Source organism: Phoxinus phoxinus (genome assembly GCF_949152265.1).
Source record: "Phoxinus phoxinus genome assembly, chromosome: 21".
NCBI lineage: Eukaryota > Metazoa > Chordata > Actinopteri > Cypriniformes > Leuciscidae > Phoxinus > Phoxinus phoxinus.
This window is the reverse complement of record NC_136896.1, coordinates 6175506-6247594: the sequence shown is the minus strand read 5'-3', so window position 1 is coordinate 6247594 and position 72089 is coordinate 6175506. Positions and strand designations below refer to the sequence as shown.

At 37.2% G+C, this 72089-nt stretch overlaps 5 protein-coding genes and 2 long non-coding RNA genes across 12 annotated transcripts in view; all 7 read left to right on the top strand.

The window, feature by feature from the left end:
* Positions 1–2355, top strand: part of LOC306989057 (uncharacterized protein) — a gene marked incomplete at both ends in the record, with an annotated part of 19150 nt that extends 16795 nt beyond the window's left edge. Inside the window, 4 exons of the mRNA XM_079594376.1 lie at positions 1–292; positions 479–535; positions 1059–1436; positions 2243–2355. The exon at positions 1–292 is cut by the window's left edge and continues 89 nt beyond it. Coding sequence (XP_079450502.1) covers positions 1–292; positions 479–535; positions 1059–1436; positions 2243–2355 — 840 coding nt within the window. The remainder of the gene's footprint in view (positions 293–478; positions 536–1058; positions 1437–2242) is intronic.
* Positions 2356–2948: 593 nt separating this feature from the next.
* LOC306989056 (uncharacterized protein) lies at positions 2949–12534 on the top strand (the record flags this gene model as incomplete). Its single annotated transcript, XM_079594375.1, has 10 exons — positions 2949–2979; positions 3107–3154; positions 3681–4061; positions 4248–4304; positions 4805–5182; positions 9156–9536; positions 9723–9779; positions 10310–10687; positions 12400–12447; positions 12530–12534. 10 exons carry the CDS (start codon positions 2949–2951, stop codon positions 12532–12534), a joined length of 1764 nt encoding a protein of 587 aa, XP_079450501.1.
* A 17882-nt stretch (positions 12535–30416) lies between these two features.
* LOC306989470 lies at positions 30417–30819 on the top strand. The gene is made up of 3 exons (XR_013795643.1): positions 30417–30467; positions 30590–30637; positions 30772–30819. It is a non-coding gene; the product is annotated as an uncharacterized lncRNA (long non-coding RNA).
* A 640-nt stretch (positions 30820–31459) lies between these two features.
* Positions 31460–31856, top strand: LOC306989469. Its single transcript, XR_013795642.1, has 3 exons — positions 31460–31504; positions 31628–31675; positions 31809–31856. It is a non-coding gene; the product is annotated as an uncharacterized lncRNA (long non-coding RNA).
* A 170-nt stretch (positions 31857–32026) lies between these two features.
* LOC306989468 (uncharacterized protein) lies at positions 32027–34646 on the top strand. 3 transcript variants are annotated; one of them, XM_079595228.1, is made up of 6 exons: positions 32027–32071; positions 32164–32211; positions 32526–32573; positions 32765–32812; positions 33780–33827; positions 34011–34646. In XM_079595228.1, the coding sequence occupies exons 1-6, from the start codon at positions 32041–32043 to the stop codon at positions 34079–34081; spliced, it is 294 nt and encodes a 97-aa protein (XP_079451354.1). In that variant the 5' UTR covers positions 32027–32040; the 3' UTR covers positions 34082–34646. The 3 variants fall into 3 exon arrangements, 2 of the variants coding, with proteins under 2 accessions (XP_079451354.1, XP_079451355.1); XM_079595229.1 differs by lacking the exons at positions 32027–32071; positions 32164–32211 and adding an exon at positions 32332–32387; XR_013795641.1 differs by lacking the exons at positions 32027–32071; positions 32164–32211; positions 33780–33827; positions 34011–34646 and adding exons at positions 32326–32387; positions 33038–33753.
* Positions 34647–35270: 624 nt separating this feature from the next.
* LOC306989055 (pancreatic secretory granule membrane major glycoprotein GP2-like) lies at positions 35271–39030 on the top strand (the record flags this gene model as incomplete). Its single annotated transcript, XM_079594374.1, has 9 exons — positions 35271–35748; positions 35848–35895; positions 36693–36803; positions 36902–37086; positions 37203–37357; positions 37466–37690; positions 37922–38084; positions 38353–38455; positions 38668–39030. The coding sequence occupies 9 exons, from the start codon at positions 35271–35273 to the stop codon at positions 38766–38768; spliced, it is 1569 nt and encodes a 522-aa protein (XP_079450500.1). The 3' UTR covers positions 38769–39030.
* A 2336-nt stretch (positions 39031–41366) lies between these two features.
* Positions 41367–53273, top strand: LOC306989873 (pancreatic secretory granule membrane major glycoprotein GP2). Of its 4 annotated transcripts, none has more exons than XM_079595933.1 (15): positions 41367–41761; positions 41886–41912; positions 42347–42739; positions 44391–44774; positions 44865–44933; positions 45845–46255; positions 47695–48093; positions 48178–48240; positions 48527–48640; positions 49498–49682; positions 49807–49958; positions 50051–50296; positions 50622–50781; positions 52567–52669; positions 52785–53273. In XM_079595933.1, the coding sequence occupies exons 1-15, from the start codon at positions 41575–41577 to the stop codon at positions 52889–52891; spliced, it is 3000 nt and encodes a 999-aa protein (XP_079452059.1). In that variant the 5' UTR covers positions 41367–41574; the 3' UTR covers positions 52892–53273. The 4 variants fall into 4 exon arrangements, with proteins under 4 accessions (XP_079452059.1, XP_079452060.1, XP_079452058.1 ...); XM_079595934.1 differs by having other exon boundaries at positions 48521–48640; positions 50063–50296; XM_079595932.1 differs by having other exon boundaries at positions 48521–48640.
* The last annotated feature ends 18816 nt before the right edge of the window (positions 53274–72089 follow it).

Sequence of the window (72089 nt, the reverse complement as noted above, 5' to 3'; positions counted from 1 at the left end):
GACACTAATGTCAACTGGGTCGGCTGGTATCGTCTCTTCATTCAGGGCCAGAGTGTTCACATGCCAGACACATGTGTTGATCGGCTAAGCTGTGGCACTCATGCTCCACTGTGGATAAATGGTTCACATCCACGAGTCGAGGATGGAGTGGTCACTCTAGGTGTCTGCGGTCACTGGAGCAATGACTGCTGCTATTTCCAATCCGATCCTATTAATGTTAAAGCCTGCCCAGGAAATTACTACGTCTATGAGTTTGTTAGCCCAACTTTCTGCTATGGGGCCTACTGTGCAGGTAAGCATAATTTGCATTCACCAATGTATGTGTTTGTGTATTGTATTACATATGTGTTTTGTTAGACCATCTGTCTGTTTTTAGCATATTGTGGATGTACAGTAAATGCATTAACACGTGCCTTTTGTACATATGTAATTAATATTTGTATTGGTTTGTTAATTAATATTCATTAAATGTTTGCAGAAGTCAGGAACAATAGCATCAACATTCCTACTGTCACTCCAGAGACAACCTTGGCTGGTAATGTAGTATGATATGCCCTCTATGTGGAATACAAAGCTGCCAAAATAATAAATACATATTCAAAGAAATTTAAATAAAACTAAAATAAATAAATACATCCATAAAGATACAAAGGAATGTACATGAGAAATTAAAAGTATGAATGCAATTTTTTTTCTTTGTATATTTGTTTGTGTATTTATTTATTTATTATTTCGACAGCTTTGGCATTCTATACTCTACCTGACTGTTGCTGTTTTTGATGGGTTGTATCATGAAAATCTGTGTTGTTTAGTAGGGATGTGTTTTTTTTATTATTATCTACAGTCTAAAATGTACAGACACAGTGTTTTACCAGCAACTAGTGCCTTTTCAGACCTTCATGTAGAAGTTATTTACATTTTTTATTTTCATAATAATTTATCATTTTAACTTTCATTGTAACACTTTATGTTTGAATAAATTGTAAGAAATGTAGCTATACAAAATCTTTACACTTACAATTTATATATATATAATGTACTTCTTCTTTTTGTAACAGAGGCTGTCCACATTGATCCCTGCTACAACTACACAGCCCTAGATGAGCCTTGGAGAGCAACCAACAATAACTCTTTATACCATTGTGATGTTAATGTTAATTTTGTTGGCTGGTATCGTCTCTTCATTGAGGGTAAAAATGCTCAGATGCCAGAAACATGTGTTGATCAGTTGAGCTGTGGCACTGTTGCTCCACTGTGGCTTAATGGTCAACACCCAAGAGTCGAGGATGGGGTTGTCACCCGACATGTCTGCGGCCACTGGAACAATGACTGCTGCAATTATGAATTTAATTCAATGAAAGTGAAAGCCTGCCCTGGCAATTATTATGTATATGAGTTCATCAACCCGAGGTTCTGCTTTGTGGCATACTGCGCAGGTAAATATATTCTATTGAAATATATACATTGAAAAGGTGGACGATCATTGTTGCGCTCTGTAGGCATATCAGAGTTGGCAAGTCAAATTGCCAAACATTTTTTTTCCCTTTACAGAAGAGAGCACCATACACATGACCACCACCAGTTCAAGCGTTCTCTCAGGTATTTTTGAAACAATTTTTGGAGGGGGGAGAAAGGTGGACAATCACTGTTGCGCTCTGCATGTCAGAGTTGATATGTAAAATAGCAAAATACAATTTTTCCTCTTTTTTTTTTTATTTAAAGAAGAGAGCACCACACACATGACCACCACCAGTTCAAGTCTTCCCTCAGGTAATTTTTCAAATTTGGGCGGGAAAAAGGCCACTGATAAAGTAGACGATCACTATATGCATATATGAGTTGGCAGTTGAAATGAAAAAAATGAAAAAAACACAATATTTATTTTCCCTTTACAGAAGAGAGCACCACACACATGACCACCACCAGTTCAAGTCTTCCCTCAGGTATAGTTGAAAAACATTTGCGCGGGAAAAACCCACTGAAAAGGTTGACGATCACTGACACTCTGTAGGCATATCAGAGTTGGCAAGTAAAATGGCAAAACATTTTTTTTCTATTTACAGAAGAGAGCACCACACACATGACCACCACCAGTTCAAGTCTTCCCTCAGGTATTTTTTTTTTCAAATTTGAGCGGAAAAAAGGCCACTGAAAAGGTGGACTATCACTGTATGCATATATGAGTTGGCAGTTTAAATGAAAAAAAGAAAAGAAAAACACACTATTTATTTTCTCTTTTCAGAAGAGAGCACCACACAAATGACCAGCACTGGAAGCCTTCTCTCAGGTATTTTTTCAAATTTGGGCGGGAAAAAGGCCACTGAAAAGGTGGACGATCACTTTTGCGCACTGTAGTCATGTCAAATTTGACGTGAAATAATAAAAATTTAAAACTATATTTATTTTCCCTTTGTAGAAAAGAGCACCACACACATGACCAGCACTGAATCAAGCTTTCTCTCAGGTATTTTTGAAAAAAAAATTTGGGGAAAAGGGCCACTGAAATGTGGACACTCACAGTTTCGCTCTGTAGGCATATCAGACTTGACATGTAAAATAAATTAAAAAAATAATAATCTATTGATTTTCCCTTTACAGAAGTGAGCACCACACACATGACAAGCACTGGATCAAGTCTTCCCTCAGGTATTTTTGAAACAATTTTTTGAGGGGGAAAAGGTGGACAAATCACTGTTGCGCTCTGTAGGCATATCAGAGTTGGCATGAAAAATAGCTAAATATATTTTTACATTTTTTCCCCCTTTACAGAAGAGAGCACCACACACATGACCAGCACTGGATCAAGTCTTCACTCAGGTATATCTGAAAAATTTGGAGGGTGGAAAAGGCCACTGAAAAGGTGGACGATCACAGTTGCCATGTTTAAATAGCGAAAAACAACTTTTTTCCTATGTTTTCCCCACTTTACAGAAGAGAGCACCACACGGATGACCACCACCAGTCCAAGTCTTTCCTCAGGTATTTTTTAATTTTGGGTGGGGGGGCAAGGCTACTAATAAGGTGGGCGATCACTGTTGCGCTCTGTATATCAGAGTTGGCATGTAAAATAGCACAATATAATTTTTCCTTTTTTTTTTCTTTCCAGAAGAGAGCACCACACACATGACCACCACTGGATCAAGCCTTCTCTCAGGTACTTTTGAAACCATTTTTTTGGGAAAAAGGTGAAAAATACCTGTTGTGCTCTTTAGGCATGTAACCAAAAAAAATATTTTTTCTTTTCTAATTCTGTGGCGTATACATGCTTGCAACACTAGTTGAGAGAAACACTGCTATTTTAAGATATGTCAGTGCAAGATGCTTTCAGTTAAAACAGCTGAAACTTGCATTTTAGTCTGGGACTATCCTTAAGCCTTTTCTGTGAAACCGAGGGTAAGTGTTTTAAAAGGTTACTAAAATCATTAACATGTAGATGAAAACAAACAGAACATGTTTAAATGGATCTAAATCCTTTTTGTTTCTTGCCTAAAAATAAAAAAGAAATCGTGTTGATTACATTACGTAATCCCTAGACTGTGGTGAGGGCACTGATTTGGTGGAATAGGTTTATTTAGCCTACATGATATTACATACAGTACTGTGTATAAATCAAAACTCATGTGTATATATGAATAATAATTTATATTTTTTTTAACTGTTTTTTTTTCTTTTTCTCACAGCCCTCACCTTTGACCCCTGCAATAACTACACCATACTGGACAATCCTTGGAGAGCAACAGACAATCGATATACCTTTAATTTGATGTGTGACACTAATGTCAACTGGGTCGGCTGGTATCGTCTCTTCATTCAGGGCCAGAGTGTTCACATGCCAGACACATGTGTTGATCGGCTAAGCTGTGGCACTCATGCTCCACTGTGGATAAATGGTTCACATCCACGAGTCGAGGATGGAGTGGTCACTCTAGGTGTCTGCGGTCACTGGAGCAATGACTGCTGCTATTTCCAATCCGATCCTATTAATGTTAAAGCCTGCCCAGGAAATTACTACGTCTATGAGTTTGTTAGCCCAACTTTCTGCTATGGGGCCTACTGTGCAGGTAAGCATAATTTGCATTCACCAATGTATGTGTTTTTGTATTGTATTACATATGTGTTTTGTTAGACCATCTGTCTGTTTTTAGCATATTGTGGATGTACAGTAAATGCATTAACACGTGCCTTTTGTACATATGTAATTAATATTTGTATCGGTTTGTTAATTAATATTCATTAAATGTTTGCAGAAGTCAGGAACAATAGCATCAACATTCCTACTGTCACTCCAGAGACAACCTTGGCTGGTAATGTAGTATGATATGCCCTCTATGTGGAATACAAAGCTGCCAAAATAATAAATACATATTCAAAGAAATTTAAATAAAACTAAAATAAATAAATACATCCATAAAGATACAAAGGAATGTACATACGAAATTAAAAGTATGAATGCAATTTTTTTTAGTTTTTTTTGTTTGTTTGTGTATTTATTCATTTATTATTTCGACAGCTTTGGCATTCTATACTCTACCTGACTGTTGCTGTTTTTGATGGGTTGTATCTTGAAAATCTGTGTTGTTTAGTAGGGATGTGTTTGTTTTATCTACAGTCTAAAATGTACAGACACACTGTGCCTTTTCAGACCTTCATGTAGAAGTTATTTAAAAAAAAAATCATAATAATTTATCATTTTAACTTTCATTGTAACACTTAATGTTTGAATAAATTGTAAGAAATGTAGCTATACAAAATCTTTACACTTACAATTGATATATATATAATGTACTTCTTTTTTTTGTAACAGAGGCTGTCCACATTGATCCCTGCTACAACTACACAGCCCTAGATGAGCCTTGGAGAGCAACCAACAATAACTCTTTATACCATTGTGATGTTAATGTTAATTTTGTTGGCTGGTATCGTCTCTTCATTGAGGGTAAAAATGCTCAGATGCCAGAAACATGTGTTGATCAGTTGAGCTGTGGCACTGTTGCTCCACTGTGGCTTAATGGTCAACACCCAAGAGTCGAGGATGGGGTTGTCACCCGACATGTCTGCGGCCACTGGAACAATGACTGCTGCAATTATGAATTTAATTCAATGAAAGTGAAAGCCTGCCCTGGCAATTATTATGTATATGAGTTCATCAACCCGAGGTTCTGCTTTGTGGCATACTGCGCAGGTAAATATATTCTATTGAAATATATACATTGAAAAGGTGGACGATCATTGTTGCGCTCTGTAGGCATATCAGAGTTGGCAAGTCAAATTGCAAAACATTTTTTTTCCCTTTACAGAAGAGAGCACCACACACATGACCACCACCAGTTCAAGTCTTATCTCAGGTATATTTGAAACAATTTTTGGAGGGGGAAAAAGGTCATTGAAAATGTGTTTTTTTATTGAAATAGTGTAGTGTATTTATTTTAACCTATGGCCATGAAAAGAAATAGTATCATGTAAAAGGTGTGAAAAGCGAAACAATTAAATAAATAAATATTATTCTATTGTTGTGGGCCAAACGTTGAATGGAAAGGATGTATTACTCTATGTATTAAAGTACAATAACATAGTTGCAAGGTTGTAAATGCATTTTTCAAGTATTTTTTTATGCATTCACCCCTTAACCACACCTACCCAAACCACCCCACCATCCTCTTTTCTGAAAACTAAAATATGGTCACCCTACTTCAGGTATACTCAAGGGGGAGTCCACTGAAAAGGTGGACAATCACTGTTGCTCTCTGTAGGCATATCATAGTTGGCATGTAAAATAGCTAAATATATTTTTACATTTATTTTTCCCTTTACAGAAGAGAGCACCACACACATGACCACCACCAGTTCAAGCGTTCTCTCAGGTATTTTTGAAACAATTTTTGGAGGGGGGAGAAAGGTGGACAATCACTGTTAAGCTCTGCATGTCAGAGTTGACATGTAAAATAGCAAAATACAATTTTTCCTCTTTTTTTTTTCTTTACAGAAGAGAGCACCACACACATGACCAACACCAGTTCAAGTCTTCCCTCAGGTATTTTTTCAAATTTGGGTGGGAAAAAGGCCACTGAAAAGATGTATGATCACTGTATGCATATATAGTTGGCAGTTGAAATGAAAAAAATGAAAAAACCCACAATATTTATTTTCCCTTTACAGAAGACAGTACCACACAAATGACCAGCACTGGAAGCCTTCTCTCAGGTATTTTTGAAAAAACAAATTGGGGGAAAAAGGCCACTGAAAGGTGGACAGTCACAATTTCGCTCTATAGGCACATCAGAGTTGACGTAAAATAGCACAATATAATTGTTCCTTTTTTTTTTCTTTACAGAAGAGAGCACCACACACATGACCACCACCAGTTCAAGTCTTCCCTCGGGTATTTTTTTAAGCAATTTTGGGTGGGGTGGAAAGGCCACTGATAAGGAAGACAATTACTGTTGCGCTCTGCATGTCAGAGTTGGAATGTAAAATAGCAAAATACAATATTTCCTCTTTTTTTTCTTTACAGAAGAGAGCACCACACACATGACCAGCACCAGTTCAAGTCTTCCCTCAGGTATTTTTTCAATTTTGGGCGGGAAAAAGGCCACTGAAAAGATGTATGATCACTGTATGCATATATAGTTGGCAGTTGAAATGAAAAAAAAACCACAATATTTATTTTCCCTTTACAGAAGAGAGTACCACACAAATGACCAGCACTGGAAGCCTTCTCTCAGGTATTTTTGAAAAAACAAATTGGGGGAAAGGGCCACTGAAAGGTAGACAGTCACAGTTTCGCTCTCTAGGCATATCAGAGTTGACGTAAAATAGCACAATATATTTGTTCCTTTTTTTTTTTTATTACAGAAGAGAGCACCACACACATGACCACCACCAGTTCAAGTCTTCCCTCAGGTATTTTTGAAATAATTTTTGGAGGGGGAAAAGGTGGACAATCACTGTTGCGCTCTGTAGGCATATCAGAGTTTGCATGAAAAATAGCAAAATATAATTTTCCTTTTTTTTTTTTATAGAAGAGAGCACCACACACATGACCACCACCAGTTCAAATCTTCCCTCAGGTATTTTTTTTTCAAATTTGGGCTGGAAAAAGGCCACTGAAAAAAAGGTGGACGATCACTGTATGCATATATGAGTTGGCAGTTTAAATGAAAAAAAGAAAAGAAAAACACACTATTTATTTTCCCTTTACAGAAGAGAGTACCACACAAATGACCAGCACTGGAAGCCTTCTCTCAGGTATTTTTGGAAAAAAAATTGGGCAAAGGGGCCACTGAAAGGTGGACAGTCACAGTTTCGCTCTCTAGGTATATCAGAGTTGACGTAAAATAGCACAATATAATTGTTCCTTTTTTTTCTTTACAGAAGAGAGCACCACACACATTACCACCACCAGTTCCAGTCTTCACTCAGGTATATTTAAAACAATTTTTGTAGGGGGGAAATGGCCACTGAAAAGGTGGACAATCACTGTTGCGCTCTGTTGGCATTTCAGAATAGTCATGTGAAATGGAAAAAAAAGAATACATATATTTATTGTCCCTTTACAGAAGAGAGCACCACACACATGACCAACACTGTATCAAGCCTTCCCTCAGGTATTTTTGAAACCATTTTTTGGGGGGAAAGGCCACTGAAAAGTTGGACGATAGCTGTTGCTCTATGTACTGTAGGCATGTGAAATATAAATATTTTTTTCTTTCTTTCTTTTTTTTTCCTTTACAGAAAAGGGCACCACACATATGACCGGATCAAGCCACCTCTCAGGTACCAGTTCAAGTCTTCCCTCAGGTATTTTTTTTCTTCAAATTTGGGCGGGAAAAAGGCCACTGAAAAGGTGGACGATCACTGTATGCATATATGAGTTGGCAGTTTAAATGAATAAAAGAAAATAAAAACACACTATATATTTTCCCTTTACAGAAGAGAGCAGCACACACATGACCACCACCAGTTCAAGTCTTCCCTCAGGTATATTTGAAAAAATTTTGGGCGGGAAAAAACCCACTGAAAAGGTGGATGGTCACTGTTTAGCTCTGTAGGCATATCAGAGTTGGCAAGTAAAATGGCAAAACATTTTTTTTCTCTTTACAGAAGAGAGCACCACACACATGACCAGCACTGGATCAAGCTTTCTCTCAGGTATTTTTGAAACAATATTTGGAGGGGGGAAAAAGGTGGACAATCACTGTTGCACTCTGTAGGCATATCAGAGTTGGTATGAAAAATAGCTAAATATAATTGTCTTTTTTTTTTTACAGAAGAGAGCACCACACACATGACCACCACCAGTTCAAGTCTTCCCTCGGGTATTTTTTTAAGCAATTTTGGGTGGGGTGGAAAGGCCACTGATAAGGAAGACAATTACTCTTGCGCTCTGCATGTCAGAGTTGGAATGTAAAATAGCAAAATACAATTTTTCCTCTTTTTTTTCTTTACAGTAGAGAGCACCACACACATGACCAGCACCAGTTCAAGTCTTCCCTCAGGTATTTTTGAAACCATTTTTTTGGGAAAAAGGTGAACAATACCTGTTGCGTTCTTTAGGCATGTAACCAAAGAAATAGTCTGGGACTATCCTTAAGCCTTTTCTGTGAAACCGGGGGTAAGTGTTTTAAAAGTTATGAAAATCATTAACATGTAGATGAAATCAAACAGAACATGTTTAAATGGATCTAAATCCTTTTTGTTTCTTGCCTAAAAATAAATAAAAAATCGTGTTGATTACATTACGTAATCCCTAGACTGTGGTGAGGGCACTGATTTGGTGGAATAGGTTTATTTAGCCTACATGATATTACATGCAGTACTTACAGTATGGTGCTGAGGTACAGTAAACATTTCGGAAACATAAAGTTGGCTCTTTTAGATGATTAATTCAACACTGGATCAAAACATGACTTATTGATGTAATGTTGCTGAAGGGTTGGAGAGAAGTTTTTATTTCATTGTATTTAACTGTTAAAGAAACATCAGCTGAACATTGTTTTAACTATCATGCAAAACTTGTTGTTTGTTTTCTATTGTCTTTTCTAAATGAAATAATTATCTACAATTTTGATGTGTATAAATTAAAACTCATGTGTATATACTGTATGAATAATAATTTATATATTTTTTAACTGTTTTTTTGTTTTGTTTTTTCACAGCCCTCACCTTTGACCCCTGCAATAACTACACCATACTGGACAATCCTTGGAGAGCAACAGACAATCGATATACCTTTAATTTGATGTGTGACACTAATGTCAACTGGGTCGGCTGGTATCGTCTCTTCATTCAGGGCCAGAGTGTTCACATGCCAGACACATGTGTTGATCGGCTAAGCTGTGGCACTCATGCTCCACTGTGGATAAATGGTTCACATCCACGAGTCGAGGATGGAGTGGTCACTCTAGGTGTCTGCGGTCACTGGAGCAATGACTGCTGCTATTTCCAATCCGATCCTATTAATGTTAAAGCCTGCCCAGGAAATTACTACGTCTATGAGTTTGTTAGCCCAACTTTCTGCTATGGGGCCTACTGTGCAGGTAAGCATAATTTGCATTCACCAATGTATGTGTTTGTGTATTGTATTACATATGTGTTTTGTTAGACCATCTGTCTGTTTTTAGCATATTGTGGATGTACAGTAAATGCATTAACACGTGCCTTTTGTACATATGTAATTAATATTTGTATTGGTTTGTTAATTAATATTCATTAAATGTTTGCAGAAGTCAGGAACAATAGCATCAACATTCCTACTGTCACTCCAGAGACAACCTTGGCTGGTAATGTAGTATGATATGCCCTCTATGTGGAATACAAAGCTGCCAAAATAATAAATAAATATTCAAAGAAATTTAAATAAAACAAAAATAAATAAATACATCCATAAAGATACAAAGGAATATACATATACGAAATTAAAAGTATGAATGCAATTTTTTTGTTTTTTGTTTGTGTATTTATTTATTTATTATTTCGACATCTTTGGCATTCCATACTCTACCTGACTGTTGCTGTTTTTGATGGGTTGTATCTTGAAAATCTGTGTTGTTTAGTAGGGATGTGTTTGTTTAATCTACAGTCTAAAATGTACAGACACACTGTTTTACCAGCAAGTGCCTTTTCAGACCTTCATGTAGAAGTTATTTTTTTCATTTTTATTTATTCATTCATTTATTTTTATCATAATAATTTATAATTTTAACTTTCATTGTAACACTTTATGTTTGAATAAATTGTAAGAAATGTAGCTATACAAAATCTTTACACTTACAATTTATATATATATAATGTACTTTTTTTTTTGTAACAGAGGCTGTCCACATTGATCCCTGCTACAACTACACAGCCCTAGATGAGCCTTGGAGAGCAACCAACAATAACTCTTTATACCATTGTGATGTTAATGTTAATTTTGTTGGCTGGTATCGTCTCTTCATTGAGGGTAAAAATGCTCAGATGCCAGAAACATGTGTTGATCAGTTGAGCTGTGGCACTGTTGCTCCACTGTGGCTTAATGGTCAACACCCAAGAGTCGAGGATGGGGTTGTCACCCGACATGTCTGCGGCCACTGGAACAATGACTGCTGCAATTTTGAATTTAATCCAATGAAAGTGAAAGCCTGCCCTGGCAATTATTATGTATATGAGTTCATCAACCCGAGGTTCTGCTTTGTGGCATACTGCTCAGGTAAATATATTCTATTGAAATATATACATTGAAAAGGTGGACGATCACTGTTGCGCTCTGTAGGCATATCAGAGTTGGCAAGTAAAATGGCAAAACATTTTTTTTTCCCCTTTACAGAAGAGAGCACCACACACATGACCACCACCAGTTCAAGTCTTCCCTCAGGTATTTTTTTCAAATTTGGGCGGGAAAAAGGCCACTGAAAAGGTGGACCATCACTGTGTGCATATATGAGTTGGCAGTTTAAATGAAAAAATGAAAAGAAAAACACACTATTTATTTTCCCTTTTCAGAAGAGAGCACCACAGAAATGACCAGCACTGTAAGCCTTCACTCAGGTATTTTTTCAAATTTGGGCGGGAAAAAGGCCACTGAAAAGGTGGACGATCACTGTATGCATATATGAGTTGGCAGTTTAAATGAAAAAAAGAAAAGAATAACACACTATTTATTTTCCCTTTACAGAAGAGAGCACCACACAAATGACCAGCACTGGAAGCCTTCTCTCAGGTATTTTTGGAAAAAAAATTGGGCAAAGGGGCCACTGAAAGGTGGACAGTCACAGTTTCGCTCTCTAGGCATATCAGAGTTGACGTAAAATAGCACAATATAATTGTTCCTTTTTTTTTCTTTACAGAAGAGAGCACCACACACATTACCACCTCCAGTTCCAGTCTTCACTCAGGTATATTTAAAACAATTTTTGGAAGGGGGAAATGGCCACTGAAAAGGTGGACAATCACTGTTGCGCTCTGTTGGCATTTCAGAGTAGTCATGTGAAATGGAAAAAAAATACATATATTTATTGTCCCTTTACAGAAGAGAGCACCACACACATGACCAACACTGTATCAAGCCTTCCCTCAGGTATTTTTTAAACCATTTTTTGGGGGAAATGGCCACTGAAAAGGTGGACGATAGCTGTTGCTCTATGTACTGTAGGCATGTGAAAAATACATTCTTTTTTCTTTCTTTCTTTTTTTTTCCTTTACAGAAAAGGGCACCACACATATGACCGGATCAAGCCACCTCTCAGGTACCAGTTCAAGTCTTCCCTCAGGTATTTTTTTTTTTCTTCAAATTTTGGCGGGAAAAAAAGGCCACTGAAAAGGTGGACGATCACTGTATGCATATATGAGTTGGCAGTTTAAATGAATAAAATAAAAGAAAAACACACTATTTATTTTCCCTTTACAGAAGAGAGCACCACACACATGACCACCAGTTCAAGTCTTCCCTCAGGTATATTTGAAAAAATTTTGGGCGGGAAAAAAACAACTGAAAAGGTGGACGATCACTGTTGCCCTCTGTAGGCATATCAGTGTTGGCAAGTAAAATGGCAAAACATTTTTTTTCCCTTTACAGAAGAGAGCACCACACACATGACCACCACCAGTTCAAGTCTTCCCTCAGGTATTTTTTTCTAATTTGGGCGGGAAAAAGGCCACTGAAAAGGTGGACGATCACTCTATGCATATATGAGTTGGCAGTTTAAATGAAAAAAAGAAAAGAATAACACACTATTTATTTTCCCTTTACAGAAGAGAGCACCACACAAATGACCAGCACTGGAAGCCTTCTCTCAGGTATTTTTGGAAAAAAAATTGGGCAAAGGGGCCACTGAAAGGTGGACAGTCACAGTTTCGCTCTCTAGGCATATCAGAGTTGACGTAAAAATAGCACAATATAATTGTTCCTCTTTTTCTTTACAGAAGAGAGCACCACACATATTACCACCACCAGTTCCAGTCTTCACTCAGGTATATTTAAAACAATTTTTGTAGGGGGGAAATGGCCACTGAAAAGGTGGACAATCACTGTTGCGCTCTGTTGGCATTTCAGAGTAGTCATGTGAAATGGAAAAAAAAGAATACATATATTTATTGTCCCTTTACAGAAGAGAGCACCACACACATGACCAACACTGTATCAAGCCTTCCCTCAGGTATTTTTGAAACCATTTTTTGGGGGGAAAAGGCCACTGAAAAGTTGGACAATAGCCTTTGCTCTATGTACTGTAGGCATGTGAAATATATATATTTTTTTCTTTCTTTCTTTTTTTTTCCTTTACAGAAAAGGGCACCACACATATGACCGGATCAAGCCACCTCTCAGGTACCAGTTCAAGTCTTCCCTCAGGTATTTTTTTTTTCTTCAAATTTGGGCGGGAAAAAGGCCACTGAAAAGGTGGACGATCACTGTATGCATATATGAGTTGGCCGTTTAAATGAATAAAAGAAAATAAAAACACACTATTTATTTTCCCTTTACAGAAGAGAGCACCACACACATGACCACCACCAGTTCAAGTCTTCCCTCAGGTATAGTTGAAAAAATTTTGGGCGGGAAAAAACCCACTGAAAAGGTAGACGATCACTGTTGCGCTCTGTAGGCATATCAGAGTTGTCAAGTAAAATGGCAAAACATTTTTTTTCCCTTTACAGAAGAGAGCACCACACACATGACCACCACCAGTTCAAGTCTTCCCTCAGGTATTTTTTTTCAAATTTGGGCGGGAAAAAGGCCACTGAAAAGGTGGACCATCACTGTGTGCATATATGAGTTGGCAGTTTAAATGAAAAAAAGAAAAGAAAAACACACTATTTTTTTCCCTTTACAGAAGAGAGCACCACACACATGACCAGCACTGGAAGCCTTCACTCAGGTATTTTTTCAAATTTGGGCGGGAAAAGGCCACTGAAAAGGTGGACGATTACTTTTGCGCTCTGTAGGCATATCAAAGTTGACTTGAAATAATAAAAATAAAAAACTATTTTTATTTCCCCTTTGTAGAAAAGAGCACCACACACATGAACAGCTCTGAATCAAGCTTTCTCTCAGGTATTTTTGAAAAAAAAATTGAAGGGGGGAAAAAAGGTGGACAATCACTGTTGGCCTCTGTAGGCATATCAGAGTTGGTATGAAAAATAGCTACTGTAAATATAATTTGAATTTCCTTTCCTTTTTTTTTTTTTTTTTTTTTTTTTACAGAAGAGAGCACCACACACATGACCACCACCAGTTCAAGTCTTCCCTCAGGTATTTTTTCAAATTTGGGCGGGAAAAAGGCCACTGATAAGGTGGACGATCACTGTATGCATATATGAGTTGGCAGTTGAAATGAAAAAACCAAAAAAAAAACACAATATTTATTTTCCCTTTACAGAAGAGAGCACCACACAAATGACCAGCACTGGAAGCCTTCTCTCAGGTATTAAAAAAAAAATAAAAAATGGGGAAAAGGGCCACTGAAAGGTGGACAGTCACTGTTTCGTTCTGTAGGCATATCAGACTTGACATGTAAAATAGCACAATATAAGTTTTACTTTCTCTTTCTTTACAGAAGAGGGCACCACACACATGACCACCACCAGTTCAAGTCTTCATTCAGGTATTTTTGAAACAATTTTGGGTGGAGGTGAAAGGCCAGTGAAAAGGTGGACGATCACTTTTGCGCTCTGTAGGCATGTCAGAGATGGCCTGTAAAATGGCAAAAACAACTTTTTTCTTTTTTTCCCTTTAAAGAAGAAAGCACCACACACACGACCGCCAACAGTTTAAATCTTCCCTCAGGTATATTTGAAACAATTTTGGGCAAGAAAAAGGCCACTGAAAAAAAGGTGGACAATCACTGTTAAGCTCTGCATGACAGAGATGACATTTAAAATAGCAAAATAAAAATGTTCCTCTTTTTTTCTTTTCTGTAAAGAAGAGAGCACCACACACATGACCACCACCAGTTCAAGTCTTCCCTCAGGTATTTTTTCAAATTTGGGCGGGAAAAAGGCCACTGAAAAGGTGGACGATCACTGTATGCATATATGAGTTGGCAGTTGAAATGAAAAAAATAAAAGAATAACACACTATTTATTTTCCCTTTACAGAAGAGAGCACCACACAAATGACCAGCACTGGAAGCCTTCTCTCAGGTATGTTTGGAAAAAAAATTGGGCAAAGGGGCCACTGAAAGGTGGACAGTCACAGTTTCGCTCTCTAGGCATATCAGAGTTGACGTAAAATAGCACAATATAATTGTTCCTTTTTTTTTCTTTACAGAAGAGAGCACCACACACATTACCACCACCAGTTCCAGTCTTCACTCAGGTATATTTAAAACAATTTTTGGAGGGGGGAAATGGCCACTGAAAAGGTGGACGATAGCTGTTGCTCTATGTACTGTAGGCATGTGAAATATAATTTTTCTTTCTTTCTTTCTTTTTTTTTCCTTTACAGAAAAGGGCACCACACATATGACCGGATCTAGCCACCTCTCAGGTACCAGTTCAAGTCTTCCCTCAGGTATTTTTTTTCTTCAAATTTGGGCGGGAAAAGGCCACTGAAAAGGTGGACGATCACTGTATGCATATATGAGTTGGCAGTTTAAATGAATAAAAGAAAATAAAAACACACTATTTACTTTCCCTTTACAGAAGAGAGCACCACACACATGACCACCACCAGTTCAAGTCTTGCCTCAGGTATTTTTTTCAAATTTGGGTGGGAAAAAGGCCACTGAAAAGGTGGACGATCACTGTATGCATATATGAGTTGGCAGTTTAAATGAAAAAAAGAAAAAAAAACACAATATTTATTTTCCCTTTACAGAAGAGAGCACCACACAAATGACCAGCACTGGAAGCCTTCTCTCAGGTATAAAAAAAAAAAAAAAAAAAAATGGGGAAAAGGGCCACTGAAAGGTGGACAGTCACTGTTTCGTTCTGTAGGCATATCAGACTTGACATGTAAAATAGCACAATATAAGTTTTACTTTCTCTTTCTCTACAGAAGAGGGAACCACACACATGACCACCACCAGTTCAAGTCTTCATTCAGGTATTTTTTAAACAATTTTGGGTGGAGGGGAAAGGCCAGTGAAAAGGTGGACTATCACTTTTGCGCTCTGTAGGCATGTCAGAGATGGCCTGTAAAATGGCAAAAACTAATTTTTTCTTTCTTTTTTTCCCTTTAAAGAAGAAAGCACCACACACATGACTACCACTGGATCAAGTCTTCCCTCAGGTATATTTTAAACAATTTTGGGAGGGGGGGAAAGGCCACTGATAAGGAAGACAACTACTTTTGCGCTCTGTAGGCATGTCAGAGTTGGCATGTAAACTGGCAAATACAACTTTAATTTTTTTTTTTTTTTTTTTTTTCCTTTACAGAAGAGAGCACAACACACATGACCGCCAACAGTTTAAATCTTCCCTCAGGTATATTTGAAACAATTTTGGGCAAGAAAAAGGCCACTGAAAAAAGGTGGACAATCACTGTTAAGCTCTACATGTCAGAGTTGACATGTAAAATAGCAAATTACAATTTTTCCTCTTTTTTTCTTTTCTGTAAAGAAGACAGCACCACACACATGACCACCACCAGTTCAAGTCTTCCCTCAGGTATTTTTTTCAAATTTGGGCAGGAAAAAGGCCACTCAAAAGGTGGTTGATCACTCTATGCATATATGAGTTGGCAGTTTAAATGAAAAAAAATAAAAGAATAGCACACTATTTATTTTCCCTTTACAGAAGAGAGCACCACACAAATGACCAGCACTGGAAGCCTTCACTCAGGTATTTTTTCAAATTTGGGTGGGAAAAGGCCACTGAAAAGGTGGACGATTACTTTTGCGCTCTGTAGGCATATCAAAGTTGACTTGAAATAATAAAAATAAAAAACTATTTTTATTTCCCCTTTGTAGAAAAGAGCACCACACACATGAACAGCACTGAATCAAGCTTTCTCTCAGGTATTTTTGAAAAAAAAATTGAAGGGGGGAAAAAGGTGGACAATCACTGTTGGCCTCTGTAGGCATATCAGAGTTGGTATGAAAAATAGCTACTGTAAATATCATTTTCCTTTCCTTTCCTTTTTTTTTTTTTTTTTTTTTTACAGAAGAGAGCACCACACACATGACCACCACCAGTTCAAGTCTTCCCTCAGGTATTTTTTTCAAATTTGGGCGGGAAAAGGGCCACTGAAAAGGTGGACTATCACTGTGTGCATATATGAGTTGGCAGTTTAAATGAAAAAAAGAAAAGAAAAACACACTATTTATTTTCCCTTTTCAGAAGAGAGCACCACACAAATGACCAGCACTGGAAGCCTTCACTCAGGTATTTTTTCAAATTTGGGCGGGAAAAAGGCCACTGAAAAGGTGGACGATCACTGTATGCATATATATGAGTTGGCAGTTTAAATGAAAAAAAGAAAAGAATAACACACTATTTATTTTCCCTTTACAGAAGAGAGTACCACACAAATGACCAGCACTGGAAGCCTTCTCTCAGGTATTTTTGGGAAAAAAAACATGGGCAAAGGGGCCACTGAAAGGTGGACAGTCACAGTTTCGCTCTCTAGGCATATCAGAGTTGACGTAAAATAGCACAATATAATTGTTCCTTTTTTTTTCTTTACAGAAGAGAGCACCACACACATTACCACCACCAGTTCCAGTCTTCACTCAGGTATATTTAAAAAAAAATTTGGAGGGGGGAAATGGCCACTGAAAAGGTGGACAATCACTGTTGTCCACCTTTTCTGGAAATGTCTGTTGGCATTTCAGAGTAGTCATGTGAAATGGAAAAAAAAAATACATATATTTATTGTCCCTTTACAGAAGAGAGCACCACACACATGACCAACACTGTATCAAGCCTTCACTCAGGTATTTTTTAAACCATTTTTTTGGGGAAAAGGCCACTGAAAAGGTGGATGATAGCTGTTGCTCTATGTACTGTAGGCATGTGAAATATATATATTTTTTCTTTCTTTCTTTTGTGTTCCTTTACAGAAAAGGGCACCACACATATGACCGGCCACCTCTCAGGTACCAGTTCAAGTCTTCCCTCAGGTATTTTTTTTCTTCAAATTCGGGCGGGAAAAAGGCCACTGAAAAGGTGGACGATCACTGTATGCATATATGAGTTGGCAGTTTAAATGAATAAAAGAAAAGAAAAACACACTATTTATTTTCCCTTTACAGAAGAGAACACCACACACATGACCACCACCAGTTCAAGTCTTCCCTCAGGTATATTTGAAAAAAATTTGGGCGGGAAAAAACCCACTGAAAAGGTGGACGATCACTGTTGCGCTCTGTAGGCATATCAGAGTTGGCAAGTAAAATGGCAAAACATTTTTTTTCCCTTTACAGAAGAGAGCACCACACACATGACCACCACCAGTTCAAGTCTTCCCTCAGGTATTTTTTTCAAATTTGGGCGGGAAAAAGGCCACTGAAAAGGTGGACCATCACTGTGTGCATATATGAGTTGGCAGTTTAAATGAAAAAAAGAAAAGAAAAACACACTATTTATTTTCCCTTTTCAGAAGAGAGCACCACACAAATGACCAGCACTGGAAGCCTTCACTCAGGTATTTTTTCAAATTTGGGCGGGAAAAAGGCCACTGAAAAGGTGGACGATCACTGTATGCATATATGAGTTGGCAGTTTAAATGAAAAAAAGAAAAGAATAACACACTATTTATTTTCCCTTTACTGAAGAGAGCACCACACAAATGACCAGCACTGGAAGCCTTCTCTCAGGTATTTTTGGGAAAAAAAACATGGGCAAAGGGGCCACTGAAAGGTGGACAGTCACAGTTTCGCTCTCTAGGCATATCAGAGTTGACGTAAAATAGCACAATATAATTGTTCCTTTTTTTTTCTTTACAGAAGAGAGCACCACACACATTACCACCACCAGTTCCAGTCTTCACTCAGGTATATTTAAAAAAAATTTTGGATGGGGGAAATGGCCACTGAAAAGGTGGACAATCACTGTTGTCCACCTTTTCTGGAAATGTCTGTTGGCATTTCAGAGTAGTCATGTTAAATGGAAAAAAAAATACATATATTTATTGTCCCTTTACAGAAGAGAGCACCACACACATGACCAACACTGTATCAAGCCTTCACTCAGGTATTTTTGAAACCATTTTTGGGGGGAAAAGGCCACTGAAAAGGTGGACGATAGCTGTTGCTCTATGTACTGTAGGCATGTGAAATATAATTTTTTTTTCTTTCTTTCTTTTTTGTTCCTTTACAGAAAAGGGCACCACACATATGACCGGCCACCTCTCAGGTACCAGTTCAAGTCTTCCCTCAGGTATTTTTTTTCTTCAAATTCGGGCGGGAAAAAGGCCACTGAAAAGGTGGACGATCACTGTACGCATATATGAGTTGGCAGTTTAAATGAATAAAAGAAAATAAAAACACACTATTTATTTTCCCTTTACAGAAGAGAACACCACACACATGACCACCACCAGTTCAAGTCTTCCCTCAGGTATATTTGAAAAAAATTTGGGCGGGAAAAAACCCACTGAAAAGGTGGACGATCACTGTTGCGCTCTGTAGGCATATCAGAGTTGGCAAGTAAAATGGCAAAACATTTTTTTTCCCTTTACAGAAGAGAGCACCACACACATGACCACCACCAGTTCAAGTCTTCCCTCAGGTATTTTTTTCAAATTCGGGCGGGAAAAAGGCCACTGAAAAGGTGGACGATCACTGTATGCATATATGAGTTGGCAGTTTAAATGAAAAAAAGAAAAGAATAACACACTATTTATTTTCCCTTTACAGAAGAGAGCACCACACAAATGACCAGCACTGGAAGCCTTCTCTCAGGTATTTTTGGAAAAAAAATTGGGCAAAGGGGCCACTGAAAGGTGGACAGTCACAGTTTCGCTCTCTAGGCATATCAGAGTTGACGTAAAATAGCACAATATAATTGTTCCTTTTTTTTTCTTTACAGAAGAGAGCACCACACACATTACCACCTCCAGTTCCAGTCTTCACTCAGGTATATTTAAAACAATTTTTGGAAGGGGGAAATGGCTACTGAAAAGGTGGACAATCACTGTTGCGCTCTGTTGGCATTTCAGAGTAGTCATGTGAAATGGAAAAAAAATACATATATTTATTGTCCCTTTACAGAAGAGAGCACCACACACATGACCAACACTGTATCAAGCCTTCCCTCAGGTATTTTTTAAACCATTTTTTGGGGGAAATGGCCACTGAAAAGGTGGACGATAGCTGTTGCTCTATGTACTGTAGGCATGTGAAAAATACATTCTTTTTTCTTTCTTTCTTTTTTTTTCCTTTACAGAAAAGGGCACCACACATATGACCGGATCAAGCCACCTCTCAGGTACCAGTTCAAGTCTTCCCTCAGGTATTTTTTTTTGTCTTCAAATTTTGGCGGGAAAAAAAGGCCACTGAAAAGGTGGACGATCACTGTATGCATATATGAGTTGGCAGTTTAAATGAATAAAATAAAAGAAAAACACACTATTTATTTTCCCTTTACAGAAGAGAGCACCACACACATGACCACCAGTTCAAGTCTTCCCTCAGGTATATTTGAAAAAATTTTGGGCGGGAAAAAAACAACTGAAAAGGTGGACGATCACTGTTGCCCTCTGTAGGCATATCAGTGTTGGCAAGTAAAATGGCAAAACATTTTTTTTCCCTTTACAGAAGAGAGCACCACACACATGACCACCACCAGTTCAAGTCTTCCCTCAGGTATTTTTTTCTAATTTGGGCGGGAAAAAGGCCACTGAAAAGGTGGACGATCACTCTATGCATATATGAGTTGGCAGTTTAAATGAAAAAAAGAAAAGAATAACACACTATTTATTTTCCCTTTACAGAAGAGAGCACCACACAAATGACCAGCACTGGAAGCCTTCTCTCAGGTATTTTTGGAAAAAAAATTGGACAAAGGGGCCATTGAAAGGTGGACAGTCACAGTTTCGCTCTCTAGGCATATCAGAGTTGACGTAAAAATAGCACAATATAATTGTTCCTCTTTTTCTTTACAGAAGAGAGCACCACACACATTACCACCACCAGTTCCAGTCTTCACTCAGGTATATTTAAAACAATTTTTGTAGGGGGGAAATGGCCACTGAAAAGGTGGACAATCACTGTTGCGCTCTGTTGGCATTTCAGAGTAGTCATGTGAAATGGAAAAAAAAGAATACATATATTTATTGTCCCTTTACAGAAGAGAGCACCACACACATGACCAACACTGTATCAAGCCTTCCCTCAGGTATTTTTGAAACCATTTTTTGGGGGGAAAAGGCCACTGAAAAGTTGGACAATAGCCTTTGCTCTATGTACTGTAGGCATGTGAAATATATATATTTTTTTCTTTCTTTCTTTTTTTTTCCTTTACAGAAAAGGGCACCACACATATGACCGGATCAAGCCACCTCTCAGGTACCAGTTCAAGTCTTCCCTCAGGTATTTTTTTTTTCTTCAAATTTGGGCGGGAAAAAGGCCACTGAAAAGGTGGACGATCACTGTATGCATATATGAGTTGGCCGTTTAAATGAATAAAAGAAAATAAAAACACACTATTTATTTTCCCTTTACAGAAGAGAGCACCACACACATGACCACCACCAGTTCAAGTCTTCCCTCAGGTATATTTGAAAAAATTTTGGGCGGGAAAAAACCCACTGAAAAGGTGGACGATCACTGTTGCGCTCTGTAGGCATATCAGATTTGGCAAGTAAAATGGCAAAACATTTTTTTCCCTTTACAGAAGAGAGCACCACACACATGACCACCACCAGTTCAAGTCTTCCCTCAGGTATTTTTTTCAAATTTGGGCAGGAAAAGGCCACTGAAAAGGTGGACGATCACTGTATGCATATATGAGTTGGCAGTTTAAATGAATAAAAGAAAAGAAAAACACACTATTTATTTTCCCTTTACAGAAGAGAGCACCACACACATGACCACCACCAGTTCAAGTCTTCCCTCAGGTATAGTTGAAAAAATTTTGGGCGGGAAAAAACCCACTGAAAAGGTAGACGATCACTGTTGCGCTCTGTAGGCATATCAGAGTTGTCAAGTAAAATGGCAAAACATTTTTTTTCCCTTTACAGAAGAGAGCACCACACACATGACCACCACCAGTTCAAGTCTTCCCTCAGGTATTTTTTTTCAAATTTGGGCGGGAAAAAGGCCACTGAAAAGGTGGACCATCACTGTGTGCATATATGAGTTGGCAGTTTAAATGAAAAAAAGAAAAGAAAAACACACTATTTTTTTCCCTTTACAGAAGAGAGCACCACACACATGACCAGCACTGGAAGCCTTCACTCAGGTATTTTTTCAAATTTGGGCGGGAAAAGGCCACTGAAAAGGTGGACGATTACTTTTGCGCTCTGTAGGCATATCAAAGTTGACTTGAAATAATAAAAATAAAAAACTATTTTTATTTCCCCTTTGTAGAAAAGAGCACCACACACATGAACAGCTCTGAATCAAGCTTTCTCTCAGGTATTTTTGAAAAAAAAATTGAAGGGGGGAAAAAAGGTGGACAATCACTGTTGGCCTCTGTAGGCATATCAGAGTTGGTATGAAAAATAGCTACTGTAAATATAATTTTAATTTCCTTTCCTTTTTTTTTTTTTTTTTTTTTTTTACAGAAGAGAGCACCACACACATGACCACCACCAGTTCAAGTCTTCCCTCAGGTATTTTTTCAAATTTGGGCGGGAAAAAGGCCACTGATAAGGTGGACGATCACTGTATGCATATATGAGTTGGCAGTTGAAATGAAAAAACCAAAAAAAAAACACAATATTTATTTTCCCTTTACAGAAGAGAGCACCACACAAATGACCAGCACTGGAAGCCTTCTCTCAGGTATTAAAAAAAAAATAAAAAATGGGGAAAAGGGCCACTGAAAGGTGGACAGTCACTGTTTCGTTCTGTAGGCATATCAGACTTGACATGTAAAATAGCACAATATAAGTTTTACTTTCTCTTTCTTTACAGAAGAGGGCACCACACACATGACCACCACCAGTTCAAGTCTTCATTCAGGTATTTTTGAAACAATTTTGGGTGGAGGTGAAAGGCCAGTGAAAAGGTGGACGATCACTTTTGCGCTCTGTAGGCATGTCAGAGATGGCCTGTAAAATGGCAAAAACAACTTTTTTCTTTTTTTCCCTTTAAAGAAGAAAGCACCACACACACGACCGCCAACAGTTTAAATCTTCCCTCAGGTATATTTGAAACAATTTTGGGCAAGAAAAAGGCCACTGAAAAAAAGGTGGACAATCACTGTTAAGCTCTGCATGACAGAGATGACATTTAAAATAGCAAAATAAAAATGTTCCTCTTTTTTTCTTTTCTGTAAAGAAGAGAGCACCACACACATGACCACCACCAGTTCAAGTCTTCCCTCAGGTATTTTTTCAAATTTGGGCGGGAAAAAGGCCACTGAAAAGGTGGACGATCACTGTATGCATATATGAGTTGGCAGTTGAAATGAAAAAAATAAAAGAATAACACACTATTTATTTTCCCTTTACAGAAGAGAGCACCACACAAATGACCAGCACTGGAAGCCTTCTCTCAGGTATGTTTGGAAAAAAAATTGGGCAAAGGGGCCACTGAAAGGTGGACAGTCACAGTTTCGCTCTCTAGGCATATCAGAGTTGACGTAAAATAGCACAATATAATTGTTCCTTTTTTTTTCTTTACAGAAGAGAGCACCACACACATTACCACCACCAGTTCCAGTCTTCACTCAGGTATATTTAAAACAATTTTTGGAGGGGGGAAATGGCCACTGAAAAGGTGGACGATAGCTGTTGCTCTATGTACTGTAGGCATGTGAAATATAATTTTTCTTTCTTTCTTTCTTTTTTTTTCCTTTACAGAAAAGGGCACCACACATATGACCGGATCTAGCCACCTCTCAGGTACCAGTTCAAGTCTTCCCTCAGGTATTTTTTTTCTTCAAATTTGGGCGGGAAAAGGCCACTGAAAAGGTGGACGATCACTGTATGCATATATGAGTTGGCAGTTTAAATGAATAAAAGAAAATAAAAACACACTATTTATTTTCCCTTTACAGAAGAGAGCACCACACACATGACCACCACCAGTTCAAGTCTTGCCTCAGGTATTTTTTTCAAATTTGGGTGGGAAAAAGGCCACTGAAAAGGTGGACGATCACTGTATGCATATATGAGTTGGCAGTTTAAATGAAAAAAAGAAAAAAAAACACAATATTTATTTTCCCTTTACAGAAGAGAGCACCACACAAATGACCAGCACTGGAAGCCTTCTCTCAGGTATAAAAAAAAAAAAAAAAAAAAATGGGGAAAAGGGCCACTGAAAGGTGGACAGTCACTGTTTCGTTCTGTAGGCATATCAGACTTGACATGTAAAATAGCACAATATAAGTTTTACTTTCTCTTTCTCTACAGAAGAGGGAACCACACACATGACCACCACCAGTTCAAGTCTTCATTCAGGTATTTTTTAAACAATTTTGGGTGGAGGGGAAAGGCCAGTGAAAAGGTGGACTATCACTTTTGCGCTCTGTAGGCATGTCAGAGATGGCCTGTAAAATGGCAAAAACTAATTTTTTCTTTCTTTTTTTCCCTTTAAAGAAGAAAGCACCACACACATGACTACCACTGGATCAAGTCTTCCCTCAGGTATATTTTAAACAATTTTGGGAGGGGGGGAAAGGCCACTGATAAGGAAGACAACTACTTTTGCGCTCTGTAGGCATGTCAGAGTTGGCATGTAAACTGGCAAATACAACTTTAATTTTTTTTTTTTTTTTTTTTTTCCTTTACAGAAGAGAGCACAACACACATGACCGCCAACAGTTTAAATCTTCCCTCAGGTATATTTGAAACAATTTTGGGCAAGAAAAAGGCCACTGAAAAAAGGTGGACAATCACTGTTAAGCTCTACATGTCAGAGTTGACATGTAAAATAGCAAATTACAATTTTTCCTCTTTTTTTCTTTTCTGTAAAGAAGACAGCACCACACACATGACCACCACCAGTTCAAGTCTTCCCTCAGGTATTTTTTTCAAATTTGGGCAGGAAAAAGGCCACTCAAAAGGTGGTTGATCACTCTATGCATATATGAGTTGGCAGTTTAAATGAAAAAAAATAAAAGAATAGCACACTATTTATTTTCCCTTTACAGAAGAGAGCACCACACAAATGACCAGCACTGGAAGCCTTCACTCAGGTATTTTTTCAAATTTGGGTGGGAAAAGGCCACTGAAAAGGTGGACGATTACTTTTGCGCTCTGTAGGCATATCAAAGTTGACTTGAAATAATAAAAATAAAAGACTATTTTTATTTCCCCTTTGTAGAAAAGAGCACCACACACATGAACAGCACTGAATCAAGCTTTCTCTCAGGTATTTTTGAAAAAAAAATTGAAGGGGGGAAAAAGGTGGACAATCACTGTTGGCCTCTGTAGGCATATCAGAGTTGGTATGAAAAATAGCTACTGTAAATATCATTTTCCTTTCCTTTCCTTTTTTTTTTTTTTTTTTTTTTTTTACAGAAGAGAGCACCACACACATGACCACCACCAGTTCAAGTCTTCCCTCAGGTATTTTTTTCAAATTTGGGCGGGAAAAGGGCCACTGAAAAGGTGGACTATCACTGTGTGCATATATGAGTTGGCAGTTTAAATGAAAAAAAGAAAAGAAAAACACACTATTTATTTTCCCTTTTCAGAAGAGAGTACCACACAAATGACCAGCACTGGAAGCCTTCACTCAGGTATTTTTTCAAATTTGGGCGGGAAAAAGGCCACTGAAAAGGTGGACGATCACTGTATGCATATATATGAGTTGGCAGTTTAAATGAAAAAAAGAAAAGAATAACACACTATTTATTTTCCCTTTACAGAAGAGAGTACCACACAAATGACCAGCACTGGAAGCCTTCTCTCAGGTATTTTTGGGAAAAAAAACATGGGCAAAGGGGCCACTGAAAGGTGGACAGTCACAGTTTCGCTCTCTAGGCATATCAGAGTTGACGTAAAATAGCACAATATAATTGTTCCTTTTTTTTTCTTTACAGAAGAGAGCACCACACACATTACCACCACCAGTTCCAGTCTTCACTCAGGTATATTTAAAAAAAAATTTGGAGGGGGGAAATGGCCACTGAAAAGGTGGACAATCACTGTTGTCCACCTTTTCTGGAAATGTCTGTTGGCATTTCAGAGTAGTCATGTGAAATGGAAAAAAAAAATACATATATTTATTGTCCCTTTACAGAAGAGAGCACCACACACATGACCAACACTGTATCAAGCCTTCACTCAGGTATTTTTGAAACCATTTTTTTGGGGAAAAGGCCACTGAAAAGGTGGATGATAGCTGTTGCTCTATGTACTGTAGGCATGTGAAATATATATATTTTTTCTTTCTTTCTTTTTTGTTCCTTTACAGAAAAGGGCACCACACATATGACCGGCCACCTCTCAGGTACCAGTTCAAGTCTTCCCTCAGGTATTTTTTTTCTTCAAATTCGGGCGGGAAAAAGGCCACTGAAAAGGTGGACGATCACTGTATGCATATATGAGTTGGCAGTTTAAATGAATAAAAGAAAATAAAAACACACTATTTATTTTCCCTTTACAGAAGAGAACACCACACACATGACCACCACCAGTTCAAGTCTTCCCTCAGGTATATTTGAAAAAAATTTGGGCGGGAAAAAACCCACTGAAAAGGTGGACGATCACTGTTGCGCTCTGTAGGCATATCAGAGTTGGCAAGTAAAATGGCAAAACATTTTTTTTCCCTTTACAGAAGAGAGCACCACACACATGACCACCACCAGTTCAAGTCTTCCCTCAGGTATTTTTTTCAAATTTGGGCAGGAAAAGGCCACTGAAAAGGTGGACCATCACTGTGTGCATATATGAGTTGGCAGTTTAAATGAAAAAAAAGAAAAGAAAAACACACTATTTATTTTCCCTTTACAGAAGAGAGCACCACACACATGACCAGCACTGGAAGCCTTCTCTCAGGTATTTTTGGGAAAAAAAACATGGGCAAAAAGGCCACTGAAAGGTGGACAGTCACAGTTTCACTCCCTAGGCACATCAGAGTTGATGTAAAATAGCACAATATAATTGTTCCTTTTTTTTTTCTTTACAGAAGAGAGCACCACACACATGACCACCACCAGTTCAAGTCTTCCCTCAGGTATTTTTTTCAAATTCGGGCGGGAAAAAGGCCACTGAAAAGGTTGACGATCACTGTATGCATATATGAGTTGGCAGTTTAAATGAAAAAAAGAAAAGAAAAACACACTATTTATTTTCCCTTTACAGAAGAGAGCACCACACACATGACCAGCACTGGAAGCCTTCACTCAGGTATTTTTTCAAATTTGGGCGGGAAAAGGCCACTGAAAAGGTGGACGATTGCTTTTCCGCTCTGTAGGCATGTCAAAGTTGTTTTGAAATAATAAAAATAAAAAACTATTTTTATTTCCCCTTTGTAGAAAAGAGCACCACACACATGAACAGCACTGAATCAAGCTTTCTCTCAGGTATTTTTGAAAAAAAAAATGAAGGGGGGAAAAAGGTGGACAATCACTGTTGGCCTCTGTAGGCATATCAGAGTTGGTATGAAAAATAGCTACTGTAAATATAATTTTCCTTTCCTTTCCTTTTTTTTTTTTTTTTTTTTTTTTTTTACAGAAGAGAACACCACACACATGACCACCACCAGTTCAAGTCTTCCCTCAGGTATTTTTTCAAATTTGGGCGGGAAAAAGGCCACTGAAAAGGTGGACGATCACTTTTGCGCTCTGTAGGCATATCAGAATTGGCAAGTAAAATGGCAATACATTTTTTTTCCCTTTACAGAAGAGAGCACCACACACATGACCAGCACTGGATCAAGTCATCCCTCAGGTATATTTGAAAACATTTTTGGAGGGGGAAAAGGTGGACAATCACTGTTGCGCTCTGTAGGCATATCAGAGTTGGCATGAAATATAGCAAAATATAATTGTACTTTTTTTTTTTTTTTTTTTTTTTTACAGAAGAGAGCACCACACCCATGACAACCAACAGTTCTAATCTTTCCTCAGGTATTTTTGAAACAATTTTGGGTGAGGGGGAAAGATCCACTGAACATTTGGGCCATCACTTTGCGCTCTGTAGGCATATCAGATTTGACGTGAAATGAAAAAAATAAAATATATATTTATTTTCCCCTTTACAGAAGAGAGCACAAGACACATGACCACAACCAGTTCAAGTCTTCCCTCAGGTATTTTTTCAAATTTGGGCGGGAAAAAGGCCACTGATAAGGTGGACGATCACTGTATGCATATATGAGTTGGCAGTTGAAATGAAAAAAACAAAAAAAACCCACAATATTTATTTTCCCTTTACAGAAGAGAGCACCACACAAATGACCAGCACTGGAAGCCTTCTCTCAGGTATTAAAAAAAAAATAAAAAATGGGGAAAAGGGCCACTGAAAGGTGGACAGTCACTGTTTCGTTCTGTAGGCATATCAGACTTGACATGTAAAATAGCACAATATAAGTTTTACTTTCTCTTTCTTTACAGAAGAGGGCACCACACACATGACCACCACCAGTTCAAGTCTTCATTCAGGTATTTTTGAAACAATTTTGGGTGGAGGTGAAAGGCCAGTGAAAAGGTGGACGATCACTTTTGCGCTCTGTAGGCATGTCAGAGATGGCCTGTAAAATGGCAAAAACAACTTTTTTCTTTTTTTCCCTTTAAAGAAGAAAGCACCACACACATGACTACCACTGGCTCAAGTCTTCCCTCAGGTATTTTTTAAACAATTTTGGGTGGGGGGGAAAGGCCACTGATAAGGAAGACAACTACTTTTGCGCTCTGTAGGCATGTCAGAGTTGGCATGTAAACTGGCAAATACAACTTTTATTTTTTTAAATTTATTTTTCCCTTTACAGAAGAGAGCACAACACACATGACCGCCAACAGTTTAAATCTTCTCTCAGGTATATTTGAAACAATTTTGGGCAAGAAAAAGGCCACTGAAAAAAAGGTGGACAATCACTGTTAAGCTCTGCATGTCAGAGATGACATTTAAAATAGCAAAATAAAATTTTTCCTCTTTTTTTTCTTTTCTGTAAAGAAGACAGCACCACACACATGACCACCCCCAGTTCAAGTCTTCCCTCAGGTATTTTTTCAAATTTGGGCGGGAAAAGGCCACTGAAAAGGTGGACGATCACTGTATGCATATATGAGTTGGCAGTTTAAATGAAAAAAAGAAAATAATAACACAGTATTTATTTTCCCTTTACAGAAGAGAGCACCACACACATGACCAGCACTGGAAGCCTTCTCTCAGGTATGTTTGGAAAAAAAATTGGGCAAAGGGGCCACTGAAAGGTGGACAGTCACAGTTTCGCTCTCTAGGCCTATCAGAGTTGACGTAAAATAGCACAATATAATTGTTCCTTTTTTTTTCTTTACAGAAGAGAGCACCACACACATTACCACCTCCAGTTCCAGTCTTCACTCAGGTATATTTAAAACAATTTTTGGAGGGGGGAAATGGCCACTGAAAAGGTGGACGATAGCTGTTGCTCTATGTACGCATGTGAAATATATATTTTTTTTCTTTCTTTCTTTTTTTTTCCTTTACAGAAAAGGGCACCACACATATGACCGGATCAAGCCACCTCTCAGGTACCAGTTCAAGTCTTCCTTCAGGTATTTTTTTTCTTCAAATTTGGGTGGGAAAAAGGCCACTGATAAGGTGGACGATCACTGTATGCATATATGAGTTGGAAGTTTAAATGAATAAAAGAAAAGAAAAACACACTATTTATTTTCCCTTTACAGAAGAGAGCACCACACACATGACCACCACCAGTTCAAGTCTTCCCTCAGGTATAGTTGAAAAAATTTTGGGCGGGAAAAAACCCACTGAAAAGGTGGACGATCACTGTTGCTGTGAAATATATATATTTTTTTCTTTCTTTCTTTTTTTTTCCTTTACAGAAAAGGGCACCACACATATGACCGGATCAAGCCACCTCTCAGGTACCAGTTCAAGTCTTCCCTCAGGTATTTTTTTTTCTTCAAATTTGGGCGGGAAAAAGGCCACTGAAAAGGTGGACGATCACTGTATGCATATATGAGTTGGCAGTTTAAATGAATAAAAGAAAAGAAAAACACACTATTTATTTTCCCTTTACAGAAGAGAGCACCACACACATGACCACCACCAGTTCAAGTCTTCCCTCAGGTATTTTTTTTTCAAATTTGGGCGGGAAAAAGGCCACTGAAAAGGTTGACGATCACTGTATGCATATATGAGTTGGCAGTTTAAATGAAAAAAAGAAAAGAAAAACACACTATTTATTTTCCCTTTTCAGAAGAGAGCACCACAGAAATGACCAGCACTGGAAGCCTTCACTCAGGTATTTTTTCAAATTTGGGCGGGAAAAAGGCCACTGAAAAGGTGGACGATCACTGTATGCATATATGAGTTGGCAGTTTAAATGAAAAAAAGAAAAGAATAACACACTATTTATTTTCCCTTTACAGAAGAGAGCACCACACAAATGACCAGCACTGGAAGCCTTCTCTCAGGTATGTTTGGAAAAAAAATTGGGCAAAGGGGCCACTGAAAGGTGGACAGTCACAGTTTCGCTCTCTAGGCATATCAGAGTTGACGTAAAATAGCACAATATAATTGTTCCTTTTTTTTTCTTTACAGAAGAGAGCACCACACACATTACCACCACCAGTTCCAGTCTTCACTCAGGTATATTTAAAAAAAAAATTTGGAGGGGGGAAATGGCCACTGAAAAGGTGGACAATCACTGTTGCGCTCTGTAGGCATATCAGAATTGGCAAGTAAAATGGCACTACATTTTTTTTTCCCTTTACAGAAGAGAGCACCACACACATGACCAGCACTGGATCAAGTCATCCCTCAGGTATATTTGAAAACATTTTTGGAGGGGGAAAAGGTGGACAATCACTGTTGCGCTCTGTATGCATATCAGAGTTGGCATGAAATATAGCAAAATATAATTGTACTTTTTTTTTTTTTTTACAGAAGAGAGCACCACACCCATGACAACCAACAGTTCTAATCTTTCCTCAGGTATTTTTGAAACAATTTTGGGTGAGGGGGAAAGATCCACTGAACATTTGGGCCATCACTTTGCGCTCTGTAGGCATATCAGATTTGACGTGAAATGAAAAAAATAAAATATATATTTATTTTCCCCTTTACAGAAGAGAGCACAATACACATGACCACCACCAGTTCAAGTCTTCCCTCAGGTATTTTTTTCAAATTCGGGCGGGAAAAAGGCCACTGATAAGGTGGACGATCACTGTATGCATATATGAGTTGGCAGTTTAAATGAAAAAAAGAAAAGAATAACACACTATTTATTTTCCCTTTACAGAAGAGAGCACCACACAAATGACCAGCACTGGAAGCCTTCTCTCAGGTATTTTTTGAAAAAAAATTGGGCAAAGGGGCCACTCAAAGGTGGACAGTCACAGTTTCGCTCTTTAGGCATATCAGAGTTGACGTAAAATAGCACAATATAATTGTTCCTTTTTTTTTCTTTACAGAAGAGAGCACCACACACATTACCACCACCAGTTCCAGTCTTCACTCAGGTATATTTAAAACAATTTTTGGAGGGGGGAAATGGCCACTGAAAAGGTGGACAATCACTGTTGTGCTCTGTTGGCATTTCAGAGTAGTCATGTGAAATGGAAAAAAAAAAATACATATATTTATTGTCCCTTTACAGAAGAGAGCACCACACACATGACCAACACTGTATCAAGCCTTCCCTCAGGTATTTTTGAAACCATTTTTTGGGGGAAAAGGCCACTGAAAAGGTGGACGATAGCTGTTGCTCTATGTACTGTAGGCATGTGAAATATATATATTTTTTTTCCTTTACAGATAAGGGCACCACATATATGACCGGATCAAGCCACCTCTCAGGTATTTTTTAAACAATTTTGGATGGGAAAAATGCCACTGAAAAGGTGGACAATCACTGTTGCTCTATTTATATCAGAGTTGGCATGTAAAATGAAAAGAACACATTTTTTTTTCCATTTACAGAAGAGAGCACCACACACATGACCAGCACTGGATCAAGTCATCCCTCAGGTATATTTAAAAAAATAATAATTTGGGGTGGAAAGGCCACTACAAAAGGTGGACAGTCACTGTTGCGCTTTGTAGATGTATCAGAGTTGGCATGTAAAATGAAACAATAAAAAAAAATATTTTCCCTTTACAGAAGAGAGCACCACACACATGAACACCCCTGGATCAAACCTTCTCTCAGGTATTTGCATATACTCTTTGTAATGTAATGATTTTTCATTAGAGGTGGTTGCCTTCACAGACCTCTACTGAATAACTTTTTCACATCCCCATGGAGAAAATTAATAGGAAAAGTGGACAATCACTGTTGTGCTCTATAGTTATTGTTTTTTTTCTTTCCCTTTACAGAAGAGAGCACCACACACATGACCCGCACCAGGTCAAGTCTTCCCTCAGGTATTAAAAAAAAATAATAATTTGGGAAAAGGGGACACTGATGGATGATCACTGTTGTGCTCTGTAGACACTTTTATTTTTTCCCTTCACAGAAAAGGGCACCACACACATGACCACCAACGGATCAAGGATTCCATCAGGTATTTTTGAAAAAAAAATTCAGGGGTGCACTGAAAAGGTGGATGATCAATTTTTCCCTCTGTAAGCATATCAGAGTTGGCATGTAAAATGAAAAAATATATATATATATATTTTTTTCCCTTTACAAAAGAGAGCACCACACACATGACCACCACTAGATCAAGCCTTCTCTCAGGTATTTTTGAAACAATATTTTTTTTGGCTGGGAAAAGGCCACTGAAAAGTTGGACGATCACAGTTGCGCTCTGTAGACATGTCAGAGTTAGAATGTAAAATGGCGTAAATAAAATAAATCTTTTTTTTTTCTTTACAGAAAAGATCACCACACACATGACCACCATCAGATCAATTCTTCCCTCAGGTATTTTCATGTACTTTTTGTAATCTTATGATTTGTCTCAGAGGTGGATGGCTTGGTTTATAGCTCTATAGATCTTTTTCACATTCTTATGGAGACAGTGAATAGAAAAATACGTTCAGATCCAAGGCTGTGTAAAAAGTGGAAAATCCCTCTTCTGCTCTATAGCCATTGTTTTTTCTTTTCATTTATAGAAAAGAGCACCACACACATGACCACCACCAGATCAAGTCTTCCCTCAGGTATGTTCATATACTTTGTAATGTTTAAGTCCCCATAGACATATAAACAACATTAAACGCTTGATTTTCACCACAGAGGGACTTTAAAATTTTTCATTAGAAGTGGTTGGCTTCACTTAGAACTCTAATGAAGAACTTTTTCAAATCTTCATGGAGACCATGAATAGGAAAGGTGGACAATCACTTGTGTGCTCTATAGTCATTGTTTAATCTTTCCCTTTACAGAAGCGAGCACCACCAGATCAGTTTTCCCCCCAGGTATTTTCATATACTCTATAAAATGTTTTGATTTTTCATTAGGGGCTACCCTTGGCTTCACTTATAACTCTACTGAAGAATTTTTTTTATATCCTCGTGGGGAAAATGAATTGGAAAAGTGGACAATTACTGTTGTGCTCTATAGGCATTGTTTTTCATCAGTCACTGTAATATCAACTTTATTTGTAAATAAAATCATATTTAAAAGGCAAATTCAAGGTGAAGAACTAAAGTAAATCACACATAATCACAGAGAGAAGTTGGCATGTAAAATGGCAAAAACATTAAAAAATATTTATAGAAGAGAGCACCACACACATGACCACCACTAGATCAAGGGTTCCCTAAGGTATTTTTGAAACCATTTTTTTTTTTTGAACCACTGAAAAGGTGGACGATCACAGCAGCGCTCTGTTGTCATATCAGAGTTATTAGCATGTAAAATGGCGTAAATAAAAAAATCTGTTTTAATTATATATTTTTTTCTTTAGATAAGAGAGCACCACAAGCACCATATCAATCCTTCTCTCATATATTTTCACATACTTTTTGTAATGTTATGACTGGCTTAAAATTCTATTGAAGATATTTTTCACACCCTCATGGAGACAATGAATAGGGGAAATTATTTTCAGAAACAAGGCTGCAAAAAAAGCACATGATCACTACCGGTATTGTGCTCAATAGGCATTTTATTTTCCCTTTACAGAAAAGAGCAACACACAAATGACCACCACCGGATCAAGCCATACCTCAGGTATTTTCTTATACTTTTTATAATGTTATGCTTTTCATTAGATGTGGTTGGCTTTTTCACATCCTCATGGAGACAATGAATAGGAAAAGTGGACAATCACTGTTGCTCTCAAAGTTACGTGATCAGAGGATATGGTGCGCTGTCGTTGTTTTTACTTTCACTTTCTCCGCTATCACCTCTCAGGGCGGTGTGATTGGCTGATAATGCTGTCTGCCATCATTTTGGCGTTGACACCTGAATGGACGTCCCTCTGATAAAAGGCAGACATCAACAGGAAATGGGGGGGAGAGGAAAAGGAGTATTTCGGTCCTGTCACGCTCTGTTGATGACATGTCTTTTTTTTGTAGAATAGTTTGCTCCTTGTGTGTATAAATTGTGCTTTGATCTAATTAGCTAAATATTTTTCTTATTTAAGAATTACATTATTTATTTTATTTATTTAAATTATTTAACCTGACATGTTTATTTCTGTTCCAAATATTCTATATGTTGCTTAAAAATAAAATATATTTTGTTTAATGTAAAAAAAATTGGGAAATATATATTTTGTTCACCCAGACATTTAAAAAAAACACGTTTTAGAGCTGTAATCGCAAGTGATTACATTGATACCGTAAAAAACGTGATATTTTTGGGGATTAGCATACCGTCAGGATCTCATACCAGCCCATGTAGATTATGTTTGTTTTTCTTTTCTTGTTGTGTTAGATCGTTTATTGGGAATGGGATGTAGTTGAAGTGTAGGCTTTGTTGTAGTACTGTTTTTGATTGAACTATGTGCTTTATTGTGAATAAATGGATCTCTCCCTTTTCTCTATTGAAACTACCTTTGCTCTTGTGTTCTTTTTTATTCAAACGTGGTAACTTTACTTATAGTAATCCAACAGGTAGCGATCCATACAAATAAGACACACAGTGTTCGTATTAACAAGACTGGCTAAAGAGTGCAGGATAATGTGACCTATATATATATAAACTCAAACAAGATTGTTAAACTAACACAGCTGACACGGATGAACAAATAACGACCTCGCGCTGTAACACAACGAAGACAGAGGGACAATAATAATAATTCGTTACATTTATATAGCGCTTTACATAGAAGGGGAAATCTCCTCAACCACCACCAATGTGCAGCATCCACTTGGATGATGTGACGGCGGCCATATTGCGCCAGAACGCCCACCACACACCAGGTTACTGGTGGAGAGGAGACACTGATGAAGCCAATCAGTATATGGGGATTATTAGGAGGCCATGATGGACAGAGGCCACTGGGCATATTTTGGCCAGGATGCTGGGGGTTACACCCCTACTATTTTTAGAAAGTCATCCTGGGATTTTTAATGACCACAGAGAGTCAGGACCTCGGTTTAACGTCTCATCCAGGGATGTATGGGGAGGGGTTCCGGAGGAGGGTGAGCATTTGGTGAAGGGCTGGTGATGGTAGGACGACTGGATAAATGGATGGTGATGGTGATGGTGGGACGACGAGACCCCAGTGGCAAAGATGGAAATAGTCCACTGGCACAGACCCAGAGCTCCCCAGTGCCGACAGCCCACGGGAGGAGCCAAGGAGGTGTAGTGACTGACAAAAGCCGAGGGACTACTGCAGGAGACGAGGCCGATGGATCCACATGCGCAGACGGAGGACCTAAGGAGCCGAGGGACATTGGTGGTGAAGGAGACCCAGGGGACGTCTCTGCAACGAGTTTCACAGGTGGAGCCAGAGAATCCAAGGACAGAGGCGACCCAGAATGGAGGAGGGAGCCCGCTACAGGCGTAGTGGAGAAGAGACAGAGCACAGCGGAGGGCCCGGATGTCCGTGGTGTAGGCAGAGCGACGACAGACCAAGGGGGAGCCGGTGGGACGAGAGAATTCGGTGGAGTCAGTTGGAAGAGGGTTCCTGGAGGAGCCGATGGTGGGAGGAGCCAGGGCGACGGCTTGGTTTACAACTCTATTGAATAACTTTTTCAGCATCCTATATTTTTTAGGTATTGTTTTTTCTTTCCATTTACAGAGGAAAGCACCACACACGTGACCACCACCAGATCAAGCCTGCCCTCATGTACACTCTTAGAAGAAAAGGTTCTATATAGAAGTTAGAACCTTAAAAGGTTCTATAGGCGCTTCGTATTTGGAACCCCTAAAAGGTTCTATACAGAACCCTTTTTAAGGGTTCAATCAAAAGGGGTTCATTTAGGGGTTCATTCATTCATTTTGTTTTGTCAAATAATAGCCTAAAGAACCTTTGTGCCAAAAGGGTACTTTCTTGTCATTATATAACCTTTTTAGCATAAAAGGTTATTTGGAGTTGAGTAAAGAACCCTATGGTTCTATATAGAACCCCAATGAACCCTTTTTTTCTAAGAGTGTAGAACCTTTTAGGGGTTCCAAATACGTAGCGCCTATAGAACCTTTTAAGGTTCTATATAGAACCTTTTCTTCTAAGAGTGTACTTGATACAATTTTGGAAAAAAAGGTCACACTTTTGGTAAGGGTCCAATTGACTTGTGCCTACGTATTAGGTTGGAATGGGGTAGGATTAAGGGATGCAGAATAAGGTCATGCAGAATAAGGCATTAATATGCACTAATAAACAGCCAATATCATAGATATATACATGCTAATAAGCAACTTAATAGTAAGAATTGGACCCTAAATGTGTTACCAAAAATCTTTATAGTTAGACCAGTGAAAACTAAAAAGTCTCAATGTTAAATATTTAATGTACATGTATATGTTATATATTAAAATCTTAGCGTTACATATTTTATAGCAATGATTACTATATTAAATAAAGGAATATGTTTATATACGCCCCAGTTATTGTCATAAATCCTGTGGTTCTCCTCTGTTTGTCAGACCGCTGTTCTGAGCTCAACTGCACTAAGGATGAACGCTGTGAAAAGAAACATGGTGTTTATGGCTGTTTCTGCAAGGAGAACCATCACAGATCTCAGCGTGGATCCTTTGGTTAGACTCATTCAGCATTTTAAATATACGTTCAGCAATGATTACATTTTTGCTTTTTTATCACAGCTGACATTCTCTTGAATATTTTTCTCTCTCAGATTTCATTGAAACCTGTGAAAGCAGCTCTGGCTCCATGTCTCTGTCTCGCTGTCAGCTTTTTGAGGCTGGTTTTCCTTCTGACATCTTACACCTCAATGACCCCAACTGCAGAGGAACAGTCCGGAATGGCAGAGTGGAGTTCTATTTCGACAACAATGACCACATCTGTGGTACAAGTCTTGTGGTAGGTATCATTGCATGCTCAAATGATCAAAAGAACAACAAATCCTTTTTTTACAATTCGTTTATAATTCTTTAAAAAGTCCCTTAATATACAAATGTTCCTACATGTGCCTACAGGCCAATGGCACCCACTTCATCTATGAGAACGTTATTGTGGGAGAGCCAGACACAGCTGGTCATCTCATCAGCAGGAAGAGAATTCTGAAGCTTCCTTTCAGCTGTGTGTACTTACAAACCCAAACACTCTCCATGGACATCAACCCTCTGGAGAGGTGGGATGCACTAAATTCCGCCGACTTACTGATTAACTATTAAAATATAAATTATCTTTATTAGCCTTATTTGTAGTTGACACATCTTGTGTAAAATTATTTCAACAGCATTGTGCACAGGAACATTCCTGCTGGTCAAGGGACATATCGGGTCAGGGTAATTCCCTATCCCTTCACTGGTACTGTGAACGCGGAGCTGGACAGCCGTATTTTTGTGGAAGTTCGTGTTGATGGAGTTGACAGCCGTCAGTTTGCCTCAGTGATTGACACATGTTGGGCTACACCTGTGAATGATCCTCATTACTCTCTCCGCTGGGACCTCATCGTTGGCATGCAAGTGGTTTTTTGATCATTTAACTTTCTTAGCACTTATGATTTGTATTTTGCCAGAATAATGCCATTCATTACTCTTACAAATACTTGGGATCTAAAAATAAAATAAAACAAAAAAACAATGAAATTTGTACTATTTACTTACCCTCTTGTCATTCCAAACCTTATCAAACCTAGCCATTTTTTTCTTATCTTTTTAATATTGTTATTATACTGTCCAATAATCCTCAGGTGTCCCAATCCAGAGGACAAAACAGTGGACGTGCTGCAGAATGGTGTTTCCACATCCAGTCGTTTCTCCTTTGAGATGTTTATCTTCACTGCAAACTCCACAAAGGTTTACCTGCACTGCGCTATTCACCTTTGCCTTCAGACAGACAATCACTGCTCAGTGGTGAGTTTACAAATTCAGAAAGTATTTTCAGATTTTACTTACGGACATGGATATAGTTGTTGGTATGTGTAAATCTATCAAGTTTATTTGAGTAAAAGGTAAATACACAGAAAAGCATACATTTGAGCTCCAGTCAATGGAGAAAAATGGCAATTGTGTAAAGCAGTTACAACATCTACCAGTAGAGGGCCTTATGGGGCCATGCTAACCAGCAAAACCTTGACCCCTTGGTTGACACAACTTGGTTATCTTTTCATCTGTATTTTAGCACTGTGACTCTGAACACCACCATAGAGAGGGCAGATCTGTGGACTTCCATGACAGTGCTTCCATATCTTTGGGTCCATTGATGTGGTCTGACAATAACAAAGGTGACTTATAAAACAAGAAAAAAAAATATATTGTTCATATTTGAATATCAAATGAGCAAGAGTGCTGTTAGTTCTGCACTGGTCTGGAACACATGGATGCAGAGGAATGATACAAACAGTAAAACATCTCTCAGTGCTGTTAACTGAAACATCGGCACTCTTAAACCACTGCTTGCCCACTCAACTGACTGCTGTGTATTCTCTGTTCACAGATACACAGGTGCCACGCCAAGTGCAAGTGTCCAAGGCTCCATGGCTGTGTGCTTCTCTGACTATATCACTTATATCTCTGTGTGTTCTGATATGCTTTTAGAATATGTTCACTAAGAATCACCATAATTGTATCTAATCTACTAGTCTAGTCTTATCTCTTTTTCAATTAATGAGATACTGCTGATAGACTAATAATCTGACAGACTAATCATTTTATAAATCAAATCATTTTATAAATCAAGTCTAATTACTATTGTTTGAATAAAGTATATAATAATGTCTATACTAGTCTAGTCTTATCTCTTTTTCAATTAATGAGATACTGCTGATAGACTAATAATCTGACAGAATAATCATTTTATAAATCAAATAATTGTATAAATCGAGTCTAATTACTATGGTTTGAATAAAGTATAATAATGAGATAAACTGATTGTCCATGTATCTTGCTCTTTGGTTTTAGTTACATATTTGTTATTTACTGTGTGTGTGTGTGTGTGTGTGTGGTGTATGGGGGGGTACGTTTAATGTTTTTTTTTTGTAAATGTAAAAATACAGAAAGTTTTCTGTGATGGATATGGTTTAGGGTTAGATATTGGGTTAGGGGATATACTATTAAGTTTGTAGAGTATAAAAATCATAATGTCAAGTCACATTTATTTATATAGTGCTTTTACAATACAGATTGTTTCAAAGCAGTTTTACAGAGATTATGTCTTTAAAAAGTCCTCATAAATCGTGAAAACCCATTTTGTGTGTGTGCGTGCGTGCGTGCGTGCATGTGTGTGTATGTGTGTGTGTACACATTTGACATACAGTCTTTAAGCATATGGGATCCTCATATTTGCATCTTGTTTTAAAGTTTAGGTTGACGTCAATCAACAGAATATTTACACAGAAATTGTAAACGCCACAAGTTGTTTTGCAGCATTTCTGCAGCAGTCATACTTAATGACAGAAACATATTGTTCTTTTCTTGCATAAATGTTACTTCTGTAAATAACTTGAAGTTTGACTAGTTTTTCTTCATTTTTAACTGATACAAACATGATTTCACCACAGATTTCTTGTATATTTGTACTTTTATGCCCCCCCCCAAAAAAAAAATAAAAAAAAATATATATATTAATTCATCATGCCGCATAAATAATTCATAATTTTGCACACTTATTTGTTAAAGGTACACTGTAACTTTTGTCAAACATGCACTTTGCATCGTTTTGGTTGTGCTTCGTTCTGCGTTCTGCGGATGAATATGGTTATCTGCTGCAACCATAATCAAATGACCCTTCACAATACATAATGTTTTACAGTGAACTCAGATAGCTATGGAAATTGATCTGTTCAATACAATTCCTTACTCACATTTTGAGTAATAAAAACACCATCTCCACGTCGCTTTTACAACATTTTAAATCCCTCAGTTCTGGCCATCTCCGAAAAGCCAAGCTAATGTTGATTCTTGTTTTATTACCAGATCTGTCGCGTTCTCTTTTTGCCAGCAGACTCTCCTCTGAGTTGTGATCAGCCTATGCCACTGCCACACCATTACATGTAAAAGTAGCTGGAGCAACTTTTCTCTTTATGGATATTTGTGTTGCCTTGGCTTTTGGCTTGCTTAGTTGGAGACATTTAATATTCACCAATATTATTGATCTGCCTTACTTAAGGTGGATGATGATGAAATTTTCCCAGAGAAACAAATTTTGTTGTATTACTTTGCATGTTATGATTATCACTGTGAAGCTGCTGTATACAATCTGTATTGTATAAGCGCTCTATAAATAAAGGTGACTTGACTTGACTTGATATGACGAAACACGGCGAGTGATATGCAATTTCCCGCGAAAAACATGCCCTCATTTCTGAAATATAAACACTTATAATAGGCTTACCATAGTGAATCTGGGTAAGTTCAATTAATACATGTAAATGTAAGGCAGCAAAAGTGTGCTTGCCATTCAAAGTGTCAACATGCTAAAAACTTGTTTCTATGAGGGAAAACAGGACTGAACAAACAAAACATGGTATTTTGACTTTAAAATGTCATCTAAAGGCATTTGAAAGGTCATCTAAATTTAGTAATCAGTTGATGAAAATTTGTTCATCTTAGACTGAAGAATTTGTCAAAACAGCAGCACACATCATGAAAAAGACATACCATAGATCTCCTCACACGACAGTAATGAAAAACTGGTTTAACTGTGAAATAACTCCTAGGTCCGCCTATTTTAGAATTATAAGTATCGGAAACTTGCAGTTCAGCATCGTGTTCTGTTTGAACTGCCGAAGAGACAACTTCTGCAGCCACATTTCAGCTCAGGTAAAGTTCATCTCATCTGACTCGCTCTAACACTCTTTCAGTCAGTTGCTTTTGATTCAGATTATTATAAAATAATTCTTTTGCACATTCCCCCCCCCCCCCCCTTTTTGTCTATAGGTCATTCAATACTGCATTTTATTGATTTGTTCAGCTAATCGTGTTACTTTAAATAATCAAAGTGAAGTAGCAATTTGTAAATGTACGCAGCCAATAATGGTATTACTAAAGGATGGTATTCTATCTGTGTTAAATGTGCGATAAAGTCTTTGAGATGATCATGTTCTAAATGGAACAAAACTATACAATTTGCCGAAAGTTTTTTAAATGAAAAAAATATATAAAGAGTTTACATTTTCATTGGCATATTTAGTTTGAGAGTCTAGTTGCATTTGTTCAGCAAAATAATCAGTAGCTCAATACTAGTTTTATCACCACTGAAACATTTGCTCATTTTGTAAGATGAAATATCTATATGTGCTGTATGCAATGGACTGCACTCTGTTAAGTAATGGATGTTTCATTTATGATAAATACATTACAACTAAGGTCTTGATAGTTTGTATGTTGAGATTGACAGGATTAGATGAACATTATCATTCCAAACGTTAATTTAGAACTAAGAATGTTGAATGTTTTACTAATGTTTAACCTTAAAGAGTTATGTTATCAAGAATATGTTTTTACAGACACATTTGACGTCTGCATGAGCAGTCTGCAAACAATGAGGTTTCTAATCTCATTGTGCATGACACTACAGCTGCTGAATAATGGTGAGTTTTACACCTATAAAATTGCCAACATGTGGCCAATAGTCTGTGATTTAAGAATGACACACTGGTAAGATGTGTGACTTAAAATCAAGAGAATTGACTGGAATATTTTTGTATTTAACAGTTGAAAGGATCGATGGACAAACATCAGGTAATATAATAATTCTTCTACTTGGGGTCTGCTTCATCATGAACTAAAACCCTTCAATTCTTCCCTTTTCAATCCTTTAAAATATATTATTAAATTTTTTTTACTAGTACTAGTCAAGATGTTCTGGACTGACAAAATGCTTCAAAAGTAACCTACTGTATAATAATTTTTTTGGATGTTTTCAACCTGCAATACTTTTAATGCACTCAACACTCAAATCAACAAAATCCGTCAGTGGTTGTATAAGGTACCAAACATTCTTGTTGAAGCCAAGTTACTCATGGCATTTCGGAAATATCGAATAGAAATTGCTCAGAAGTCATTGGTAAAAAACAACAACAAATTGCTAGTTCAGAAAAGCAATTGTAATACAGTTAGTGTGGCTCTCTTTTAACTGTCATCTTTTGTCTCTTTTGACACTATTCTCTTCGAAGCCACAACTTTGAGCACCGATCCATGCTTTGAATATACAGTGCTGGATAACTTATGGAGAGACATACGTGGTGATCAAGACAACCATGGTGATGACAGTCTTGTTGAATGGAATGGCTGGTATCGGCTGTATTTGAATGGAGAATCTGCTCAGATGTCTGAGTGGTGTGTGAGGGACAGAAGATGTGGTAGTGGTAATGGACTATATCTCAATGGTTCTCATCCACAACTTGAAGATGGGGTGGTGACCCGTGAAGTCTTGGGATATCATCTAAGGGGTCAGTGTGATGAATTTAGATCCACCCCCATCCAAATTAAAGCCTGTGCAGGAGATTATTATGTCTATAAACTTGTCAGACCTGATGAGTCAGTCCACAGGCCTTCATACTGTGCAGGTGCGGCATTGCACATTCACATTCTGCTCTGGTAATGACTTTTCCAACCCAGGGTCATTAGAAAAAGGCGCCTCTCTATCTACATTTTTGCACTCAACAATCCAAAAACTTTCAGTCCCTATGCAATTTAATTCACTGCAGTTTCCAGCTGAAACCATCAGTAGAGGCGGTGAAACTTTTAGTACATTTCAAACAACAGATTATTGATCAAATACTTATTTTTGCGTGGTTCCTTGCACTTCAAAAAACTTGTATTATTGTTATTATTTGTACACTAATAGCTACATTTTGACATTTACATCTCATAGCCAGCTCCAAATCTATGGCTTTTGTTACATACTGATCTTGTTCAATAGCTCACATAGAACAGGGTTGCATTTGTGATGCAGAGCGCTCGGGTAAGAGTCCCTTGAAACACAAGTCACGATAAAAGAGCTCAGAGAACAAGCAAGCAAAAATTGCATTATTGCTTTAGCAAATGCGTTTTTATCTCAAGTTTGCTATCAATTAGGTTTTGCAGGGGCACTATAACGGGACGGATGGTTAGGATGAATCCATCCCCCTCCCCCAACCGACTGACCAATGATTGTGACAGGGGCTTTGGCTACCCAATAAGCAATAGCCGTCATTTCACAGTCTCGGTTAACTATACCCGCCGCTATAGTCCCTACATGAGTAACCCACTTCAAGCCAAAATAACCTTGAATTTGGTTACATGTCATTTTTGCCAAAATAACTTGAGAGATTAAGATTAAGCAAAGTCAGTATTACAAGCTGTTTGGTTTCATCTCTTTGACATGTTATCTAATTGATGACTGGTGTATTCTTGGGCTATGGTTTAGACGACACTGACAGCTCAAATTTAGCCTTGTTTTAGCATAGACGTAAAGGCTATTAGATGTCTTTTAAACGCTAAATTGCTTGCTGGGATATAGGGGGGCACAGAAACAGTAGCGGCACTCCTGGGGTTTTGTTGGGTTTTCAATGTTATTTTCAAACACAACAAGGCATATCCTTTTAGCATCACTCACTGGTATTTCATTTCCAAACAGCCGGGATACAACAACCAACGTGATAAAACGTTGCCAGTATCACGTACATCGATTTCGGACAAAACTGAATGCACTTTTAGTGCCACTCACTGGATATTTCACTTCGACAGTGTCACGAAATGTGCAAAAAACCAAGGTAATATCATTTTGCAGAAATGTCACAACGGGCATGTTTTTCTAAATGAGCCTGGGTTGGACTTTTGTGTATATGACATATTTATTCTCTCTGTATCCAAAGTTGAAAATAGTTTTTTTATTATATAATTTTAACATAATTATGAAATGTGCCTATTTTTAGCCAGTTAGACTTGACATGTTAAAAGTAGTAAGGCTACACCATTGTGCATTTAAGACACAGTTACTCCAAAAAACTTCACTAACATTCGCATCACTATAGCATGTGATATTTTAATGTAAAACTCATGTTTATTATTCACCAAGTACATGAAATCCAATTTAACCATGCGCTGAAATAGTGCTGCACCGTGCATCATCATTTCTTTAGTGCATCCGGTGAGAAAACAATGCACATATAGCTGTCACCGTGCTCGATTAAGTTTTGATGAAGAATTACTTTTTTTTTTTTTCATCCTTAACAGTTGCTTTCGACAGCATCAGCAATGATCCTTGTTCCAACTATGAATCTCTGGATCAACCTTGGAGAGCCACTAATGAAAGTGGATTACACATTTGTGATGACTTTTTCTCCTGGAAAGGCTGGTACCGACTTTTCTACAATGGAATGGACATCCGAATGCCAGAGAGCTGTGTTAGTGCATACAGCTGTAACACAATCCGCAGTCTGTGGCTCAACGGTCCTCACCCTCAGATAGAAGAAGGAGTGGTGACCAGGGAGGTCTGTGGGGTTGAAGAGTCAGGCTGCTGTGATCACATTTCTTTACCCATCAGGGTCAAAGCCTGTCCAGGAAATTACTATGTGTATGAATTTGTAAAACAATCTTGGTGTGCAAGTTACTGTATAGGTACACTGTTTTACCCCATTTTTTTTCTTAAATAATCTTTGAATTATTTCTTTATTCTTCAAATCATGTCTTCAAATTTCTTCCTTTCAGATGTCAGCACTATATCACCGACAGCTTCCACAACTCCAGCTCCAGTTTCTGCATTCGACATGACTTTGTGTAGGTTGACAGACATTCAAATTAACTTTCAAGGGGCTATCTGTAAAAAATTCCAGAACCTGTAGACTGATTTTTATGTAAAGGAACTCCAAAGGATGTGATGGTTACGAGCGCTCCAGAGAACCTTTCCGCTCAATGACATGAAATGACTGCTTATACAATATTTCATGCCAAAAGAGCTATTCTGTACTGTCAACGTTTAATGCAAATAAAAGGGATTAATTCAAACTATAGTCTCACATAGCCAGATCTTTAGTCTGTAGTCTCAAATATACTTTATAATCAAACTATCATAACAGTGTAATTTTAATTACCCCATGTTGACATGATGCCGGTGAATTGCTTACCTTACGCTTTCTCCACGCTGTGATTTTTGTTGTTTATTTTGTTATTGAGTAGAAACCATGCAGAACATGTTTGCACCGTCGCTCTCAGCAGCATGGACGGTGTCTGGATGTTCGCTGCAAAGGTAGCCTATTTACATTTTTTACTTATAATAGGAGAACGAAAAAGATCTTTGGTGTCAGTAAATCCGGTCCCCGAATCAAGTTCAGTCTCTTGTACGTTACGTGTGCATGAGTGCGAGCACAATGAATAAGTTGCTGGCAGCAGTTCAATTAACGGCCACTGGTGTCGCTAACAACAAGGTTTCTCAATTCTACATATAGCCCCTTTAAGTCCCAGTTGAGTAGACATAAAGTCATTGGGTATCATTACACTTTTAAGATCATTAGAATGTTCAAAGAGTAACAAGTGTTTTATGCATGTAACAGTCATGTGGAATATGCATGGACTTGGTATCTGGAATCTGGAATATTTGGAATATGTATGGATTTAGTATCTGGCTTTGACCGCTCGAGAACGTCAAACCCCTCATTGATTTTGTCATTGTTTCTTTTGTTTGATCTCAGCAACTGCAGCCAACACAGATGATGACCCATGCTATGACTACACCATTCTTGATGAACAAAATAGAAGCCCAGATGATTTCCTTGCTGTTAATAATCATACATATGGATATGATGACACTCGTATTGAATGGCGTGGCTGGTATCGTCTCTTCATTAATGGATTAAGTGCTCAGATGCCTGAGTGGTGTTTCAGTTATATGTCATGTGGAGGTTTTAGTTCTCTGTGGCTTGATGGCTCTCATCCTCAGCTGGAAGATGGAGTTGTTACTCGTGACGTCTACGGCTCTTATTACGAATTGTGCAGTTACTACAGATCTGACCCAATCCAAGTCAAAGCCTGTCCTGGAAATTATTATGTCTACAAACTTGTAAGACTAAATCGAATGATCCCAGCCCCCGCATATTGTGCAGGTACAGTCATTCTCTTATGTCTTTTACTTAAAGGGGTGGTATAATGCCCTTTTCACAAGATGTAAAATTAGTCTCTGATGTCCCCAGAATGTGTATGTGAAGTTTTAGCTCAAAATACCCCTCATATAGTTTTATATAGCACGTTAAAATGGTAATTTTTTGAGGGTGAGCAAAAACACACTGTTTTTGTGTATGTCCCTTTAAAGGCAAATGAGCTGGAAATCTGGGGAAACCTACAAAACCAACCTACAGTCGTTATGCACATTACAAAAGAGAGCAATCAGAATCATTAATAACGTGGGATTTCAGGAACAGACACATTTATTATTCTTAAAGTCACATATATTGAAATTCACTGATGGTTAAATTGAAGACGGCACAAGTCACGTTCAAAGCAAGAAATAATCGACCTCCGGGAAATGTACAAACATTTTTTATGGAAAGCCAGGGTGGGTATGGGAAGAATGGAACTTTAAAAAGCTTAAAATAAGAACAACTCTAAAAAGTGCATTTGTGGGGTGAGGTTGTGGAATGGTTTGGAGCAGGTGTTGAACAAGAAGAAGTGACAACATAATCCCTATCCGGACGGGACTATTGACATGGAGAGGGGGGGGCAAAGTAATAATTACCAGAGCTTCTCTGCGATTTTAGTTCCGTCCGAATGTTGCCTTCTCATCTCAGAAATCATTACGTACAATGTCAGTAAAGATTACGGCGACTTTTACCTTCAGTAAAAAGGTCCGGAAAAATTACCTCAGGTAATACTAAATATTTTGTAATTTCCTGTTTAAAAGTAGTTTTCCGCGGGTGTTCAAATGTTCATTTCCTGTGTTCTCTCAGAGAGTGGCCCTCTCTTCCAGTTCTTCCAGTCTTACACTAGTATACTGGTCATTATAAAAATGATAAATTCTAATAAAAAAAATATGAAAAACCCAACAATTCATGAAACTAAATATAAAATATCATAAAAATATTTACCTATAATTATTGTTGTTTATGAAGTTGTGGCGAGTGTGATGAGGTATGAAGGTACACAGAAGTGTATAACATTACATTTATAATTATGGAGTCACTAAAGTGACAAAGTGCACAAGTACAATTCTGCATGTGCACAATAAACATTAGTGCACATTCAAACTTGTTAAAGCTAACACCAAACAAATACCGTGCTCGCATATTATTGTGTTCGGGTTATGTAAACGATCTAGTTTTCTTATGCACATGCAGATTTTTTTCATAGGCATGTAAAATGTATTCTGTACACATGAAAGTGGTGTTTGAAAAACTAATATAAAACATCACTGCTAGAGAAAATACAAATATGTGTATTCTGATTTTTAATTCAAAACCTCATATACTGTTTAGACTTTGTGACAATTAGAAACTTGTTGTGAGCAGAAATCAAATAACTAAGTTCTCTCTTTAATTTTCCTTAACAGTTGTTGTTGCCAGTCCACCCAGTGTTGACCCCTGCTACAGTTATAGCAGTCTGGATGAGCCTTGGAGAGCAGATAAAACTTCGACTGGTGATCTCTCCGATTCCAGATGTGATAGTGATGCCAACTGGAATGGCTGGTACAGGTTGCTCTACAATGGTCAGAGTGCCCAGATGCCAGAGTCATGTGTTGGTTATGGCATGTGTGGCACTTCTAGCCCACTGTGGCTCAATGGCCCTCACCCACAGCTAGAAGATGGAGTGGTCACCAGGAAAGTCTGTGGTTCCACAGGGAGCGACTGCTGTGGTTACACCTTTCATCCCATACAAGTCAAAGCTTGTCCAGGAAACTATTATGTGTATGAGTTTCTCAGGCCAATATACTGCGCAGCTTACTGTGCAGGTAAACGCATTGTGTTCTTTTTTAATGTATATATAATTTATTTATAATTCTGAAAATTATTTATATACATACTTCCCATTTCAGAAGTCACAAACCTGACAACAATGCACACAACAACATTGGCAATACCAGTCACAGAAACCAGTGGTGAAGTATTTTCATTAGAGATTAAAGTTTGTCATGCCACTTTTGGTGTGTTTAAATTTGAAATTACGAAAGTTCATTCATTTAATTTCTAGCTAATCCCATCTTTAATCAAGGACTTAAATTAATGATCAAATTAATATAATTAGAATACCCAGTTTACATTTATTCCAGCTGTAAGTGATTGTGAAACTAATGGCTAGATACGGGGTCATGTCATTAAATATTACTAAAACAAGCTTAAACCCAGCTATTGTCATTAATCCTGTGGTTCTCCTCTAAGGTATAGGAGACCGCTGTTCTGAGCTCAACTGCACTGAGGATGAAAGCTGCGAAGAGGAACATGGTGTTTATGGCTGTTTCTGCAATGAGAACCATTACAGTTCCCAGCATGGATCCTTTGGTTGGACTCATTTCAAATATACACTGCCCAGCCAGTGTATTTTCTTTTCTTTTCTGGATTTTAAGTAGGCAAATGCTTAAGAGTCAATGATTGGATCAATATTGCAGTGATTCTTGTGTTTCTAGCATGTTATATGTTTGGCAACAGTTCTTCTAAGTTCTAACCCTAATTGATGGAGTGTGTAGCTTTTCATTTCTTAAACAACCATGTGGGAAGACACATCATGGCCGTATTCCATGATGACAATGTCAAGATTCATCAGGCTTAAATTGGGAAAGAATGGTTTTGAGGGAGCATGAAGAATCATTTTCACACATGAATTGGCATTTCTGAGTCCAGAGCTTAAATTCTTTGAAAGTCTTTGGGATGTGCTGGAGGAGACTTTACAGAATGCTGGACTCATGCATTGTCAATACAAGATATTTACCAAAAATATATGCACGTCTTGATTGAAATGTTTTTTCCTACATACAAATGTTTCTTCCTACAAACAAGATTCCTACATACAGTACAAGACCTTGACCAAAAACTGATGCACCTCTTAATGGAAATGTTATTTCCATCAGAGGGTGCATTCATTTTTGGTCAAGATCTTGTATTGAAATGCAAGTTAAGCACTCTGTAAAGTGTCCTCCAGCACGTCCCAAAGACTTTCAATTCATTTAAGGTCTGGACCCAGAGGTGCCAATTCACGTGTGAAAATGATTCGTTATGCCATTCCCAACCATTATTTTCACTTTAAAGCATTTGTCTATTTAAATCCCAATTTTTTTTATTTTTTTTTTGGTCTATGTTCATCATTGATTATATTTTTGTTTTTGATCACAGCTGACATTCTCTTGATTTTTCTCGCTCAGATTTCATTGAAACCTGTGAAAGCAGCTCTGGCTCCATGTCTCTGTCTCGCTGTCAGCTTTTTGAGGCTGGTTTTCCTTCTGACATCTTACACCTCAATGACCCCAACTGCAGAGGAACAGTCCGGAATGGCAGAGTGGAGTTCTATTTCGACAACAATGACCACATCTGTGGTACAAGTCTTGTGGTATAGGAATCATTACATACATGCTCAAATGGTCAAAAGTATCAAATGGTATTTTTTTATATATATAAATACAATTCTTTACTATTATTTAAAGTACACATATTCAAATAATATGTCCCAACAGGCCAATGGCACCCACCTCATCTATGATAACTTTATTTTGGGGGATTCTGGATCTGGGCATATCATCAGAAGGGGAAAATATCTGAGGATCCACTTCAGCTGTGTGTACTCACAAACTGAATCACTCTCCATGGACATCAACCCTCTGGAGAGGTGGGACTCACATATTAAGGATACATACATTCTAAACCAAGAGTCTCTAAATTGCTTTAAACATTTTTTTATTTATTTAATAATTTCAACAGCATTGTGCACAGGATCCTTCCTGCTGGTCAAGGGACATATCAAGTCAGTGTGATTCCCTATAAGGATGCTGAATTCACCCATCCCTTCACTGGTACTGTGAACGCGGAGCTGGTCAAGAATGTTTTTGTGGAAGTTCGTGTTGATGGAGTTGACAGCCGTCAGTTTGCCACAGTGATTGACAAATGTTGGGCTACACCTGTGAATGATCCTCATTACTCTGTCCGCTGGGACCTCATCGTTGACATGTAAGCCATGTGTTATTTTAATATTATTTTTTAAATAAATACATTAAACTTGGTGCATTTGGGATATATTTTTAAATATTTTATTTATTGGACAAAAAGGGATAGATGTCTGCACACTAAAACTGAAGTAAATTAAATTACTAAAATTAAGTTTATTAATAAAACCTTTATCAGGCAAAAACATGATGAATGAGATGCAACTCTTTATGAATTAATACATTCTTTTCATTTAGAACTTATATTTGGTTCATATAAATTAATTTAAAAAAATGCTAATTTTACATTGATGGATTGAATTTTGCATTATCATTTTCAAAATGCCCAGGTGTCCCAGTCTAAATGACGCAGTAAAGCTTCTGCAGAATGGTGTTTCCACATCCAGCCGTTTCTCCTTCAGCATGTTAATGTTCACTACATACTTCACAAAGGTTTACCTGCACTGCTCTATTCACCTTTGCCTTCTGTCAGACAGTATCTGCTCAGTGGTGAGTTTACAAATCCTGTAGCAACATAATGTTTCACAAATGGAGTTGTTGAAAAGGCACAGTATTTTCCATATAGGGTACAACAGGGTTAAAGGTGCACCAAGGTAAAAGACGCATTTGATTTGATTGGTTTCTGTATTTTTAAATTAAAATATTTTTTTTTATAAAATTTTTACTTTTATTAATAATAATAATAAAACAAACAGATAATAGTAGGCAAACTTTGCTAAAGTAATTGTTTTAAACAAGTATTAACTTTAGACATTATTAAAAACATATTACATTAGCTAAAGTATTTTACCCTGTGTGGGATAAAAGGCCCCACGTTGCCACCTCATACATTTATAAAACTTTTAAACAAAATAAACCACTTTTATGATTAATTTATTTTCACATTAAATCTGTCGCTCCATCATTGTTCAATAGTTTTTTCTGCAATCACAAAGCAATAGTTTTATTTTACTTAGGGAGTAGTGAAAAGACCCCACTGTGGTCAAAATCAAGTGTTTAGTGTTGTTTATATGTCTATGTGGTGTTTTTAAGACAAACCATGTGAAAATGTATAAGTCAACACCATTGCTGAATATGTTCTCCTTAAAACTGCAGTGAACCAAAGACAGTCTCAAAAACGCGGTTTGAAATAATTTGTGTTTCTGACGTCACAAACTACCTTGTAACCAATCACGTCAACGAGTGGATCTCTGAGCTGGTGTGAGTGAGTGGAGGCGGGGCTAATATGCATATCCATAGAACCGTGTATACTAAATGAGACAAGGGTGTAGAGTTACATTCAAGCTATTTTAAAGCATGAAGATTTTTTTTTCAAGGAAAAAAACATTTAAATATGTAATTTCGCTGATCAAAGATAAGTTTTAAGGGATACAATTATTGACTGCAGTTTAGTTTTGGCCCGCCCAGAAGAAGGATGACGTTTTAGTTCTATACAGTGTGCTTTCAAGGGAAACATCACACACGTGCCATACGTAGCATGCATAATAAATGCTGTGGAGCACCAAACTCTGCCTTTTGTGAACAACACAGTCAGCACAGTCCCTTAAAGGAGAACTCCGGTCAATTTTAACATTGAGCTAAATTTTTTTGTAAATTTGGAGTGCTGTCAATACAGAGAACAATGATTGTCGAGTTCACGCGCGTGATCAGTAACTAAGATGATTTTTTTTACAAATATCCGTCAGAGCTGATATTCTCAAAACACCACACAGCACCGTCTTCGGCTGACAGCTGACAGTCTGAGTCTCCACTGTTGCTTAGTTACCTATGATCACGCGCGTGAACTCGACAATCGACTACTGTGGACTTTGACCGAAAACAGGAACTAAATACAGGTATGTGCGCTTGTTGAATTAACATCATTTTTATGAATATCTTTCACATCTAATGCAGTCAGATTCACTCGTGTTTACTCTGAAGGAATCACTCAACATGGCTGGGCACTTGTAATGACACATCAAGGATGTTAAGAGGATAAAAGCAGGTTTAAAACTTGCCCCATTCAAGTCAATAGGGTGCAACTTTTAAAAAGAGGATAACACGGTGTAGGCAACACCGATTTTTGTCGTTGTTCTCTGTATTGACAGCACTCCAAATTTGCTAAAAATTTAGCTCAATGTTAAAATTGACCGGAGTTCTCCTTTAAAACAAATTAACAGTTCATAAAGGATACTTGTGGTTGTCTTCTGTTGTTGATGTTTGTGACTAAGGAGATAATTATTTGATGACATATATTGACATACCGGCTAAATGTCCGGTCTTTGTTACTTTTAGCACTGTGACTCTAAACAAGGTGTGAGAGAGGGCAGATCTGTGGACTTCCATGACAGCACTTCCATATCCATGGGTCCATTTATGTGGTCTGACAGTAACAAAGGTGATTTATGGAATTAAAAAAGAGACTAATTTATATTGCTCATGCATATCTGACATAGTTCATGTTTGCAATTGATCACAAATCACACGCTATACTTTACATTGATTCTTCATAGGTGAGCAGCTCCCAGTTTTCCAGGTGCAGGTGTCCAGGGCTCCAAGTCTGTGTGCTTCTCTGATGGTTTTACTCATTTCTATGATGTGTGTCCTGATATCATTTTAGACTATTTCCTCTCACCCCTTATTTACCCCTTATTTACACTGCACACGTCTGCGGCACATTACGGCTGCGACACGGCTACCGGAGCTGATCGTTATCTTAAAAATACAAATACAAACATTGTTGGAACTGATTTTATTTTGATAAATGTAACTAGTCTTTTCACTCATGAGATGGAATATTCAAAATAATATGTTAAAAATAAATAACAATATGCAAACTGATTCTGAATTGTTTTGGTGATTTACATGTCAGTTCAAAATCTTTTTGTTTTCATTCATGAGCCAATAATAAGCATATTGATTTAGGCTATATCTCATGTTTCACACATTAAACATGCATGTGTCATTTAATGTGAATAACTAATATGCGTGACCAGCCATGGCTGTGTTTTACAAAAGCATAAGCATAAGTAGATAATAGAAACCATTTTTCTGTACAATCTACTTATTTGAGAAACACAGCTCTTGGAAATAAATAAAATAAAAATGTTAAAATATATGGAACTATTTTAGTAAAATATGGATTAGTTTTGCTCAGTTATGCTTCGCTCTAAAATATTTTTCAGCATACTGTTGTTGTTTAGTAGGCTAGTTGAAGTCATAAATTACATACATCTTCTAAAATCTGTAAAATATTAATAATAATTCTAAATTAATAATTTAGAAAATAAATAAAAGAGATTATAAATTGCATGTTGATTTTTTATTTAGTACTTTATTAAATATGTTTTATTACATAACATATGTTTACATATAGTCCACAACACATAATAAAATTAGCATTTACACAAAATAAGCAGTTCTACGTGCACTTCATTGATTCTCAATATTGAGTGTCATTTCCTGGATGATCCACGGCTGTTTTTATAAGTCCCATGCTTGTCCTGAGCAGTCCTGTTCTGCCCACAGGTCTTAAGAAGAATCCTCCAGCTCCTTTAGTTTTCCAGCACCTTCTGCAAATTTGAACCCTTTCTAACAGTGACTGTATGATTTTGAAGATACATATTTTCACACTACACTGATGACAATTGAGGGACTCATACACAACAATTACAAATGGTGAAAACATTCACTGATGCTCCAAAGAAAACACAATGCGTTTAAAACCAGGGGGTGTAAACATTTGCACAGCACGATTGCAGGGTAAATTGTTCTTATTTTGTCTTCTGGGAAATATGAACTAAATATGTACTAAAATATGATCTTTAAATAGAATAAGTAATTTCCACCAATCAACCTGTTCTAAAGTTTACACCCCCCGGCTCTTAAAGGAACACGCCGACTTTTTGGGACTTTAGCTTATTCACCGTATTCCCCAGAGTTAGATATGTCCATACATACCCTTTTGATCTCCGCCAATCAGAGCAGAGTAGCTCGTGGAAAGGAGGGATTTAGAAAGATTGATTCATCTGACGAGTCGTTTGAGAATCACTGAAAATGTGGTGATGTGCAAATGTATATTATGAGAAAATGAAACAGTTTTTTTTTTACCTTTGATGTATGTAAACCTGCTGTAGGAGACTCCAAAACAACATTAGACAACTTTAATATAGCATAATAGAGGCACTTAAATATTGAATAATATTTCAGAATCAAAGGAAATCATTCTGAAAAAAAACAAACAAACAAAAACATCATATATTACTGGGTTCAGTAGGAGCTTTAAGATGGTCTTTCACAATTAAGCACAGTCATATTATCTGGTTTTACAGGAAGACTTACATTTATGATGTATGACAGACATGGGTGGTGCAAGAATCACGCTTTTCCAATGCCTGAAGGGCTTTTCTTGCTGTCAGTAAAGCACCAACAGAATGTGCTCAGTCCACCAACTGCTGTTGAACACATTTCTGTTACGAGGCTTTTGTTCATTCTATGAACAAAAGAGAAAGCTGGGGTTTCTTAAGGCCTTAGTGGACTTCAGGTTATCATTCAGATCCATATGCCGGATCTGGTAAACAAACAAACAAAACAAAACCGACAAGACAACTGCGCATACAAGAACTAAAATGAAATTATACTGACCAGGAACACATTTTATTTTATTTTGTGATACATAGAATATTAATACAATTGGAAAAGTTTGGCGTCCATCAGTAACCATTGTATATTTCTTTCTAAATAGCAGATGTATGGGATATCATGGGAATTATGTCATGTTGCATGAAATAAAAATGAAACAATTGGTTTGATCATTTCAAGTTATGTTAAATCTCGAAATAATGATGTTTATGTCAAAATTTTATTTTAGATAGTTGATTCTATTAATTTAATATGACTCGACATTTTTATGAAAAACTTATTTTGTGACATTGATTTATTTAAACTTGTTTAATTATTCTGCCATCCATCTCAAAGAATTCCAATATCATTGTCAAAATCCCAAAACAATTTTGGAATGTGATTTTAAAACAGTTAAACAGTATGTTTGCGGAAACACTTGAAATGGCTGTTTACACCCCTCCAGTAACAAAAAAGTGTAAAGAGATAATGTCAAAATGTGTTTAGAATTTATGGCATGCATACACCTCATGCTTCTTGAAAATCCCAGAAACATGTTAGTCCTGTTTCTTTCAAATATTACTGAAGTTAACTTCAATTTCAGATTTGTTTACTGCGTGTACAATGCAGATACAAATGTAATTCTTCTTCTTCTTAAAAAAATGTTTTATTTATTTATTTATAATTCTCAATTCAGGGTTAGATCTAAAACTGTTCAAGTACTAAAAATAGAATGTAAAAATACCTAATCTCATTAAAATGATTAATAAATGATGTTCTAAATGCAACAGATAAAACAAGCACGACAAGCAAACTTTTCAGCAAGGCAAGTGTTCCACCTTGTGTTTCCTTGGATAAATGCAATCAGTTCATGCTTGAGATGCTGTTTGTGTATCACAGTTTCTAGAAAGGCATGATGCATGAATGTGTGCGTGTGTAATTGCTTAATAATTATAATAATTAAATATAATATATTTTTAATTATTAAACTTTTTAAAAATTATTATAATATTATAAATAATATTAAATAATTATATTATAATTGCTTTATTTAATCTCATATGCCTATTTAGTGTGAAAGTGTGGGTCTATGTGTATCAGCAATTGAATAACTAGTTCTACAAATGGTGTATGACATGAAAATACAAATAGTGTAGCTGAATTCAACAAAATAAGTGCTTTTGGTAAAGTATAGCTAATCTTCAAACATAATTCTAGGTTTATGTGAATTATGTGTCTGTGACTGTGTCTTAACGCTACACTGTGTATTTTTTAAAGTTGATTCTTAGCAAAAAACACTCAAAATTATATGTGCTCATTAATGTATAATTACTTCTACCAACTAATCAAGTATTCTCGTAAGCGTAGAATCTGCCATTTATAATACATTACGGGTGAGCTGCTTGAATGGCGGAAGCCATGTTGCACCTCCATCTTGAAAATACATTAGCCAAAGAGGGACATACCTGGAAATTCAAGCTTCGCCTACACTAGTAATTCCTACACTGTGTCTTTAAGAACTAGTCTGACCAGCTAGCAGGTAATTAGGGCTAATCAATCTTACTTTTCAGATTCAAATTACACGAATCTACCTTTTCATGTAACTGACTTCAAAAAAAAGTTAGATGACTAAAACGTAAGACTATAGTCTAAGCATTTTATGCAGTCAGCTCCTGGGCCGCTCTTCCCACCATAAACCTAAATAGACAACGCTATCTCACGACCAATTCGTACGAATTTGTACGAGTGATTAAAAGGTGGCTAATTCGTACGAATTTGTACGACCTCACTCGTACGAATTTGTACGATTTGTCTAAACCCACGTGACGGTTGGGTTTAGGGGCGGGGTCAGGGGGTCATTCGTATGAATTCATACGATTTTGGCAAATCGTAAAATATGTACGATTTAGCAAAAAACTTACAAATTCGTACGAGTGAGGTCGTATGAATTGGTACGAATTAGCCACCTCGTAAAATTCGTACGAATTGCCGTGAGATCGGGTTGAAATAGACTGTTGAGACCATTGGTATGAAGTAGTTGATGGATTTACCAAATACCTTGAAAACTTTTGCCTATTTCTAACACTTGAGCTTTGGTTGCATTACCATGGCTGAGCTTTCACCGAGATCCTTATTGCAGAGTTTCAAGATAAGGTACACTCTAAAAATTCTGGGTTGTTTTAACCCAATTTTGGGTCAAATATGGACAAACCCAAACGTTGGATCAAAAATGCAATTTAAAAATGTAACTGGATTGGAAAAATGGCTGGATTTGTCCATATTTGATCCAAAATTGGGTTAAAACAACCCGGCATTTTTTTAGAGTGTACAATCATTTCAGTGTTTCCAATAGTGATTTATATTCAGCTTTTAATCATATTTTTTAGGCTCTGGTTTCTTGTTTTCACAGATGATGGAAAATTGTCATGCATACTCATTTTTGTTTATTTCCTCAATGCTCACTAGGCCATGTCCTACATGGAGTCTAGGGCGCTAGGTCTGTGTGGTTATTTATTGATTTCAATTTACCATTAAGTGTTTGTTTCTGTAAAGACAGACTGACAGTCCCTAGTCTCGCGTAGCCAGACCTTCAGACTGACGGCTGAAGGTCTGGAATTCATAGCAGCTTTCTTTGGCCAAGGCCCGCCCATAAGGCCGTTTGACCGACATGTCAAACAACCAATTACAGTTCGTTTCGTTCAGCGTCACGTTTCGGGGCGTGGAAATGTCCCCACAACAACAGACCGGCGTGCAACAAGTCTCCACTAAGTGCCTCAAACAAAACTCCTGGACATCTCTTAAAGAGTCTATGCCGTGAACCTTGCATACTTTCTACGTTTAGCTGATCTTGATAAATGCTCATTGTCCCTCATGTAAACACAACAGTTTTTCTTCCGCAATCACGTCTGCGCTTTGTTTCCCGGTGGACCGAAAATAAACGCGACACTCCGGAAATCCGATCAAATTCAACCAATCAGATGACGACTTCGAAATTCCTGAAGTGTTTCCAGTTAAGTGTACCATATGCATCAGACGTTTAGCCAACGTTCCGTGGGCAGAGGCTGAGACTAGACAGTCCCCAACATATCTTCATCTTTAAACTGCATTCTGAGCAATGAACATTAGATGGCACTGCATGCAAACACTTGTGTGCTGAGACTGGACTCACTGAGAGGCAGAGAGTTACATTTGTATCAGCATAATTTTCTCAGTTCTCTGCAGAGCAGACATTTGTATCTTAATGGTGCAGTGTGTAACTGTGTGTGTGTCTCTGGCGCTGAAAGAATCATGTTTGTCTAACATGATCAATATGCTTCTCACCTCGTCAAGCTGGGGATGAAATTGAAATTGATTTGTGAACAGTGTTATTCAAAAGATCCACCCTGTGATGCAGCTCCTTTGTCTGCAGTGACACAAGTCTGAGGGATATAAAAGGGTCATGATGGTTTCTTTGAGACTTCACTTCCTTGACGGTTCAAGGTTTGTTGTGCTCTAACATGAATTATCATCCAACCACACCTTCTCTTACATACATTTTTCAACAGCAGATATTATTCCATCTGTGGTTCCATTACTTTGAGTAATGCGTCCTAATTAGCTAACTATAAAGATGAAACACTTTCATTTATTATGCATTATGATTTTTGCATTTTTAAAAAGTGAGGTGCACCTCAGTCTATTAGGATACTTTTGACACAGAATCACATGTAATATGATGCCAACGATCCCAGCATTTGCTCTCTGGTACAGTGTCTGGCGCACTGATGCCCAAACGCTCTCGCCAAGGCTTTCAGATAGAATATAATCACATCCCGTATCCTCATATGAATGTGTAAACATTGTCAGTGCTGAATACAGACCACAAAAGGAGATGTTAGGCAGGACGTTCATGCTGCTCTTTTCCATACAATAAAAGTGAATGATGGCCATAAACAAACACAAAAGTCCATTATGACTCATCGGCTGTATTATCTCTTAAGCCTATGTTAGATTTTTTTTTTTTAAAGAGATGTTACCAGTTGTTTACTGTTAAATTTCTCTTGCACTTTCAAATCTATTTCATGCAAATTGAATGTGCATGTGAAAATCCGATTTGCCGTCGTTTATTGTTATTGTGCCATCAATATGTTACATGTCTTGATGTATCATGTTTGTATATGCAAGAACTGCGAATATAGTTTGTAGATCATTATCTAACACTAAAGAGATAGCAATAGATTATAGCAAAGATTTAAGAGCACTTCTTTGTGAAGAGTGCTTTATCTTTAAGAGTTGCTTTAGTTTTGCTTTATTCATAAGTTTTCAGCCATAACATGAAAATAATTATTGAATAAATGGAGTTGTTCAGAATTGGTCAGTGCATGCTTCCTTTCTATAAAGCACAGGATATGTATGAACTACTTTTATGGTGCTATTTGCCTTTTTTTTTTTTTGCCTGATAGCTCCTTGTTATCCATTCACTTTCATTGCATGGGAGAAAAAGCGGCTCAGGCATTCTGTCTAACATCTACTTTTGAGCTCCAGAAAATAATAATAATAATAAAAATCATACAGGATAGGGAAGATTTGGTGAGTAGATGATAACAGAGTTGTCTTTTCTCAGTGAACTACACATTCCATACATTACATGCATATATGCGGCTTGACATAGCCTGCCAACGCCTGAACTGGGTGAATTATTATTTAAAGGCCAAAGAGATGAACTAATCAAACATAGGACAAGGGCCATTAACCAGCCACGAGAGAGAGAAAGAGAGGGGGAGAGAAAGATTAATAACAAGTGCCTGTGATTCTACAAAATCCTGTTAGTCTGAAACTCACTAAAGCTTTGGAGATTTTAACATATGATGTTACCGAGTTGTTAACACGGATAATGAACACACAAAAAAAGTTCAGCTATGAGTTCAGTTTCTCTTTTTGTTGTTTACTTCAACTATTACTTCGACTATGAACATTGAAACAGTCTCATCACAGATGATGCCCTCTCCGAATATAAGAAGAAACTGATTTATGAATGATAATTAAATGTTCTGCGGAAGAATGAGCGGGAGAAGTCATCGTGTCACAGATCTACACACACGCTCACAGACACGCGCAGACATTTGCTGATTACTTTTGGCCCGGCCATTCATTCATGTGTCTATGTGGATTTTCTATCTGCATTTTCTCCATAATGAAATGCTGACTTTGTGGCATGTTTGATTTAAATGATTGTGACATACATTGATATCACTGGCTCAGAAATGTGATCTGCGCAGAACTCATTAAAATAGCAAAAACTAATATCATGGAGACCAGTAGGACATTACCTGTACTTGTCTCCTCCGGAGAGCAGAATTATCTAGGAAACAGTGTCATAAACAGGAATCCAAGTTAATGATGCTTTAATGATTCATGAAATAATGGCATGTGCTGCTGTGTTTAACCATCCTTGTGCAGACACAACCATTTTGTTGAATGAACTGTCTCTGAATCTGTCGTTTGGCAGTGATTCACAAAATCAGCAAAATAAAACTTACTCTAGTCGAAGGTAATGCAGTACAGTTTCCAGATTTTATATGATGACTCTGATCATGTGGGGACAATACATTTCTGAGAATGTTGCATATAAACAACCTTTTTTGTTCGTCTATGGCCGCAATGGCATAGAGCACTCGTTCATTTTTATGATGCAATTTATATACAACATTTTCCCCTCCAGAACTGTGTTACTGGCATTAAAACTTATTTGATGTCAACATGGAATGACGTGGATTAACATCTTGGCAGGTAAATATAATACACAAAATGCTACAACATAATTTATTTTTAAACGTACAAACTTGATGAAACTTTATTAAAACTTTTAATAAAATGTTTTGTATTGTTTTCTATTGTAATGTATTTAAAAATGTAATTTATTCTTGCTTATTGCTATTTTTAAATGTGAATTATATGCTGGTGCTCAATACATTTAGTATCACTGTTGAAAATTGTTGAATTTTTGTGGAAAAATCTTTTTTTTTCAGGATTATTTGATAAATAAGTAAAGTTAAGAACAAATTGTACTGACCCCAAACCTTTAATTAATGATAATGCATATTACATTGCCTAAATATATGGAATATGCAGAAATGCCCATTAAACATTTTTAGTTGTCATGTGCACAAACAACTTGAACCTACCTTATTGTAAAGTGTTACCACAGTAGGCTATATAAACATACAAATATAAAACAGTACTGGTTACTTGTTTAAAGTGCAAGTTAAACTGTATTTCAAATGCCTAGACATCATGCAATATCAGTCCTAATGCTACAACTTGCTTTTCTAAGTGTCTTCTTTGACGCATGACCTCTCAGTTTGCAGAACTGGACGTCCTGATATGGACACTCACAGTTGGATGCGTGCTCGTCGACTCTCACTTGTCTTCGCGCGACAGAAACGTTGTCATTCAAAATCATCTGTCTCTTTTCCAGCTTACAGAACATAGGTGAAGTTCTCTTCTGGTTCTCCATCTCTCTCTCTGATGTGACACGGCTGACTAGCCTGACTCTCCCATTAAGCCTGCACATATACCCTGCTCTTCACTGGCAGTCGTACTTCTTTTCTGCTCCCTCTCATCCTCCTCCTCTTTCGTGTTTTCTTTGCATTGTGTCATAAACTGACGGCTACTGGTTTTTGTTCTGTCTGTTCTGACAATTGAAGCAAGCAAGACGACATGCAAGGCAAGAGTGGGCAGGCATATGTCAGACTATGCTACACTTTTCGTTGAGAGGCAATGGTTTATGAAAATACTGAGAGCATGGCATACAGAATTGTCATTTTAAATATGGCCTGACTGTTGACTTCCACTATAGGCATTGATTAACATACGAATCAATAAAGATGTACTTGTTTTATATAAATTACAAACATTTATTATAAATTAACATGGGAGTGATTCATCACCCCATTCTTATAATAGCTGTGCTTTATTTAGCCTAGTCTAATTACACCGTTCCTTAGTGAACGAGGTTTTGTTCTTCAATTCTTCTGGTAGTTTAACAGAGGGAATTGTTGGCTTCAGAGCAATATAAGCTTAAGACTGATCACAGACCAGTCCAGATGCTAAGCTTATCCTTGGAAAGCCCTGGTTGGCATGGCAATAGGCCCTAAAGCACACCCTCCATCTTTGTTGGCGGCTGGGAGAGTTTTTTTGGGCTAACTCAACAGATGCTTCTCGGACTGTGAACTGCTCCAAGGGGGTTGTGGAAATGGGAATGAGCTCTGGATTACTATGATGTAAAATCAAATGTTTTGAGGTTTATGATAGTGTGTGTGGACCATATGGAGGGACGCTAGCTTGAGAGGTCTCTGGGACCAAGCTCAACGTCTTTGGTGTTTGTTGCTGTTCAATAATGACTGAATCTAAGCTCAGAGAACTTGCTTTCTTCTCACAGTCTTGATCTATCCACTTCAGACTGAAACATCTTAAACAGCAGTTCACCCCAAAATTATTTTTGGTCTATTGACTCACCCTCATTTTGTTCATTAATTTTCATATTGTCAAGCTTCAAAAATTACAAATGAACCACATATTTTTCCACAAATCACATTCTTCATCCGTCTTATTCATATTTATTAACATTTTGAATTAGCTTTTGTTTTTATATTTTAGGTTTCTAAATTAGTTTGTCGTGCTTTTGTAATTTTTATTTTATTTTTGTACTTAAACTTATTTTATTTCAGTTTGTTGCCAATATTTCTATTTTCTAGTTCTTCATATACTATATCATATCATATTATATAATTTTAGCTTTATTTTAATTAATGAAAATTATTTTTAATAGTTTTAGTTTTAGTTAAAAATAACAACACTGGTTTAATAACAACATAGGAAACAATGACTTTCGCAAACACAAACACAAAAGGTTATCATTGAATAAAAACGTCAGTTTCTCTGTTCTCACACAAATGGCTTCATGCGGGGTTTGGAACGACATGATCATTTTCATTTTTACTGATATTCTCATTGTTGGATGTAGTGTGTCCAAATATTCAGTAGAAGAGTCAGAGAGACTCTTAATCACTCTGGCTGTCAGTTACAGGGAGAGAATCAGACCCTCTCATGGAGATTTTGCCTGACTAATGTCTGCTCTCCTCAAGTTTTGCAGAGGAAACATTAGGACAAGCGCTGCTGGAATAATGAATGGCGCTCTGGTGTCTCTGCATGTTTCTCTGAGCTCCTCACCTCTCATCTCCAGCACCGTCAGCGGCGGTGAGGCGTGTTTCATTTCAACCTTCCTTCAGCTGTCAATTCACATTCACACGAGGACAATGACTGAAAGGGGCCGACACACAATTGTAAATTAGTCTTGACTGTCTAATTAACTAGACCAGCATCGGAATATTTGTATCGTATGCTTGGAAGATGGAACCAAAAATCCATGTTGCCACATAAAAAACTCAGATTGCTGATTTAAAAAATGTTCCATAACTGAGCTTGTAATCACTATTATGGGGAATGCATATCCCCAATATTCAGATAAGTTATCAATAGTCAATGTTTCAGTCATTCATTCATTTTTTTCTGTTTGGGGTTAACCTAAACTGTGTTGCATCCTATGTTGATTATTCCCAGAAGACACAGTATTTCAGCCGTTTTCTGCAGATTGCAGTGGATTTCAGGTGTTTTTTTCTCCCAACTCTCACTTGACACAGAAGCAGAGAGAAGGGACCAAAGTAGGACATCCCTGGAGCAGACAGATGGGCACATGAGCAGTGGTTAAAGGCAATTTTCCAAGCAAGATTAGAACCTGACGTTTTCTGTTCATGGGAAGGAACCTTTTGCTCTTTGCCATAACCATTCACCACACCAACGAGGCAGCTCCCATTCCATTGACACCGGCTGTAAATACATTTGAATTTTAAACATTCTAGTTAACAACTCTCTGTAGGGATTGATAAATATTTAACATGTTTGATTCATTTTTTATAATGTTATTTGATGAACATTTTCCAGATGCTGTTAATCACCACAAAGGTTCACTTCGGAGGGGGTCGGGGCCAGAAATAACTTGTTTTGAAGTCTGCCACAACAGTGCATAAGAAAAGGTGAGGATGATAACAACAGTTTGTGATACACTACCCTAATGTTTTGACATTGTGGGGCCATTTGGGTTAGGGAAAAAGTTTATAAATCATACCAAGTGATGTTTTTTTAAAATGTGAAAATGCAGAAAGTTTTCTGTGATGGTTTAGGAGTAGAGTTAGTGTAAGGGGGTATAATATACAGTTTGTAGAGTATAAAAACCATTATATCAATAGCAAGTCTACTTAAAGATATAACAAAGTGTGTGTGTGTGTACTCGTCTACCTATCTAACAGGGGACCTTGGTGTCATTACACACTCACCAACAGAACAGAGGGTGTGTGTGTGTGTGTGTGTGTGTGTGTGTGTGTGTGTGTGTGTGTGTGTGTGTGTGTGTGTGTGTGTGTGTGTGTGTGTGTGTGTGTGTGTGTGTGTTTAAAAAAAAATGCAACCAGCTAAGCATCTGCCATTGAGATGAATAGGATTGATAGATAGATTTCCAGGCTTGGGAAAGTCATGGTCATCTGAAAAGTTCACAGCAAAGTCATGACATTTCTAATTCTATTGTCTAATTCTCTGTCTCTAAAAGAAAAGAAGCATATTATATTTTCACTCATTGTCACTAAATTGCTCAAGTGAAAACTGCTGTAATGTACTATGCGGGGTAATCCAGGCTTCACTTCACATCATCCATGGCTTCTAAAGTTCAGAGTCAGTCTGAAGTCTGATGATAGTCAGGGATTGCTCTGACAGACATCCGTCATTGTAAAGCAAAGCCAGACAAAACAAAATCCATCCTCGTTGAGTCTGTCAACCACCATTAGTTTGCTGTGACAGAGCGGATCACTGACAGTTTAACCATCCGTCATGGAAGTTGTCGGATCTAACATGGCAATGTGGAAATCCACACGTTCTGCAAGTGCATGAGAGAGAGAAAGAGTGAAGGATTGATAGACTACAAAGAACAAAGTGACATTTCTTTTGAGAGGTGACTGAGGGCTTTTCGTATAATTACTACACTGATCATTGTATTGATTGGCTGAACTTTTGAGTGACAGCTCTGATTATCTTTCAGGACATATTTGGGACCTTGTAATTTTGTTTATCTGAAATTCTTTTTTTTTCATACCTGTCATTTAAAAGACATTCATCATGGTCACAGTGTAATTTGCATACCGATGTGGAATCATCTGAAGCACGGGTATTAATGAGGCTTAATTAGATTAGGTTCAGCCTTTCGCTCTGCATCAATTAACTATCAATTAACTTTGGCTGAGATCAAGGAATATTTCATTTATAATCCCGGTATCAATACATTTCTAAATTAATTATATTTAATTTGTTATCTCAATCATTAGCATTTCAATCAAAAAGTAGCAAGAGAATAAATAAATTATAATGAAATAGTAAATTGGGGTGGGGGTAAAAAAATAAAGTTTTGTCCTTCCATAAACCCTAGGGGAGAGTGGAGTAAACTGATCTACTTTTATTTAATTTTTTTACTTAAGTTTTCTTCTAGTCTAATACCAAATTCATACTGGTGTAAGTGTTTCTGTGCTGGCATTTAGGTGTCTTTATACTCTTTTTAATGCTGCTCAGAGGTGGCATACACAGTCATTTCAAATGTAAATTAGGGTCTGAAGTGGGTCAGAGCAGGCATAATTTGGTCTGGCTTTTATGCAGCATTATGTCTTTACAAATAATGTTGAGCCTGCACAGAGCAGCCTTAACTCTGCTGTGCAAAGAAGCCTTTAGAAGAATTAAAACAAATGCACTTACAGTATATGGGCATCACAACCACCATCATGTTACTAGTGACCTTTTGAAACAGGCTACGCTTGCGATGCCTGAAAACTTAGAATGGTTTTAGAACAGAGCACCGGTTTTGAGAGGAACTTTTTGTTATCATTCCTACAACTTTAAAGACTGCAGGACATCATCATGTTAAGTGCAAGTATTAATGGCCTCTGACAGCTAGTGAAGTTTAAGTCCCATCAGTATTCCAGTCGAGCATGATGGGAAGGTCATTACTGAATGCAGATAAATGTTACACGAGATAAAGCACTGACCTCAGATCAGCATAGAAAAATGAAGAAAGGTCAGATTTACATTTCTTCCCTCTCACATTCTTCCTGCACCACTTCACCTCAGCTTCTCGCACGAGTCTCTCTTCCTTTTGCATATGTCTCTTCTTTAATCAAATGAAAACAAGAGGTCTTGGTGGATAATCTGTGTTTATTTATTATTACACACTCCTCAGAAACTCTTACAGCTCAAGTAATACATGTATGAGTGTTTGGACGCCTATAGCTTCCTTTCAATGCCAACCACCCCCACAGATGGTCTGTAATATGACATATTATATTATATTACGGTATATTATATACAGTGGGCTTCAAAAGCTGGAGACCACACTGAATATCCACAATTTAAAAAATATATGAAAATAAACATCTAAGAACAAGATGAAAATTTAGCAGCCATTACTCCAGTGTTCAGTGTCACATGATCTTTCAGAAATCATTCTAATTTGCTGAGTTGGTGGTCAAGTAACATTTTGTATTATTATCAATGTTAAAAACAGTCATACTGATTAATATTTTTGCGGAAACAGGAATATTTGATGAATATAATCAATTTAAGTTGCACTGTTTTAAACCGTCGAGTCAGTTACAAAACAAAATCTGTACATAAGGGATGTGATTACACAACAGCTCTTATAAGCTAGGCCAAGCTTACTTTCATGTCTTTACTGATATAAAGATGACAGCTGATGGACTGATGCAGAAGTGCTCAGACCATCAATATAAGACTGAGAGAAATGTTAGCTGCATGATGCTGTGGAAAATTATGATTTATCTCTTAAAAGCTTTTGACTAATTATCAAAGTTGCCATCATCAAATATAATCATGACAGTTTTATACCATCATGAAAACCTTTTTTATTTATTTATTATTTTTTGTTAAATTTGTAAAACAGCAGAAAACACAATAAAGGGAAGCCTGCTGGATGATATATTTGTACATTGGTGGTCTGCTCAGTTTTAACATCTTTAGTGCAGTGGGAATAAACTGTGGCCTGCTGGTGATCAAACTAAATGTCTTGGGATTTACTAGGTCACATGGTCAAATAGTGGATAAAAGAAGGAAATAACCTTGTGCTCTTTTCTCGCTCTATTTTTCTGCCTTCTTCCTTTGGTTTGTCCTTCCATGGCTCTCTTTCTTAAGGTGGACAGTTCACGACAACCTTAAAATAGGTTCCTTTTTCATTTCTAACGGTATTCCCTAGCAATTTAATTGTAATAGTATCACTACATTTTATGCATATCTACTGTATATCCGTCTGTCCGTCCGTCCATATAAACGGACTCCTGGGTTATCTTTGGGGCTTTTCACACTGCACATTCCTAAACCCGGGTTAAAGTCCAGTGGTTGATAAAGTACTTGAAAGCCACACTTGAGTAAAAGTATAGATTTCTTCAGATTTGAAAATGACTTTGGTAGAAGTTAAAGTTTAATTGTTTAGAATATTACGTGAATATTTATTTAAAGTATTTTATATTTATTGTACTTAAGTATTGTACTTAAGTATAAAAAGTATGTTTTCTTTATATTAAACATGCTCAAGTATTGAAAGTAAAAGTGCAAGTAAATGCAAAATATTCTATACAGTTTGAGCAGCAAGATTGCGTTCAGTTTTAACTCTGTTTCTTCCATTTTATTTTCATTGAGTTAAAAAAATGGCAAAATGATTATTGTAAGTTTTAAATATAAAAAAGCTTAATATATTAATTATACCTTGATCATTCATGTTAATTCATAGTGCATTAACTAATGTAAGAGACAACTTCAAAATGATAAAATGTATTAGTACATGTTGAAATGAACAATAAGCAATATTATTAACCTTAGTTAATTGTTACAAATTGACTCTTATTGTAAAGTGTTAAAAAAAAAATGTTTTGTTAAAAAAACCCTGCATAGTTCACATTTAAGCACAGTGTGAAAAACCCTTTTTTCCGTCTATAATCCCAGTTTATTCTGATTTTCATTCATAACATTCATGCTTTGATAATTTACCCAAAGCGAGTGCAAACGAACCTGTTTGGTTTTCATTTTTCATTAAAAAATATATCATAATGGATTGAAATGCTTGCTTTTGTATTTGTGTGATTTTTAATTTCATGTTTTTTTATCCTTTGATATAATTACCTGATATTTTATATTCTATTTAGAGCATCACAAATTCATTTTTGCAACTTTGTTTAATTTTTTTTCTTTAAAAGTGAACTCGCACCTCTTTTCACTCAAGTCCTCTTTTCACTTATACTGTTTTTAGAACTGTGCCGATAATATTATGCAAGGACAGCTGTCCCTTACCTGACCCCCACATTATATAGCCTTAATATACTGTATACTGTATATTACAAACAATTAATATAAAAAAATACACATATGTGGAGATGAGTTGACAAGTAATTTTGGAGCTTTCACATATATGCCATTCTAAACCTTGCATGTGTGTCTGCGCTCAGCACTCAAGATCCAAACAAACAGCCAATAAGATCACACCTCATCCGCTGTTATTTTTTACATGTTCTTCAAGCACTAATCAAATGTGTGACTTCCACTAGAGAGCGTATTGCTTCTAAATAAGAACGACTTGTCAAATACCAATCTGTGAAGGGCCAGCTGCCACGTGGCATATAGAATAAGCACAATTACACACATTAGGCTGGTGGTGGGTTTTAATTGCGCACCCTGGTGGTGACAAATAAGAAACGCACATTATAAGGCTCTGGGGTTTGTGCTCACTGAATTGAGCTGGATGTTCCTTCATTCATTCTAGCCTCACAGAACAAGAATGAATGTTGTGCTTTAAACTCAAACAACTGATTATTAATAATTGCACGAAATAACAGAAAATGGTGAACAATTTTTTTGTAAATATTTGGTCAACTTTTTCAGTATATCACAGTATCATATTTGATACATCAGGTTTTATTGCTCAACTATAAAATGATATAGTGAGAATGTGAAACTCATACTCCACATACTAAAAAAATAAACAACTTTTTATTCAGAGGCCCAAACTGAGCAAAAATATGAAATTTGTTGTTTGCAGATGTTATTTATTTTGTCCAAAAAGATGAAATTCTGATAGCTTGCACTGTAAATCAATGAGATCTTTATAATAGTATAGTAGACTTAAAATGCATATATACCAGTTGTCAATTGTACCTCTATATCTCCTAAGAATATGTCTTTATTTATAAGTAATTAGTAAATAATAATATATTTTATGATCAAAGCTCTGTAGTTTTAATTATGTTGGGCAAAACATATAATGGAAAGCAAATTGCAATATGATGGTGATTGAGCTTGCACACCAACCATTGTGATTTAAAAAGAAATATAGCCTACCGTTTGTTATGATGGACTATGATTACCCAAAATTTCACAAGTTCATATTTGACCTTGCAAATCTCAGCAGAGGAACCTTGATGTGTGAGTTCCAGAATAAAAAAAAAATCCCACTGAAAACAATTAGGAGCCTCGTGTTCTGGTGTAAATTTTTAATCTTGCATTGATTTTTATCCTGTTAAAAGGAACTGAAAAGTAATTCAATGCAACCACTGTATTGAGTGTGCAGTGTGGCCCTCTTACTTGAAAAGTTATTTTCAGTGGTTTCCGCCTCTCTCCGCAAGCTCTTTCTGATGTTCCTGTCACTAAGAGTAAAGCACCTTTAAATTACTGTCAGTATAACGCAATTACCTTACAGAGAAGGATAGAGAGAGAGAGAGAAAGAGAGAAATAGAGTTACAATGCCCATCTGCTGTTTCTCTGCCGTACATGTAGGACCTAAAATGGCTCTTACAAACAATTTAAGACACAACAGATGTGATACAGCCGTTTTTTTCTTTTTAAAGCAGAAATTCTGTTGATAAGAGCTTAAACTCCTAAATGAGTTAGCATTGATCTGACTTCGCTTGCTCGAATACTCCTCTGCGACAACTTGAGAATACTCAATATGCACACAACAACCGGTCTCGTAATTAACCGTATCCCCACATGGTCAGACTGACATATACCTGTTTGTCTTTGCAGTGCGCTTGAAGCCGTGTTGTCAAGGCGAAGGCGTCATACAATGTGGGAGTTTATTACTGGAGTTTATTGTGCAATTTAATCTAAATCGAGAGGGGAGAGCTGAAATCAACCTTGCATAAAACTTGAAATATTGAAGACACTTTATGTCCATGTGAGCCATAGCACCTCTAACAGTTGAGGATGTTGTAAAAACAGTTTTAATTAGGAGATAAAGAGTGTCAAGGGTCAAATGAAGTAGGTAGGCTGGAAGCGTCTGTGCTTGTTAGGATAGCGAAAAGCTTACGCTAACATATTTATTTGTATTAAATCCATCCATCCATCCATCCATCCATCCATCCATCCATCCATCCATCCATCCATCCATCCATCCATCCATCCATCCATCCATCCATCCATCCATCCATCCATCCATCCATCCATCCATCCATCCATCCATCCATCCATCCATCCATCCATCCATCCATCCATCCATCCATCCATCCATCCATCCATCCATCCATCCATCCATCCAGAGATAAATAGTGTCAGATAAGTGTCTGTGCTTATGTTAAGACATGCTTCATACAAAATACATTTTCTTTTTCTAATTTTCTGGCAAACTTGCAGAGACCCGTTCGTTGTTAATAACAAAGATCCCATATCTGTGGCCTAATGCTGAGAACAAATAGGCAATTTTCCAACAATCATTATTTTTCTAAATGCACAACAGGCAAGAAATGATTTACCTCCCAGGCTAGAGCAATGTAAAATAATGCACATTCTTATTGTTTTCCTGACCTGATTTAAAGATTTCTGCAAAGCTGCAGAGCGAGGAGGTCTAATGTTCAGTATTTTGTGCTTAACAGTGCTTTACATTACACTTGGAGTATGGGGCATTTGAAAGAGCTATTCAGTATCGAATGCTCTCTCTTTTGAACCTCTATATTTATTGTGACTCCTTCAGAGCAGAGATTACATGGACATCAGTGTCTTATCTGCTGTATTTAACTACAGTCATACAACCATGAAAAGCTTTACCATTTTTCTCTTATGATAAGAACAGAGAAGCAGCATGGAACAGCTTCAGAATGCTTGCATCATCCTTCCCTGCGGAATACAGTGTAATACATGTTAGCCTCTGAAAGAAAGTTCCAGACTTCCTCTAAAAATGTGTCGTATTTAGACTGGAGAGAGCAAAATGCTACCCTGAGGTGTTAAAATGTAAGCGGCTTTATGGAGCCTTGGAAAACAAGCTCTGAATCCTTGTTCAGCACAGAAAGTATAAAATTCTGAGTGGTCTCATCTCATGTGTGTGTGTGTGTGTGTGTGTGTGTGTGGTTTGCAATACAGAACTTTTGAAATGAAACATATATTTGAACAGTTTGAAAGGAACCGTTGGTTAAGAGAGCTTTGGCTTGTGCATGATTTGTTTTTTTTCTGAGAGCGTCTTAGATGGTCTCTGCTGCATTGGCATCAAGTCACATTGGCTAGGTGCCCCGCTCTAAAGGGTTTTGATCACTGCCAACACGAAGTGCAGCTCTGAAGCTCCAATGATAATGGACAGAATGGAAGAATGACAAATTAAAGTCGGGTTTAGGTGGCAATGTTATGAGATTCGTAGCAAAAATAATAGTTCACCAAAAAAGTACAATTCTGTGATTATTTACTCACCCTCAAGTTGTTCAAAACTAGCTTGACTTTCTTTTGTGGAAGACAAAAAATTATATTTTAAAAAAGTCTCGCCATATTTCCCCATACAATGAAGCCAACAGGGTCCAAATGTATTGTTTGTCAAAGCTTCTTTTGTGTCAGTCAGACGAAGGAAGGTCAAACAGGTTTGGAATGTCATGAGAATGAGCAAATGATAATATCATTTCCATTTTGGTTGTATATTTGATGTTATGTAGATTGGATAACACTTTATTTTAAAAGTGTCATTGTTACACATGTTGCATGTAGTTAATGTAGTAATAACAATAAATAATGCATAACGAACCCTTACCGAACATGTATGTAACATACACCTGAAAATAACATGTGACCATATATTGTAAATGTAA

Excerpts from the sequence above, each read along its gene's own strand:
- LOC306989873 (XM_079595932.1), top strand. The coding sequence starts at position 41,575 with ATGAACATTATCATTCCAAACGTTAATTTAGAACTAAGAATGTTGAAT. Across the intron at positions 48,094-48,177 it reads CTGCGCAGCTTACTGTGCAG|AAGTCACAAACCTGACAACA; the intron begins GTAAACGCATTG and ends TTCCCATTTCAG. Across the intron at positions 52,670-52,784 it reads GTGGTCTGACAGTAACAAAG|GTGAGCAGCTCCCAGTTTTC; the intron begins GTGATTTATGGA and ends GATTCTTCATAG.
- LOC306989468 (XM_079595228.1), top strand. The coding sequence starts at position 32,041 with ATGACCCGCACCAGGTCAAGTCTTCCCTCAG. Across the intron at positions 32,072-32,163 it reads CAGGTCAAGTCTTCCCTCAG|AAAAGGGCACCACACACATG; the intron begins GTATTAAAAAAA and ends TTCCCTTCACAG. Across the intron at positions 32,574-32,764 it reads CAGATCAATTCTTCCCTCAG|AAAAGAGCACCACACACATG; the intron begins GTATTTTCATGT and ends TTTCATTTATAG.